The 71640-nt window shown below is 45.0% G+C and overlaps 3 protein-coding genes and 1 non-coding gene across 9 annotated transcripts in view; 1 reads left to right on the forward strand and 3 right to left on the reverse strand.

The window, feature by feature from the left end:
• Nucleotides 1-3688: 3688 nt before the first annotated feature.
• LOC142587974 (uncharacterized) lies at nucleotides 3689-56681 on the reverse strand. Of its 4 annotated transcripts, XM_075699376.1 has the most exons (5): nucleotides 56149-56674; nucleotides 49127-49188; nucleotides 17953-18221; nucleotides 3874-3938; nucleotides 3689-3793 (listed from the first exon to the last, which is right to left on the reverse strand). In XM_075699376.1, the coding sequence occupies exons 1-4, from the start codon at nucleotides 56207-56209 to the stop codon at nucleotides 3929-3931; spliced, it is 402 nt and encodes a 133-aa protein (XP_075555491.1). In that variant the 5' UTR covers nucleotides 56210-56674; the 3' UTR covers nucleotides 3689-3793; nucleotides 3874-3928. The 4 variants fall into 4 exon arrangements, 3 of the variants coding, with proteins under 3 accessions (XP_075555491.1, XP_075555490.1, XP_075555492.1); XM_075699375.1 differs by lacking the exons at nucleotides 3689-3793; nucleotides 3874-3938 and adding an exon at nucleotides 12607-14075 and having other exon boundaries at nucleotides 56149-56681; XR_012829654.1 differs by lacking the exons at nucleotides 3689-3793; nucleotides 17953-18221 and having other exon boundaries at nucleotides 3872-3938; nucleotides 49127-49214; nucleotides 56149-56675.
• LOC142587973 (uncharacterized) lies at nucleotides 9586-12595 on the reverse strand. Its single transcript, XM_075699373.1, has 3 exons — nucleotides 11667-12595; nucleotides 10640-10817; nucleotides 9586-10575 (listed from the first exon to the last, which is right to left on the reverse strand). The coding sequence occupies exons 1-3, from the start codon at nucleotides 11818-11820 to the stop codon at nucleotides 10125-10127; spliced, it is 783 nt and encodes a 260-aa protein (XP_075555488.1). The 5' UTR covers nucleotides 11821-12595; the 3' UTR covers nucleotides 9586-10124.
• Nucleotides 56682-57627: 946 nt separating the features above from the next.
• On the forward strand, nucleotides 57628-57817 carry LOC142589117 (U2 spliceosomal RNA). The gene has a single exon (XR_012829827.1). It is a non-coding gene; the product is annotated as a U2 spliceosomal RNA (small nuclear RNA).
• Nucleotides 57818-61981: 4164 nt separating this feature from the next.
• The window catches only part of Brms1 (breast cancer metastasis-suppressor 1-like protein), a 29247-nt gene continuing 19588 nt past the window's right edge, over nucleotides 61982-71640 (reverse strand). Inside the window, exons 9-10 of one of the 3 annotated variants that reach the window (XM_075699379.1) lie at nucleotides 69234-69263; nucleotides 61982-62431 (exon numbers count right to left, since the gene is read on the reverse strand). In XM_075699379.1, the coding sequence (XP_075555494.1) occupies nucleotides 69262-69263 (2 nt within the window). In that variant the 3' untranslated portion in view covers nucleotides 61982-62431; nucleotides 69234-69261. Of the gene's footprint in view, nucleotides 62432-65000; nucleotides 65013-69233; nucleotides 69264-71640 lie in introns of those variants that run through there. The other 2 variants (XM_075699380.1, XM_075699378.1) reach the window with 2 other exon arrangements.

A 71640-nucleotide genomic window follows, 5' to 3' on the forward strand; every position in this document is an offset into this window, starting at 1 on the left:
GAGGAAAAATATAGATCTGTACTTCTATATGAGCTTTCTAGAATACCAAGAGAAGCTGTAATCTTACCGTGAAAAAAGGTGGACTGAAAAACCAGAAAAGAAGCAAGAAGGAAATGCGAGTGGAAACGGCGCCTTGAAGCTCGCGTACCAGTTATAGCCTCGATGTCATAACTTCTTTATCAGTAAAAAGAGACTACATCGTATAATATAAATGAACCAAAGACTGAACTTGAAAAGCTTCAAGATCTTTTACTGCACCACAACGGCTCAATACGAGAAAATGCATTGAAATGAATCACATCACACTTACGTACGACGCAGAGGTTCTGGCGCGAAATTCGAAAGTAGAAGTTTAGCCTTCGTTTTTCCCCCCAATATAATCAACCCTTTACCGCAAAAGCAAAAAGAAACGAGAGTTCTGAAAGAATACTTTTGATTAAGCGTTTCCTTCTACCATACCTTTAAAGCCAGCTGTCATAATGCTCTTTCAACAAAACTCAAGCCCAGAAACCGTCTGGCCTGGATAACCACATTATGCCTTTCAAAGGCTTGACCCCTGAAAATTTCGCGCCATTTCTGAGGGGTGTACGCGGTCCTTCTACAGCCAACAGTATGCTAATATAATATACCTTGGGTCCTTAGTTCTTGTGTAAACGCGTTGATTCCTTATTTTTGCACTACTGAAAATCAGCTTGAACTAAATTTTTCCCGGAAGTTTGCCTTTTTTCTAAAGGATAACAATAATTGTGTTACAAAACCAATGAACGCTGCCCACCTTACGTGACCAAGTGGTGGAGATATATTAGAAGTCATTTCACTCTAGTGAAAACCGTCACTGCAATATAATAAGCATACAGCACCTGCCAGCCTTGAGTGAACGAAAGTTCGTTGTTTTAGTAGCCACGTTTACATGAATTTGACAATGGCCAGTCCACCACATTCCCCACGCGTCACATACGTGTAAGTGGCAATAACGTGCTAGGAGCCAATTGCAGCACAGACACTGTTCTGCATTGCAAAGAGTAGGTGCGACGCCGATAGGTTGTTCTACTCAGCGACATTACCTTCAAAGGATGGCATTCAAAGAGGGGTGGCAGATTGGCCTAGATGGTATTCCATTCATCATCATCAGCCTGGTTACGCCCACTGCAGGGCAAAGGCCTCTCCCATACTTCTCCAACTACCCCGGTCATGTACTAATTGTGGCCATGTTGTCCCTGCAAACTCCTTAATCTCATCCGCCCACCTAACTTTCTGCCGTCTCCTGCTATGCTTCCCTTCCCTTGGAATCCAGTTCGTTACCCCTTAATGACCATCGGTTATCTTCCCTCCGCATTACATGTTCTGCCCATTCCATTCATGTTATTGCAAGTGTGGCATGAAGCAGTAATACAGGATAACAGACAAGGACAGCACATTTAGGACGGACAAATGAATGCTCAAAATGCACATAATGTAAGTCAACAAGGGCCCCCCTAGATAAGGCAAAGCATCTTGCCTCTTGCGAGGCATACCCATGTGTGCTACTATACAGTTTCCCTTTGTTAAATGAGACCCAAGTAAAGAAGGGATCGCCAAACAAGTCTGTTTGTTGTTCTTTGCCTATGGAAGTATAGATAATACTAGCCAATAAGAAATTGGGTAAGCAACCTCATCACAGGTTTTGCTAGCTGCTCTCTGTCAATGTATATTAATTCAACTGTAATTAAGGGTTTTCTTTTGGTGAATGGAAAATAATGTATTTTGTCTTCTCAGCATTTACTAACAGCTGATTGTCACGAAACCACCGTGAAACCGCTAGCAATTCGATGGACACAGTGTGTTGCAGAGATTCAAGTATACGTCCAATGAATAATATCGCAGTATCATCTGCATTCATTAAAGCTTTTGACTGCAATACTCTCGGGAAATCTAACAAATAAACAGAACAAATTGGGACCCAAAATCAACATTTGTGGCACACATGTGACCTTTCTTGATGCGGATAGCAGCCCATCAATTTTTTACTTTTTGCCTTCGTGGTTTAAGATAACTACAAAACAAGTCATCAGAGCCACCAACAATACCATAGCACTTGCTGAGCTTTTGTAACAGTGCCGAGTCATAGATGTTACTAAATGCCTTCTATATATCGACGAAAATTCTGATAACAATCATTTGATAGTTAAGAGTAGAGTTAATGGTTTGTGAAAGTCAGAACAGCAGTAGATAAGGACTTTCCTTGGACAAAACTCTGCTGCTCATGCAAACCACATTATTTTTGCTAAGGAAGTTCCTCAGCTGTAGTGTGAATAATGTTTCAAAAATATTGTTTATAATCCTTAAAATGGATATTGACCGGTAGCTACCGGGAGTGTTGTGGCTGCTGCTTTTGTATACTGGATAGAGAGTGGCCATTAACGAATGGGTAAATAAATGGCAGAGTGGAGTATTCAAACTATGCGTATTATCTTTCAGCACCTTAGCTTGTGCCGTGAGGCCGTAGGAGTTTGAACACGTTTTATGATCTGAAAACTAAATTTCTTTTCATTCCTTTCGACATCAATGGTCGGCCGTGCAGCTCTAAATTCTTGCGTAACACTTTCACCAACAGTAGCAAAGTATAATGATTAAAACCATTAGTAAGGCCAGTTATATTGTCTAGATTATTTTTCTTATCACCATATCCTGCCACTTCCTGCGATTGGGCCTTATAATAATCCATTTGTTTTGTTCAACTTCAGCTTATCGTAGCAGTAGTCTTTTCTTTTTCTTTCGCAGTGCAACCATAGCCTCAGTTATCCAAGGACGCATGGCATGGTCAAATTTTTGATTGCATTGATGATGCTGCAAATAATGCTTTCACATTCTACTTATACATCGTCATTATGCAGTGCTTCTAACAAGGTTCTTTTCATCAGGGTATGTATTTGCGAATAGTTAACGCTTATGCAATTTCTCCGGATCTACATTTGAGCAGGATATAAGTATGATCGTGGCAAGAAAAGCCAGGCAGTGATCAGAAATTGCAATATCGTAGGCTCCAGCTTCCACATTTGTATCGAGACTGCACAGTATGTGATCAATAAGTGTCACAGAAGATTCCAAGAAATGTTTGTGTTCGGATACAATATTCCTAGGATTGAAAGACTGCAAAAGGGACACATGTGTTAAAATCACCACAAATCATTATTTGAGAATGTGAGGCTACACAAGTAACCATTGTGATTTCGATGATGGATATAAGATCATCAACGCAAGAGTGTTGGGGGTGGTATACTACACCAAACACGACACCAGAAACAAGGGTTGAAAAAGGCGTTTCAGCAGGTCGTCGAGTGCTCGAGATGCCCATTAGGCATTGAAAATATCGCGCCTTCCTGATAAACAGAGCTACTCCACCGCAACGGGTCGCATGCACTGTGACAGCATTACGTATCCAGGTTTATTGGATCAGCAGTTGGCCAAATTTTTCTTTATGCTGCGGATATTATACTCAAATACTTTATTATGTTTTCGTTATTATAATGATGCCGTACTTAAACGAACGTGACAGGTAGATCAGCAGTTGGCCAAATTTTTCTTTATGCTGCGGATATTACACTCAAATACTGGTACATTTGCGCCATGCTTTTTTACCTCTGCATTGCTAATGATTTCACTCAGTTATTGTACTAGGCTCAGTCAGCTCGAGTAAAGCAACAGCGGACCGAGGACGACGCCAGAGCCCAAGAGGTCATGGCAGACTTTTATTTGAAAAAAGGCCTGAGCGTGGCAACTCCACGGTCGCGATCTTGGCCGTAATCAATTCGGCCGGAAATGGAACTTTATTTCGCCAGGAGCTTCTGCACGAAGTCCTGGCAGTTGTTGGTTAATATATTATATTTTCCAAGACCCGCGAGTTCTTCCATGGCATCGCTGACTGTTGTTCTCGAAATTACGTAGTCCCCTACCTCCACCTGCAAAGGAAGAACAAGAGAGTGCGCGATTCAACATTGCGTTTGTATTTTTAGGAAAATCACACAAGCTAATACAGTCATATAGCATGCAACATGTAGTGAATTAAGATGCCTGGATTATTTCATCAAAAGCGAGGTAATGTGAAGCATTACCTCGCTTTTAGAGGCGAGGTAATGCTCCTAGAGGCGACCTTGTTCGCCTTGATCCTGTAATTTCGCCGAGTTGATGCGCCATTGTACAGGAATGCACAATCTACACTCGATTGCGAATGTTGGCAAAATTTCAAGTACAAGTCTAGGGACGTCGTCGGAGTAGCTGGGCTGTAATTATGGCAGCAAGTCTGTCTCCATATCAATAAGCATTGCTATTCCCACCCAACAAGGAAACCCATCCGTCACGTAAGACGAATTGCTATGAAGAAGTTGATGTATAAAAAATTCACCTAGGATTATCATGTTCCCTAATTCGAAATTTATGCGCAGCTGATTAGGTTTTTGATTTCACGTTATATTGAGGTATAGAATTTGGTCAGAACGGCAGGGCACTCTCTCCGCGGTGGACGCTGAGCTTCTGCTTGTGCCGCTTGTTTAGCAGCAGCGGCAGCATTCTCTAGTGCTTCACCCAGAGCTCTATCCGAGTGGGCTGTGCGGTGTTTGTGCTACGGGTCGGGCGGACCAATGGCACATCATGTGGGACTGTGCCAGGTTCCCGGCGGCAGCTACCGCCAGGACTTACCCGCCCGAACTTCACGGTGCACTGCAGTCTGCAGACAAGGACACACAACTATGGGCCGTCCAGCAGGCCCGGGGTGCGCTCGAAAAGCACAAGCCTCATGAGCCACTACAAACGGGCCCAACTGGGGTAGTGCAGAGCAGGGTATAACCCCGGGTCGACGCTTGGCCAGCATCACGACGCGTTAAACCGTCGGTTGCCGGCACTTTCTTAAAGTTATCCTATCCTAGCGCATGCTCTAGCCGAGGTGGCACAGGCGAAGTAGCTCAGTGCGGGGAGCATGCCTCCCGTGGCACTCCCCTTTCCTCCTCGCCCTTCCGCCATACTTTCTTCCTCCACTTTCCTCCTAGCGCTTGAACTGCGGGTTTCATCGGTGAATTTGCTCCGTTTTCGTGCTTGTAAACCTTCTAGAAAATAAAAATATACTGTGTCGAACTGCTAATACAACTTTTCCCATTTATTTCCCTTTAGCTACTTATAAGGCTGTTTCACATGGCGCGATTGGAGCGAAAAGAATCGCTCTGCCGCGCACGTCGCAGAGCAATTTTCGCTGACAGCTTTCACATGCGACTGCGACAGCGCGATTTCCGTCGCAGCGACGCCCAATGTTTCCATCTGCTCACAAAATAACCCTGCCTGCATCGTTAAATAAAAACAACATGGAAAGTAGTCAAATATTAGAATTTTCTTATTATCATTTCGAAATAGAATAAGCACACTATTTTCCAATGTTAAAAGCGTTGAGAATATGCGTTCGCTTATTAGTCTGCAGCTGCGGCGAGTGAAACGCTGTACGCACCGCAAGTGTGAGCGTGCGGCTAGTGCGGCGTCGGTGGAGTGGTTTCGTTTTCTGCACTCTGGTTTCGTTGTTGCGGTACTATGGAAGCCACAGCTCTTCTCTTGGAGGAGTATTTGCTTCTTCAAAAAAAGAAGCTACTATTGAGTGTGCAAGCACCTGGCAAAACTTGTAGCGGTGAAGTTGACGACGGTGACGACCGAGTAGATACGTGCCAAATGTTAAATTCGTCTGCTCCCGCCCTGGATACCGTGAAGCTTCTTCTTTTAAATGAACTGTGTGAGCTGGAGAAAAAGAAATTGTTCATGAAGCTCCTAAGGCACCGGCGCTGGTGGGTACGCCCTATTTGGGAGAACCGGAAACAGGAATCGGAATTCTACACAACGGTGAGTTCGAACTTGTACAGGAAGTTTTTGCTCCGGGGCTCCTATAGATAAACATGCAAAAGGATAAATCGTTTGTGTTGTGCAGCTGCCCTTGCTGATGTCTGGAGACAAGGAATACTTCAAAAAGTATTACAGAATGTCACCGGAGACCTTTGAAGCCCTGCACTCACTTGTCGAAGCAGGTTTGACAAGGCTTCACGTCGTGCGCGAACCACTGCCGTCACGTGCACGGCTCGCTATTGCACTCAGGTAAGCATGCTATACCTAAGCAGCATTAGTCTCAGTCAGTGCCTGGCACCACTTGCGAGGTAGTTATCTCACTTTACTATTTTTTAACCGTTTCGACGCTGTAACTAATACTATAGTGATCTTCAGGAAAGAACACTGAAAGCTGATTCTGGTATATCTGTCTAAATATTGTTTCATTTCGGGAATACGGCTTGAAAAGCTGCATAAAATAAAATTTTACGCTTATAGATTTCTCACAGTGTTGCATTTATAGGCAAAGGACATGCTATGCCATTTCTGCATGCAGTTAACTTTACATACACCATTCTTGTCTGGTCAAAATAGAACAACAATGCAGAACACGAGATGTTGCTCAAATCTTGCATTTTTGTGTTCTTATATTTATTTAACCGCACGCGCGCACTCAAGAAGCCTTTCCTAGAACATCGGCGGTGCTTATAGAAAGCGAAATGGATCCTTGTCTGGCCGGAATGGAGACTGGAGACGGCATCACCTCGACGGAGGCAGCCTTTGCCCTCGGTGATTGCGAAGGGCAGGGCGTCGTTCATGTGTTCTTGTATTTACTTTGACCGCACGTGCGCACTCAAGAAGCCTTGCCTAGAGCATCGGCGATGCCTAGAAATGCGAAATGGATCCTTCCCTGGCCGGGTGGAGATTGGAGACGGCATCACCTCGACGGAGGCAACCTTTGCCCTCGGGGATTTGGAAGGGCAGGGCGCCGCTCCTGTTGTGTTTACATCTTGCAGCTGGGGTGTAGTTTCGACGATAGAGGGGACGGATCGCGCACGTGTGCGTGTGCATGTGTGTGTGAGAGAGAGGGACAGGCCCTTTGAGCCAGATATACATTGGAAATATAAAATTGGTAAGGTATGTTCCAAATTGGCGTATGGTTTCAAGTATTGTTAAAAGCCTGTCAATGTTTTGACCAACAAGTTTAAGGATACTTTACTTATGTATTATACAGTCAGGTACAGAACCGATGTAGAACCTGTCGTCAGTCTTCAAAAACGAGCACTACGAATAGTTACCTTTCCTAAAGATGCTCATCCAAGTAAACCTCTGTTTCAATTCCTTTGTGTTCTGCCGTTCAGTTAGGCGTATAAAGTAAAAGTTGTTCAGGTAGTTAATGCAATAATGCGTTATAATAATCCGCTACCTATCACAATATTTAATTTTCCGGCACGAAACACGAGGGCAGTTAGTAACAATAGCTGATCACCATGTCACAATTTATATGGACGGAGACTCGTGGAGTTCAACGGTGCTCTAATATGTCATGCACTGCCACTCAGTGTAAAGCCCAGCCAAAATATTCTGCAATGCTTAAAAAACTTATTTCATGAATGCTTACAGGTTGTTTCTATTTGTATCCCCTGATGTCATGACAGTCTTTTGTTTATTCTATATTTTCATGTAAAAATGCTTTCATAACATGTGTTTAAGTTGTCTCGTATAATAAGTACGCTGTTCTTTTTATGTCTAATGTCTATTTTGTTATTGGACTGGCCGCCAAGGCTATGGGTCCAAACGATATTGTGTGTATGCAATGAATTAAATAAAAATATAAAGAAGACCAGGCAGAGTAGACGTTGTGTTGCAGAGCAAACATCACGCTGCGATGTTTTCCTTTGTAGTGTTAAACAGAACATAAGCTTTCTTTAATTTTTCCCTTTAAACCGAGTTCTGTGTTATCAATCTTAACACCTTGTTCTTCAGGTACCTCGCATCTGGCATGTACATGCAAGATGTTGCTATTAGCTTCAGGGTTGGCATCTCAACGGTGGCGACCATTGTGCACCACGTATGCAGGCTGCTGTGGAGAACACTGCAACCTTTATACCTAAAGGTACACATTTAGCCACTACACATGGATGCTGTTTATTACCAGCACTTACAGTGTGGCTACAAACTCCAACTCCTTCAGCTTGTTTTCTGAGTACCTGTGTGCATGAGCTAGCTTGCTTCGGGTATGCTTCTATCGAACAAATGTTTTTTCACACGCTAAGAGTGACTTTTTTTCATTGCTAAGGTGCCGACAACTGAAGCCTGGCAAGAGGTAGCCCAAGGATTCGAGGAAAAATGGAATTTCCCTCACTGTGTTGGTGCTGTCGACGGCAAGCACGTTCAGATACAAGCTCCTCCTAATTCAGGCAGCTTGTATTACAACTACAAGGTAATTAACGCAGTAGGTCATATTTTCATAACATGCGCTTATAGTCTTATTTTATTACAGGGCACATACTCCATCGTCCTCATGGCCGCTGTTGACAGCAATCTGAAATTCATATGCGTTGATGTTGGGGCGTATGGACGTCAAAGCGATGGTGGCACATTGTCTGCTTCTCGCTTTGGAAAATCACTGGAAGAGGGCTTGCTCGGCCTCCCACCTCCGAAGCAGCTGCCTGGCACAAACATCGCAGCTCCTCACGTTTTCGTCGGAGATGAAGCGTTTCAACTTCGTCCGGATTTTCTGCGGCCATATTCTGGGAGATGCCAGGATGAAAACAAGCGCATCTTTAATTACCGCCTAAGCAGAGCCAGGTAACCAAAAGCACAAAATTTACCCTTGCTTATGTTGAATACTTTTTTACTTAAATTTGCAGGAGGTGTGTTGAAAATGCTTTTGGAGTGATGGTCTCCCGATTCAGGATTTTTCGGCGTGCCATCAATCTGCGGCCGCAAAATGCAGACTACGTTGTCATGGCATGTTGTGTCCTACACAACTTCTTGCGTGATGACGTGATCTACATGACGGCGAACTATGTTGACACGGAAGATGCATATGGCAACATAACCAGTGGTCAGTGGCGCACCACCCAGGACATTGGCGCCTCAGCCATATTCAGTCTCCGACCTCCAACTGGGCACAATTATGCAAGAACAGCAGCGGAAACAAGAGACCTTTTCTGCTCATACTTTGTGAGTAAGGAGGGTTCTGTGCCTTGGCAACGGGCATCTGCTGGTCTGCGGCCATGAGATACAAAAGAAGTACCCACCAGGACTTTGCTGGGTGTGCTGTATGCTAGCCGATTCTTGTTTGATGTATGACACAGTGACACTTCTCAGAAGTAATGTAAATAAGAACAGGCATTTATGTGGTTGGCTATTGAAATGCGAGCACGAAAGGTGAATTTGGTACTTGGTGTACTCCTCCTGTTTGAAGGAATAGTGTCTCATATTATGTCCCACTTTGCTGTCGAATTAAATGCTGAACAATGCACACCAGTTGTATGTTTTATTCAACTTCCGTGTTGAACTTTTTCGTTCAATAATTTTTTATTACATTGTATATCTTTACATGTTACGGCCTGACCACTGGATTTGCTACTTACTACAGCACTCCCCCCCCCCCCCCAGCTTCCCTTTGTGATATGCTCAGCTAACAGGCAAAATGGAAACCATTTCTTTTTTATAAGGTTCAATTGCTTTGCTTTGTTGTAATGTCACTGAACTGCAAACCGACAAAGTGTATTTTTTTATTTTTTTATTGATTCAGTGTGGTTACAAGTTTTGACCGATGTGAAATACAAAAGGAGGTCCCATAGTCAAAGGCTCTATTGGGACGTCTGGTCAAGGTTAGGGGGTGAGAGGAATTACTATATGGCAGCAAATTAAAGCAATATCATGACATTAACATACCGGTCAAAAAGCATAACAAATATAAGAGAACAACTTGAGCGGAAGTAAACAAAAAGGAAGAAAAAACAAGTGAAGAAATAGAGTACGAGTATGTACGAATGTATATTAAACTACAGACAAATGACAAGCATACAAAGAAACATGTATGCATTCCAATACAGAGCCACAACAATTACACAAAAAATGAGCAATATACATGAAACAGCTAGGGTGCCAATCTAGAAAAAGAAGCGTCAGAACAATGTGGTACACAGTGAGAAAGAATTAAAAAGAGACTTCACAGTTACTGAACAATTTCACAATTTCTATGTTGCATTTATCTGTTGTACTAAATCTTTTATTGCACTCTTGCCTTTTCTGCATTTCAGATGAGTGTAACTGTACTAATCGTCATTTTTAACAAGAAGATTTGGATACTTTCCCGTGCTGTAGGATGCAACAATATTTTGAAGTTCTAACCGCAGGTGCTGCTGCATGTGCTTAGGAGTTTCTTTCATTGACGGAACAAGGGACAACACAAAATGGGTAACGTCGTCCATTGCCTGGCTTGCTGCGAGGGCACCCCTTATGGCTTCAATTCTCAAATCTATTTCCTCGATTTCTTTCATTGTTTTCTGTCTCTTTCGTGCCCGTCTCTCTGTCCCTTCAGGCAAGGCCACGGATGATTCTTTGCTTGTGCACGAGGTTGCTTTAGGGGAGCAGCCAGGCGACGGAAACATTTCTTCAAAAATCTCCTCGTTCTCACAATGATCTTCAAGGATAACAAGTGTTTCCTCTGCTGCGGTGCTGTCATACGCACAATTCTGTTCATCTGGGGAAATGTTGCTGTGGCTCCTGTGTAATATACGTGCAGCTTAATAATGTGCACTCGTACCTTCATACATGCAGTTGCTCTTACCGGCGTGGTTCAAACAAATCCGACATGAAGCGCAGCCTTTCCATGTATGGCCAGTTGTTGGATTTTGTTTTCTTTGTAGCAGCTGAGCCACTCCTTTGCTCATCTTTAACATCTTTCAGTTTTCGCCGAAATGTGTCCTTTAGGTTTTTCCATCTGCTCTGTATTTCATCCATGGTCACTGAAAAAATTGAAGCAATTAACAAAACGTAAAAGCAGACGTTACATGTAGAAATTTTATCTCTTTATAAGTGTGTCGCCTAATAAGCAGCGCAATCTCTAAATACGATGCCATCAGCTGATTCGTGATCCCATTTCAATGTTCCTGGAACGGGGTCGTGTCCTTCAGTGAGTGGTCCGAAAATTAGCTGGGAAATTTTAAAAGAAACCTCGACGCATCGGCACCTTGCATTCTGCGTTTCTTCACACATAATTGAAATAGTGTAATTGTCTAAACTTGGTATGCTGAGCAGAGGGAAATGTTATGTTGGTTTGTTTTCTTCGTTGCTTCTTGCACGATTCCTTGCCGTGGGTATGTGCCAAAGTATGGAAATCATAATCATCGGCGAGCGAAGATCATCTAGAAGAGCTAGTCACGCTGGGCATATAAATAGCGGACAAATTTTATATAATATACAGCCTGCGTGAATTTGTTAATATATCTTCAGGCATTTTACAAAATCCTACAAATTAGTGGTATATTTCAGAGAGGTGGATCATATGTAAATGCTTTCCCTTTTATATGTATTATTAAGTGCAGCTTATAGAATTATGATAACGTTTTTCAATGCCCAGTTGTAAAGTTATAGTTTAGTTTTCCAAGATTTTGCTATAAAAATGCAAGAAAACTGACATCCTAATTAAACACTCCACTTACCAGAGTCACTACATTTGAACTCTTCCTTTAAATGCAACAGACCTCATCAAATTCGGTGCAATGGTTGCTGAGAAAACCGATTTCTACGTTTTCGTGTATTGGATAAGAGTCGATTTATTTACATAGGAACAAATAAAGAGGCCGAACACATACCGTTCGGGTCGATGGTCCTCATTGCCTCCAGCACTTCATCCCACAGCGCAGACCTGTTCGAGATCTTCTTGTAGTCGTTAAGCGCGGCGTTCCACAAAAGCGGACGCATGGCCACTTCATCAATTAACACATCGTTGAAGCTGGCGCGCGACATAGCTCAGCTGAGCTTCCAACTCGCGGTAAAACAGGAAAGCGCCTATTTCGACGGCGCTTGCTCTTACGTCACACGTTGCCCCTCCCACATCGCGCCGATCGCTGCGACTGAGCGACGGCGCGACCAACTTGTTGGAATCTCGTCGCGGAGGGCCCACGACGTCGCGGCGGTCGCTGAGCGACGGAATTCGCTGTGTCGCTGACTGAAAATCGCGCCATGTGAAACAGCCTATAGGCGACAGTTTAAATGTCTTGCTAAGCCAATGCACACAGAATTAGCCATATGGAACCAAAGGAATGGTTTGGTTCGCATTTCTGCGATTTGGAATTGAAGCACATGCAGCTCTGCCAACGGCTCTTGTTTCTGAATGTCGCAGAGCATTCGGGCACCTTCTCGGCCACTCGGATGCCAGAGGCCTATGGAGAACTTTCAAAGAAGCTCGATTCGCTTTTCGCCACAAGGCATTCGAGTAGAAAGACGGCGGCCTTTGTACAGTTCAGGGTGCGTGACCATTTAACCAAAGAAACAAGACCAAACAAAACTATGAACACGCTGGCTCGAAATTGTAAAGAAAGACACCAACATGCACTCAAAACGAAAAGTTTGGAGTGCTGCTTCATCTGGTCTGTTCAGACTCATATTAAGTCACCACAGGGGGGAAAAAAAAGAGGGAGAAAAAGAAAGCATGTGCGGACAATTTAGCTTCATAAATGGAACTAGAAAACTACATATGGAAACAAGCGGCACTTTCATGCCTGCACGAATGCACTCCATATAAGTTGATCTCGCGAATGGCCTTGTACGCTCTTTCTGAGCGCAGCTTTAGGCGCCCCTTACTGCGTAGAGCGTCATGGCACCTCGTAAAGCGAGCGAAGGATGAAAGGGCACAGCGGGAGATGAAAGATGCCCAAGAGCAAAGAGAGCGCGCGCACTAAAACTGAGATGGGTGCACCGGAAGCATGAGAAAAGCCAGCCGTGGTCGATTAGTAGCTATGGTATTGGGCTGCTAAGCACGAGGTCGCGGGATCGAATCCCGGCCATGGCAGCGGCGTTTTGGTGGGGACGAAATTGAAGACACCTGTGTACTTACATTTAGGTGTACGTTAAAAAAACCCAAGTGGTCCAAATTTCTGCAGTCCCCCCAGTACGGCGTGCCTCACGATCATATCGCAGTTTTAGCACCTGAAACAACCATAATTTAGTTTTCTTATTGAGGAGGAAATCGGTGGATGAGAGTGGGGGAAAGGGTGAGAAGGAAAGCAGAGTGCCGCACGAGACACTCTCAACGCGAGCGACCAGGCTTGCGGAGGGCGCCATGGCTCGAAGCGCTGCACGACCGTGTGTTTCTGGTCATTGTATGTGGTGGCATACCCGCTAGCAAGCCGTCTATGGCATCGACAATGTCGGAGAGTAGCGCGGCTACGACGTGCAAGTACTTTGCCGTCTATCAAGTGATGCACCGGAGCTGAAAACGGGCCTCTACATGCATAAGGCAAACTCGCAGATTCCCGAGCCGAAAGCTGGGAAGCTGAAGCTCTGCGACGGGGGCAAGGAATGCACGTTTTGATAGTGGTGGCAGTGGTGGTGCCACCAAGTCACGGACGATCGCTACGAAAGCTTGACCGACCTTTGCAGCGATATTGTATGTTCGCCGTTGCAAGGCAGTGAGTAAAGTATGACTAAAGTGTTAACAAAAGCATTGTCTTGCGTCTACTGCAATTTGCTTAGTAGCATACTCAAAAGCTTTCGCATGAAACCTTTAACCCTTTACTGCATAATTTTTTTTCTTTTGCCATAAAATTATTTACGTCGTTGCAGGGAACCATAACAATAGCTGTAGTAAGGAAAAAATATCTTCAGTGGACTTTTACAGTTTGTATTGGCAGAAAAAGTGTACGTTGCATATTTGCAACAACGTGCACAAAAAGAAAAAGTTGAGGAAAGCCCGGCTTATTGTGTTTCATACTGTAACATTTATTTACATGACAATCAGCAAGGGGGAACACATCGTACAATAGAAAGCTATTTCACTTGCTTGCTTGAAAAGGTTGGTTCTATACCTTGAGCAGTAATCAGTAAGTAATGAGAAACGGTGGACTCATTTTGTAGTGTGGTACACAAAAAAAAAGCAATTGCTCTTGTTTGTGGAACAGAGATGCGCTCCACACTTAACGCAGTAAGCTCATGCAGATTCCTGTGCAGCCAGGAAGCTTGCAGCGCTGCCGCTTCTTGCTCCAAAGAACCCAGTGACCAACCTGAGGAAAGCAATGAAAATAATGAGCATCGAGACAAAGCTTCTCAGATGAGAAATAATACATGATCTAGCCTGACATCCTGAGTTGGAGTTGATGGTCCTTTTTTTTTCTTCTCATCAGAGGCTTGTTCTGTTGACTCATTGCTAGGCCTTCCTTGCTTTTTCAGCGCAGTCTTCCCAGCCTTGCAGAGTGATGCAGCTAGGTCCATCCTGAACTCAGCCAACGGAAGTAGCCTTTCGGTGTGCTGATCGCGTTTTTTCATGACGTTCCTCTTGTAAAGCAACCAAGCATTTACAGCTGTCAAGTCAAGAATGTGCAGAAAAACACGAAAATAATATGATTTCGACCTCAAGTAGGGACAGTAAATGGAGATGAGGGAGTTCAAAAGGTCGACGCCTCCCATGTGCTTATTGTAGATGGTGATCACTGCAGGGCATGGTATCTCACTCTGGTCTTTTTTTTTTTGATGATTATACCTTGATGCACTTGTAGCAGGCTGTGTTCCAACAAAGGAAGAGAGCAAAGTCACTGCTCGGGTATCTTGCTACCGTGTGGATGAAAGTTCAATTCCATCCACAACCGCAACCCTCTCTTCAAAATGTCCTGTTCTTTTTTTTTTTTCATTTCTTGCTCGCTAGGCAGGCTCACTGCAGGGACCCAGTTTGTCCGCACAGTACCAATGCAGTGTACAGAGTCTTTTTCTAGGTACACCTGCAAAATTGGGCAGTTGAAATAGTTGTCGAAGTACACTTTGTGGTGTACGCCTCTCGGAATCATTCTACTCAAGCAAACAACAACATTTTCACTCGCTCTACAGCCAGGCTCTCCTGGAAGTCCTTGCCCCGAGTTCTTCTGTCCGGTATACACCTCCAATTTGTAGAAGCCGCTTACACCGGAGAGCACGAAAACATTGTAATCCCATTTTTTTGGCTTCTTGGGACAGTACTGCTTGAGGGAGCTTCTACCTGTTCATCTGTTCATCAATAGACAGATGCTCTTCTAGAGGCACAAGCGACAACTGTTTATTGATGGTATGAATGAGAGGACACACTTTCGTAAGCCGATCTCTTCCTGGCGCGTCCTTTGGGCCGAGAGTACTATTGTCAATGAAGTGGGTGTTATGCTTCAGTTTTTCAAAGCGACCCACAGGAAAGTTGTCAGCCACTTGGCTTACCCTGGTTTCTGCACTCCAGTAGCACTTTGAGTTCTGCAGAAGGGTAGAAATCTGGGCCAGTTGGTACATACCTCAACGAAAAAAACCAGTCAAAAACACAAAGGACAAGAGGAGAGGTTCACACCACAATGACTGGACTATCAACTGAGGTTTATTAGAATCGGTGTAGTCCCAGCAAGGCCAGCAGAGCATGCGCAACTGCATCATCGCTAATCACATAGCATGAAAAGACAAGAAACGCTTCTATCGTGACCGACTTAGAAATTCAAATTCTTTTTAAGTAAGCGCACCGAGGTCATACTAACGCAGTCATCACCTAATAAACTGATGTAGAACGCTTCCAAGATTTGTCGCTCTTCTTTGCCCTTGCCCCTACCAAGAATAGTCACATTGCTAAACAAAGGATAACAATCACACTCATTGCAATGGCAAGGCAAGTTTGCACCGTTATCTGATCCCAGGGAGGAGTGGTGCTCACGCAGGCGGTCATTAATACATCGACCGGTTTGGCCTATGTAAAATCTTTCGCACGTGAGAGGGAACTTATAGACAACCCCTGCAGCACATGCCGTAAAACGGTTTTCATGCTGCGTCGTGCAAACGTGGTTCCTTGCCCTGCCTCGAGAAATGCGCGAGCACAGACCCGAAAGCTTACAAGGGGCAGAAAACACAACATTTACTCCCTGCTTGGCGGCAACCTTTTTGATATTGTGGCTCACTTTATGCGCATACGGCATCATAACTTCAAGTTTCCTACGTTCCTCTTGTCCCCTTGTCCTTTGTGTTTTTGACTGGTTTTTTCGTTCAAGTATAAACTTGAAGTTCCTCATTTGAGTGGTCGACGTCCACATGCGGCACGTCCCAATAAACACTCCCATCTCTTCTGCAATGGTACAAAGGGGCTGACTCACGTCTTTCTGGAGCGCATACAAATTGCTCTGATCTGCAAATAGCGAAATCAGCGAGCCGTGGAAGAGAAACTTGGAAGTATTGGAATGGTGTATCTAGTTGTGAAATGTACTCTGGGAGTTCGCTTTGTCCAGAGAACTGAACTGTCTCCGGATTTCTCACTAGATTCGCCTTCTTCCAAATGATCCTTTGCTTAGCTTGTATAAAGCGGTGGTCAGGTGTTATTTGCTGTACGTTTGTCCTCGTTGGAGCATGCACTCGACTCGCTTGTGCTGTCACTTAGCTTTTCGAGATCAGGTTGAACATCTGCAGCCCAAACAGACAGCGATATACAGGGAATAAAATAAGCGGTAAAACAAAGCGCAATGCAGATATAGAAAACAAGGTGCCTCTGTATAGTGAAAGAAGGCGGAGCCACTATGCACGGTGTCTGTGTTATAACCAAAAATTTAAAACGCAGGAGCACAGACATAAGGGTGAAGCCGTAACGATGCGAGACAGCAGAGCGCGTGCGCGCACACCCTGATCAAAAAATTCGGGCATTCCACCAGGCAACACATTTCACACACGATAAATCCAAACAGACTTGCACTCGGGGTCGTCGTCACTCCCGGAAAGTTCGCTGTCTTCGCTATCTGATGGAATTGCTTGGCAATAATAGCGTTTAGGATCCATTTCTAGTTCGAGAACAAAAAAACAAACCCAGTGAGCACATTGTTGCAAATACGCAACGTAGTAACTTTCCGTCGCGAGAAACAAACTATTGCAAGAAAATAATGTTTTTTGCCATCTAAACGATTACGAGGATGTATTACACAGCTTAATATTTTTTTCCACAGGTTATTCCGTTCAGAAAGGCATTTATAACTGGAAAAACTTACCTGTATAGCTACGTGCTGGCGCGAGCAGCGTCCACCATATTTGTTCGGCAATAGTTGCGCAGAATGAACACAGAGGGCAGAAAACGAAGATGCGTTTTTCAAACTATTGTTGCAGAAATGCAACATCGTGTACAGGAAGAACCAACTGAACTTAGATTTTGTTTTTATGGCCGTTTATCGGTATGTTGCATATATGCAACAAGGTGCAGTAAAGGGTTAATGCCGGAACAGGCCTCCCTGTGTCGGTTTAAGAATACCTGGCTTAATCGGTTGTTTGTAATTCTGATGTAATGTTTTGCGATATTTATAGTTTGCTAAAGAAACGTTAGTAGCAATTTTTTGTAGTTTTTCCACCATATCAGTACTGGAAAAAGTTCCGTTGTCGGATATGAAGCTGAGGATAAGGCTTGACATGTAATCGATTTGACAGCATAATAACGGCATAACAAATGAGAAGAGGTTTGAAGATTATGACTGGCCACAGTAAAATGCCAATCAGCCATAGAAAATGCAACTAGCTATAGGCCAATTCTGTGTCGCGCCATTTGTATCTGCATTTTAATTTATGCACTCAAGAGGTTGTGCAATGGAATAAAATCAGCCTGACTGTACAAATAATTATGGGCTACTGGAATCACAGAATTTAGAAATCTGCGTTTCACGGAAGTATGAATGTCGTGTCCTCCTACATTGTCGACCCCCTTATACTTTCCGGACCGCGACTACATGTGGCTCGCCTTTTTCTCGGTTGCTCGCTCGAAGCAAATGCCAAAGCTTAACTGCGGCCTGTTTGCTCGTTTCCTTCATTTGTCGGGAGTCAACTTGATGCTTAAACTCTCAAAGTTTCGAGTGGTGCTCCAGTAGGGAGAATGTATCCCAACGTGTGTGTCGTCGTAATGTAAGCATTTCTGACCTTTTCGGTGTTCGCAGCCATGAGCTGCGAGCCTCGTCGCCAACTCCTAAAGGCGACGAGGCTCCCTGTGGCGCCGTCGTGCCCAGCTTTGCAAATGTCAACCCTGTCCCGGCTCCCGGCGTAAAAGAAAGCCGGCGATACGCCCGGTCATTCATGGCCGGGCACGGCACTTGCAGCCGCGACCATCGTGCTGGCGGAGCTGGCCAGCGGGGAGTGCTCCAGCGGCGTGCAATAGGCAAAGACTCTTGTGATTTGTCGCGGCCACTTTCCTGGAAACGGATCGAGAAAGAACACTATTAAAAGTACAGCCTCAAATACAAAACCACTGTTTTGAGGGTGTCATTGTCTATGAGATCACAAAATTGCGTACACAAACTGATTACATCCAAAGGTGCATTATCAGACGTGGAGACGGACATGCGGAACATTTTGTAATGCATTGCGCTGGTGAAAAAAATTTAAAATAAGATAAAAGTGAGAAACATTCTAACTTTTCTTCGGGCCATGGTTTCACTAAGGGACGACAAACACTGTTGAGAAGTATTAAAAACTTTGTAACTGTCCATCCACATTTACCAGTGCCATCAGTATTTCGCTGTCGTCTTGTTCGCCATTTATCCCGAATGCACGCCTACGTTCGAGGCAACTTGTAGATATGACAGAGGAAGACTTCTAAAAAAAATATCAAAACTCCTTTCTGAAAGAAAGATTGTTGCACGCCAAGCTTTCCCTTAATGCAAACTGAATCAAAGTCAAATTCTATACCAAGGACCACGCAACGAACCCAAAAAATTCTGAGCGACCCGATGGTATGCACATGTGATTTGATTTCCTGTTCAGGATTGTATGTTTCGAACGTTGAAGTTGAATGAAGACACATTTCGTTAAGTTGCATAGCCTTTAGTTTAGATCACGTAACCTTTGATCACACGCACACACTCACACTTTCACAGACAGCTCTACACTTGCGTTTGCTTACGACAGCCTCTTCTTCTGCCGTGGGCTGATATCGCGGCCTACCCATGGTGACGGCTGGCAATGCATTGCGTGACGCGCGTAATGCAATGCAGATATATACAGTTCGTCTGGGAAGCGCGACGTGCGATTATGTTTCTTTAAGAAAGGGACTATGATTTTTTTTTTTCCCCCAGATCCTAAGACGAGCCGTGTTCACGTGCGCTTGCTGTCTCCGATAAGCAGGGAAGCTCAGTTCATCGCGACAGGGGCGGTGTCATGCCGAGCAGAAGCAACTTGCACTTCCAGTGAACTTTGTGCGCATACCGAGCCGAGCCCGTCTTGCCGAGCCCGTCGCTTCGCGCTGTTATCGGCCACTGACCGGCCGGACAGTCGATGCTGGTGCCCTACTTCGAATGTAAACTTTAGTGTTCTACGCAGATGTGAAAGTCAGCTTTCCTGCAGTGCGTTTACAACGCTTATGGACGAATCAGTGAGACCTAGAAGGCTTCACTTTAATTAAGTTGTTTCCTTGCGAAAAATGCGCAGGCAGACCTACATTTAGAACTTGGATCCGCTGTCTAGTTATGCTCACGCAGTTAGTCCTCCGGAAGCTTCTTTAAACACTTGCATCAACCTCTTGATAGCGACATACCTGTCTATTTGCAAGTTCCCAAACTCATTACAGAAACTTGCCTTCTAAATAGATTTTTGTTTCTCTTCAAATGCTTTTATCATGCCACAGTCTTGCAGTTTTTCAGCTGCCAAATGTGTCTCAATGAAAAATGATCTGAGGTGTTTGTAGAACTAAAGAATTTGTAGGGTGGGTACTTGACAATCAAGGATGCTAGCTCCATGAACAATCCATTCTATAATGCTTTGCTTAGCCCATTTTATGTTTTATTCCCGATGCTGCCACGAAGTCATAGCCTGCTACACTAAGGAATAGATTATATAATATGTTTCACAAAAAAATTGATCTTAATAAAATTTAAATAGCAAAGTTAAGATTATTTAAATCTAAGATTTATTAAATAAAGTAAGCTAAATTTTTCCAAAACATAATAGGCCTGATCTACATAGACCGTCTATCTCCATCTTGCCTGTCTTGCAGTGTCCTGTAATTTTAACAGTGTTTGTTCCTATATGATGTTGCCTTCTCATAAGGTTAAGGCGGCTTAGCACTTGATTGTAACTTTTTGAATGCTACATATTATTTAGACACATAATTGCGCTTTTCTATAGTTTGCCTGACTTCCTTGTTCCATCACATAGGCGGTTGAATCTTCCCACTCCAATTTCGTAGCCGCGTTTGTCATACCTCTAGCTGCATGACATCTATGAGCTCCTTGCAATTTATGAGCACTGCAGAAAGCGCATTTATTTATTTTTCTAAGCATTGCGCCTTATCAGCTAAATATTTTTTGTTAGTTTTTAATTATTATGCCGCTGTTGCTTTCAGTCCTGCGACGGCATATTTCCCAAAGTTTAGGGTGGCATCTGTGCAGGTTGGAAAATCGCAGGCTGGTGTCTATGGCTAAAGAAAAGTCGCAGGGGCAAATAGGACTGGCAAAAAATTACAGCATGCAAGCGATCCCCGTCCAAGCAGACGACGTCCCTAGATTTGTACTTGAAATTTTTCCAACATTCGCAATTGAGTGTAGATTGTGAATTCCTGTACAATGGCACGTCAACTCGGCGAAATTACAGGATCAAGGCGAACAACATCGCCTTTAGGAGATACTGAAGCATAACCTCGCTTTTGATGAAATAATCCAGGCATCTTAATTCACTACATGTTGCATGCTATATGACTGTAGTAGCTTGTGTGATTTTCCTAAATATACAAACACCATGTTTAATCACGCACTCTCTTGTTCTTTCTTTGCAGGTGGAGGTAGGGGAGTACCTAATTTCAAGAACAGCAGTCAGCGATGCCATGGAAGAACTGACGGATCTCGGACAATATAATCTACTAACCAACAACTGCCAGGACTTCGTGCAGAAGCTCCTGGTGAAATTGAAAGTACCCTTTCCGGCCGAATTGATTACGGCCAAGATCGCGACCGCAGAGTTGGGCCTGAGCGTGGCAGCGCAAAGCGTTTCTTCCCATTTTTTTAAATAAAAGTTTGCCACAACCTCTTGGGCTCTGGCGTCGTCCTCGGCCAGCTGTTGCTTTACTCCAGCTGACTGAGCCTAGCACAATAACTGATTGAAATAATTAGCGATACAGAGGTAAAAAAAGAATCGCGCAAATGTACCAGTATTTGAGGGTAATATCCGTAGCATAAAGAAAAATTTGGCCAACTGCTGATCTACCTGTCACAATGTTCGTTTCAGTACGACATCATTACAATAACGAAAACATAATAAAGTATTTGAGTGTAATATCCGCAGCATAAAGAAAAATTTGGCCAACTGCCAATTTAATAAACCTGGATACGTAATGCTGTCACAGTGCATGCGACACGTTTCGGTGGACTAGCTCTCTTTATCAGGAAGGCGCTATATTTTCAATGCCTAATGGACATCTCGAGCACTCGACGACCTACTGAAACACTTTCTTTCAACCCTTGATTCTAGTGTCATGTCTGGTGTAGTATATACCACCCCCAACACTCATGTTAACTTCTTCGTAGCAATTCGTTTTACGTGACGGATGGGTTTCCTTGTTGGGTGGGAATAGCAATGCTTATTGATATGGAGACGGACTTGCTGCCATAATTACTGCCCAGCTACTCCGACGACGTCCCTAGATTTGTACTTGAAATTTTACCAACATCCACAATTGAGTGTAGATTGTGTATTCCTGGCGCGTCAACTCGGACAAATTACAGGATCAAGGTGAACAAGGTCGTCTTTAGGAGGTACTGAAGCATTACCTCGTATTGGATGAAATAATCCAAGCATCTTAATTCACTACTTGTTGCATGCTACATGACTGCAGTAGTAGCTTGTGAGATTTTCCTAAAGATACAAACATCATGTCGAATGAAGCACTCTCTTGTTCTTTCTTTGCAGGTGCCCGTGGGTGAGTACCCCACACAGAAAAAGCACGCTGACGACACAATGGAAAAAAACTTACCGACCTCGGAACCTATAATGTAATACTAAACTGCCAAGAGTTCATTCGGAAGCTGCTGCAAGAGCTGCAGATACCTTTTTCATCGCAGTTAGTAACACCTCAGCAACTGCGGAATTATTCCTGAGCATGGCTGCTCAGAGCACATCAGTAGCGTTTTTAAAATAAAATTCATTAAACAGTTTAAGAATTGGCTTGAATAAATGAATGTACAATGGCGCGTCAACTCGGCCCAACTACACCTCGTACTGGATGAAATAATCCAGGCATCTTAATTCACTACATGTTGCATGCTATATGACTGTAGTAGCTTGTGTGATTTTCCTAAAAATAAAAATGCCATGTTGAATCACGCACTCTCTTGTTCTTTCTTTGCAGGTAGTTGTCGGGGAGTACACAATCACTAGAGGCGACGCTAATGCAGCGATGGAACAACTGACGGATTTAGGAAAGTACAACGTGTTAACCAACAACTGTGAAGATTTTGTTCAAAAGCTGCTGGCAAAACTGAAAATACCTTTCCCTGCCGAATTAATTACGGCGAAGACCGTAACAACTGAACTGTGCCTCAGCGTGGCAGCGCAAAGCGCTTCTTTAACATTTTTAAAATATAATTCTGCCACGATCTCTTGGGCTCTGGCGTCGTGTTCGGCCCGCTGTTGCTTTACTCGAGCTGATTGAGCCTAGTACAATAACTGAGTGAAATCATTAGCGATGCAGAGGTAAAAAAAGCATGGTGCAAACATGAATATCTACCAGTATTTGAGTGTAATATCCCCGCAGCATAAAGGAAAATTTGGCCAACTGCTGATCTACCTGTCACAATGTTCGTTTAAGTACAGCATCATTGCAATAACGGAAACATAGGTAAGGAAAGATAATCACATTAATAAACCTGGATACGTAATGCTGTCACAGTGCATGCGACACGTTGCGGTGGACTAGCTCTCTTTATCAGGAAGGCACTATATTTTCAATGCCTAATGGACATCTCGAGCACTCAACGACCTTCTGAAACACTTTTTTTCAACCCTTGATTCTGGTGTCATGTTTGGTGTATACCACCCCTAACACTCATGCCTTGATTTTATATCTGAAATGAAAAATTCAATTGTTCCAATAGTCTGTGGTGATTTTAATATTCATCTATCAAAAGACCAATGTCATCATTATGTGTTCCTTTTGCAGTCCTTAAATTTTGGAAAAGCTGGAGTTTACGATTTCACCATTGCTGATCACTGCCCGACTTTTCTTGCCATGATCTAACTTGCATCCTGCTCAAAACTAGAGCCTGACATATCGCATACGCGTTAACTATCTGCAAGTATGTACCCTCATGAAATGCACCTTGTTGGAAGCACTGTATATTGACGATGTTCAAGTAAAATGTGAAAACATTATTCGCAGCATCACCGATGCAATTGGACAGTTATACGCGCACACGACATAAATATGACCATGCCGTATGTCCTTGGATAACTCGGGCTATTCTTGCACTGCTGAAGAAGAGACTACTACTACTACTACAACAACTAGTACAATAAGCTGGAACAAAACATATGACTAAAGCTATTTACGTATTACTGAAATCAGTCCATCGGAAAGATGCATAAATCCAATAAGGCAGATTATAGTGGTCTTATTACTTGTTGCGATACAAAACAAATATGGCAGATTGTAATCGAAATCACGGGATTCGGTGATAAGAAAAAATCTAGACAATATAACTAGCCTTACTAATGGTTTTAACCATTACTTTCCTGCTGTTGGTGAAAATGTTACGCAACAATTTAGTGCTGCACAGCCCACCATTGATGTCGAAAGGAATGAAAAAAAGAGGTCTAGTTTTCAGATCATAACACAAGAAGAGGTGAAGTCTGCTGTAGGTAGGCTACAGGTGAAGAAAGCTACAGGAATTGACGGCATACTAGCTAAGGTACTGAAAGATCATTCAGATACTTAGAGTACTCCACAGTGCCATTTATTTACCCATTCATTAAGCTCCAATCCCTATCCTGTATACAAAGGCGGCAACCTCAATGATCCCAGTAGCTACAGGCCGAGATCCAATTTAAGCATTATAAACAATATTTTTGAAAAATTATTCGTGCAACAGCTGAACGGTTTCCTTAGCAAAATTAAGATTGTTTGCATGAGCAGCAAGGTTTTGTCCCACGAAGCTCCCGATCTACTGCTGTCCTGACTCGATCGCAAACTATTAACTCTGCACTTACCCATCAAATGATTGTTATCGGAATTTTTGTTGATATAAAGGAGGCATTTGGCACCATCTGTCCCTTGGCACTGTTAGAAAAGCTCAGGTGCTATGGTATTCTACTCTATTCTATTTCTTACTTTGACTTCTTTAGACTTTCTTTGACTTCTAGTTATCTTAAGTCACATAAGCAAAAAGTATACAGTGATGAGTTTCTACCCACTTCAAGAACCGTCGCAAGAAGCGTCACAGAGGAAGGAAAAATCTAAGAAGCGCAAGCTTTCTTTGACGAGTTTGTGAAGATGTGAAGCGACAGGTATTTTGCTATTAAGATATTGGTGCAAGTGCTTAAAAAGCTTCCAGACTAACTTCGTGAGCAAACTTAGTAGAGAGCGGATCCGAGTTCTGCCTCAAACCTAAGTGTGCACTGTGGATAAATGCCTAACAAGACGACAGTGAGATACTGATAGCGCCAACGAATGTGGATGGACAGTTAGAAAGCTTTCAATACTTCGCAACAGTGTTTGTCATTCTTTTGTGAAACAATGGCATAAAGAAAAAGAGTGTCTCTCATATTTATGTTTAAATTTTTTTCACAGTACCAGCGTAATAAATTAGAAAATGCTCTTCATGTTCATCTCCATGCCTGATAATTCACCTTCGTATGTAACGAGCATGTGTGAAGGAAGTGGGTGCTCAAGATTTGTATTTGCACTAACTCTTAGCTAATGTTTTTTTTTTATTTGAAAAAGTGCTTCAGGGCAACATTGCATAGGCAATGACACTCTCAAAACAGTAGTTCTGAATTTGAGGCTGAACTTTAGTACTAGTGTTCTTTCTAGATCTCTTGTCATCAAACAAAGTCAACAAAGTCTCTTGTTATCAGCAAACAAGGCGCAAGCTCACAAAGGTTGTGCTTTACTGCACACCCTTGGACGACTCCATCTTGGCCGGCTCAGCCAATGCGCTTACCTTAGCAGTGAGTGACGTGCCAGGCAACATACAGCGGCCTACCGCCTACCGCGGTGGCCGACCGCCACTTCGCGGTGGGCTTTCTTTATAATAGTAGCACCGAGCTTGTCAAGGTGGGCGAGGCGGCACGAGAAAGTGTTACGGGCAACCTTTGTCAGTAATGTAATGGCCAGTCACGAGATGGTGGCATTATAAGCGTTATGGAGCTCGTATCACAGAAAAGTCGGTGTCGGCGGCGTTGGCCGTGAGCGAAAAATCCCCGAAGGCAATTCATATTGAAGCAAATACCGAAGCACGCATACCCAACCCATTGTCTACCACCAAAGCTGCTCATACCTTGTCTTTCATTCTTTACAAGATATTACTTGGAATTTTGAGAAGGGCAGCCCACAAACAAATGTAATGGGAAAAAACATCGACAGTGCAAGCCCTTTATGTTAGCTCTTCTCAGACTGAAATAAAAAAAGTGCAAAACAATAACAGGAGATCGATCCATGCAAGAGGCCGCGTTTCTACCAGGAAGCTCGCCTTCGTGCATAGTGTTCGCAGCCAGCGTTTCCCGATAAACGTTATGGTTACATAACCTGCAGTTGCCGGGAAACATTAAAAGCAGCAAATGGTCTTTGAACGCTGTCGCATTCCGCCCTTAAAGGCAAAGCTTAAGCGTCCTCCAAATTTTTTTCAAAGCCACTCTTGTTTTCTCCCTCTCATTTATTTTGCCCTGTGCTATTAAACAAAACGGAAGCTTGACAATTGTGTGTCGTTTCATTGGCTTCATGCCAAATCCACTCAATCCGCGACCCCAAAAGATCTGGCCACCCTGCGTACTCAACAAAACCAACAGGTTATGGGCCCAGGACGACGCATCAACCACTTTTTGGAAGAAAGACAGATTGCCTTGGTTGAGTGATGAAAAAGTACGACCACGTTGAAGCAGAAAACGTCAAGCTACGCCGCCTTCACTACGTCGTGCTGATGTCTTCAGAAGTTTAGACAGGCGTGAGCATCGTGAAACTGTCGGGAAGAAGTGACTGACAAGCGGTGTCTGCCCGTGAAGAAACGTGAGAAGTGCATATTTTTTCATGAGAAAGATGGACCGTCACACAACACCGGCGTTGCTGCAGGCTCCATGTTGGATGTGTACGGAAGGCACTTAGACACGTCCGGCATGAGTACGGCAAAACTGTCAGGAAGAAGTGACTGACAAAATCTTTTCAGTGGATACTAGTGGCGAAATTTTTCAGGAAGAAGTGACCGACAAATAGTTTTCACGTACGCTAATTGAGAAACAGCTCCGAAAAAGAAGTGCATTGTCCCTCTTGTGTTCGAGGATCAGCGATCATGTCGGCATTAGACAAGTATAGAGTGCCGAAGTTGTCATCAGATAACTATCACACATGGTTGATAAGGGCAAGAGCAGCTCTCGTACAGAAGGCATGCTGGGAAGCGATCAACCCTGGATTCTCGAATAGAGAAATGAACGAGAGAGAAAAGCAGACTGAAAACAAGGCCCTGACCTTTCTGTTCCTTATCGTCGAGGGCAACTACCTGGATGACATCGGGGCTTGCAAAACTGCAAACGAAACCTGGAATACGCTGCAGGAAATGCACTCAAAGTTTGGACTCTTGCATATGCAATACTCCAGCTGATGCAGAATTTTTTCAAAAAATGAAGAGAGGCGAGTTGATGCAAGATTACCTAGGAAGATTAATGGTGCTGCATAGGAAGTTGTCAAATGCAGGCTATGCATTTACAGAGAGGTTGCATTAGTGATGCTAATGGGGCTTCCCGACACATACGAACCGCTCATTCTGAATTTGGAGCAAGACGAACAAACCCTCACGACCAAAGCAGTGAAGACAAGGCTGCTGATCGAAGAAAAAGAGAAAGCTGCGTCGTGACGAAGAGAGTCAAACAAGGGCCCTGATCACTAAAGCCAGATTAAGGACTGCGAGCAAGCAACCCAATGAGAAGGTGCATCATCAACTCACTGTCAAGAAGGACGAGAAGTTTTCTTCAATGCACCTCAAGTATGCAAAAGAAGGTGCGATGCTTTGCTTGTGGCAAAATTGGTCATATAGCCAGAGACTGTGACCAGTTTCAAGATGAAGGGGATGACCAGAAGAAGAGAAACTTGTCACAGGCAAAGATTGCAACACAGATGGCTTTATGTGCCAAAAATTAGGGTGCCTCGATGCATGCGCTCCCCTCCGCCGCCATGCAGGGTGAAGAAAACCGCGTCGTCTGCTACAGCGTCCGCCATTATGATGCCCTCTCCGTAGGCAGTCAACGGGCATCGCGCAGCTGCATATACAGTTCGCTTTGATAGCGTGTGCTGCTTTAACGATATGTCGAGAACACGACATTTTCGCATCAGCAGTGTGAAGGTATCAATTTAATATGCTGTCATTTTTATTTTTAAAGCGGAATTTCCAACTGGACTTGCTGGCGGCAGAAAACTGCCGTCCACGCCAGCTGCACAGACCTTAAAGAACGTCTTGTTGGGCTAGCTGGTGACTGTTCACCTCGGTTAAGGGCACGAAACACACACAGGCACGAGTCCCACCGTCTTTTGCTGTGTCTGTGTGTGAGTTTCGTGCCTTTAACCAAAGCGCAAAGACTGTTTGGCTGCCAGCTGAAACCAGAATCTGTTTAACAAACTGCGTGCTGCCACGGGACAAAAGAATAATTGTCATCGCACACCCTTCTTTTAAATCTTGTTTGAATGTGGCAGCTTTTCATTTGTGTCTGTGTTACCTGTCTGTCTTACCTGTTTGTGTCTGTGTTACCTGTGCTGACATTTGCGAATTTTTTAACGTCGCATATTTCAACCAATATCACATCCACGACCTTTCTTTGTGATTTTGTAGCATCGGGTGTGATGGATCCGTGGTAGAGGGCATTGGAAATTTCGACCACCTGAGGTTTTATTAACATGCACCGATACCGAACTAGTACACAGCACCCCGAGTTTAACCTCTACAGAAACTCGGCCGCCACGGCTGGGTGGCTCCCACATCCTTAGGATCAGCAGTCGAGCGCGATAACTACGGAGCGCATACATCCGGGCCACTTGTATTGCTTCATTGTAGTTCGAAACGTAATTTATATTTGTACTGTGGGATATTACACACTAATACTACTAAATGAACCATTTCTGGCGCATCTTTATGTTTAGCTTGAGTATATGGGATGCGCTTTCATTGAACGTTTTACTTTATTTTGTGGCCGTATTCTATTTAGCAGTGCTTCCATAGTTATATATAATTTTGTTTTGAATTCTTTTACCTTACTGTAAATATGCAGATGAGGGTAAACAAAATATTGAATGCATACCAGATTATTTGGTGCCTTACATGTGGCTTATATAGCACTAAATCACGACTCTCACGTAGTAACTGGCTATAAAGCCCTGTTTAGCACATTTTCTGCACGAATATATTGTCAACTGGTAATTGCTATAAATCGGTCATCGATGCTGCTAAAATAAAGTGGCCACACAGCTTCTCAACACTCAGAAAAAGTGCATTCAATAGATAGCAATTTTCGATGTGACAGCTTGTTTATTTGGTCAGGAACATTAAGGATTTCAAAAACAACAAGCGCTACAACTCGCTGCAAATTGACTGCAGCACATGTCTTTCTTCCATGCCCACTAATTCTCGCAGCTTCGAGCTGGCGCAGGTGAATGCGTAGCCTTACTCGTGCATAACTTGATATCAGCATGTGTTCCAGAGAATCCATGTGACACAAACACACGCATGAACACACACATGCACAGACACCAAGTACTGCCAGAGTTGGACAGCGGCACAAGAATAACGCCGGGAAAACATGTCAACACGATCTGTACTTTACATTCTACTGCGCCATGTGTATGCTCTTCGAGCTTATTACAAAATCAAATTGTACAAGGTGCCGGCCACAAAGAGTGCACAACGTACGCATACTGTACATCTTGACGCTCTTGCAGCCGGTGTGCAACAAGCGATTAAAAAGAAATCATTTTGTGTTATCAGAAATAAATGAGTTACATACGCATGCAGATGCATATGTGCCAGATATCAAGAATACAAGACGAACACACTACGGGAAAAAGCACACAAATGAACGAATAACTACGAATGCAGAAATGGCATAACTTACGCTGCACACATACGATTGCTCCGTGGGTTGCCACTTGTCACGCTTGACCTTAACCAGTCAGAGCAGTCGTCTTTTCGATTTTTTAGGAAATCGGAACGTCTTCCAGTCATTTCATGAGTGGTTCATGCACTGGGGCACGCAACACCTGGGCATTTCGGACCAGAAAACGCCGTGCACGTGTCTCTTTCGAACGACCGTAACAAAATGTGGGGAGTGCAATGGCGGCCGGCGGCCGGAGGGCGGCACTGACCCCTTCACAGAATGACTCCACCCTCCGAGAAGGCGCGCGCATCGAGACACCCTACCAAAAATGTGATAACAGCGCCTCCTCATGTGTGGCATCTTGATAGCGGTGCTGCAGATCACGTGACATCGCACAAGGCAAAGGTCACTGACTTCAAGTCATGCGAGTCAGGAGTAGAAACTGCAAACAAAGAACCATGAGTGTCACGGGGAAAGGAAGAGTTCAGATTTAACTATCTGAAGAGTGCGGTGGGTCATTCTCATCATGCTAGTAGATGTCCTTTATGTGCCCGACTTGAACGGCAACCTACTATCAGTCAGAAGAATTGAAGAGTGAGGTTTGCACGTGATGTTCACCGGGGGCAAAGCCGAAGTTACAAAGGACACTGGTGAGCTGATCCTTACTGCAACTCGAGAAGGAAGACTGTACTATGTCAAAGAAATAATGTTGACGAAGATGGCAAAGACAAAAGACACAGCTCTTAGCAGACGACTAGGCCACCTTAACCAGGATGCTGTTCGACGCCTCTGCAGAGCTATTGAAGACCCTGTGAAGGACAAATGTGACACGTGAAATGTGAAATGTGAAAGCTAAGGCGAAGCAATTTCCCAAAGGGTGAGGCAACACGGGCTAAGATTCCACTGGAGCATTCAGATCTGGTTGGAAAGATCACACCAACGACCAAAGGGGGCTCCAGTTACTTTGTAACCTTTGCAGACGACTACTCAAGATATACTGTGGTGTATCCCATGAAGGCCAAAAGCGAAGTGCTTCAGAAGTTTGAAAAGTACTGACACATGGCAGAAAATCTACACAACACAAAGATGAAGACCTTGCGTAGTGATAACAGAGGAGAGCACACAAGCAAGAGTTCAAGGAGTACCTGGCCAAGCATGGCATAAGGCGCCAGCTGACCATTCCTGGCACGCCTGAGCAGAATGGAGTCGCAGAGAGAATGAACCAAACATTGCTTGACACGACGAAGTGCCTTCTCTTTGAATCAGGTGTCACCAAAAAGGCTCTAGGCTGACGCCGTTGTCACTGCAAGTCATATCAGAAACAAGTGCCCATTGAAGGCGGTTGGAGGAGAGTCACCAGATCTGCGGACAGGGGGAGAAGTGAAATTGGACCACCTAAGAGTGTTTGGGTGCAGAGCATGGAGTGTGCGAAATAGACGATGCAAGGGGAGCAAGTTGGACCCGAAAGCAGAAGAGTGCATACTGGTCGGCTACCCAGAAGGAGTGAAGGGGTACAAGCTGTGGAACCAGAAGGAAGATCACTTCTTTGCAAGTCAGGACGTTACATTTGAAGAAGAGTTCTTCCCATGCAAGCTTACCCAATTAAAACTTCTTTCTGGGCGAGTTGGCGCATACTTGACATAAAAATTGTAACAGCGCAAACACACAAAGTAACAAAGACGAGACACAAGCGCTGACTGTCAACTTTGGACAAACAGTGTTCAACTGACAATGGTCACGCTTTCATTAAGCCTTTTTAAACTTCACGGCAAGGGCCTGTCTTTTACGCACGGAGATACCAGTTGAAAACGTGCTGCAGTTTTTAGATTTATATATGACGTTTTTAAGACATGTTTGTTGGCACTATTCACCACGTGCTAAAGAAGAACTGTTACCAGTATACAATTCTGCCCACTCGAAAATCGTAAAACGAGGAATTGCAACAACCTGCCTGGGGTCTGCGCTTAAGAAATCGTGTCACCATTGTATCAAGACGAGTTTTGACAATGAGACTGAGCAGCTTTTAAAAGCCGCCAACCCTCGTTCGGTGTTGACGTCAGTGGGGGAACTTTGCTCCGGAAGCTGAAAGGCAACAAAAAGCCTAAGGAGCGCGATGAAGTGGAGCATAGCGCTCAAAAATAAGATACAAGTGGTCCAGCACATTCACAGGGTTGGCCAAAATCTCAAGAAGGTGGCGAACAGGTATGGAGTACCTGTGCTCTTCTCCACCCCGAACAAATTGGCCTATCTCTGCGCCCCAATCATGGGTGGCACTACGAACGGGTGTAAACTACAGCATGTTAAACGTTACGTGCATTTCTCCACTGTAGTGGTTTACCTGACTCCGCTCAGCTATGGCAAGTGCTACATTGGGAAAATGGGCCGTTGCATCAGTGACCGAATAAGAGGGCATGCAAATATTTTAAAGAAAGATGCAGCCAAGCTACAGCCTCCGCCAAGCAAAGCGACCCCGAGCTGCATTCAGTTCGAGAAAAAGACTCGCTGCTCCAGCTTGCGGAGGTGCCCCTTCCCTACACAACACTGGTCATGTGCGACACATTGCACGCAGCTTCTCGCTCGTTCGTGCTATCAGTTTCGGCGGCCAATATTCGATTCGCTGCACGGGCTAAGCCGTCCTGGCATCAGAGCGACAGAGACGCTTATCAGAGACTGCTTTGTCTGGCCAGGGATCAACAAAGATCTTCAAAGCCAGGGAAGAAGCTACCAAGCCTGCTAAGCCGTGAAAGTGACCCGGCACACACGTTCAGCTGTTCAGCCGTTTCGACCACCAGATAGACGTTTCGATCACGTGCACTTAGACTTGGTGGGTCCTCTTCCACTGCGCCAAGATTTCAGGTACCTCGTCACGTATGTCGACCAGTACTCAAGGTGGCTTGTGGCGCTGCCTCTACAAGACATCATGGCTGAAGCAGTGGTGGAAGAGAGAGAATAAACGGTTATTTGGCAAACAAGTAGGAAGTTTTCCTCGTTGAGTGGGACTGTCATCAGTCCAAGGCTCCATTGCCATGTGCTACTTCGCAAGCTCACTGGGTCAGTAGTTGCTGTTCCTGCCAGCTCGTGCTGAGCAGCACAGACTCCCAAAAGGAAAGTGTAGGGTTGTGAATAAAAGGAACAGACAAAGGGCTAGGGCAATCCTACATGTAGTGGTAAGCTGTGGATTTGGCCCCACTGTAGGGGCAACAGGAAGGGCATAGGCTGGGATGAAATATATGTGGCATGTGGAGACAAGGAAAGGAATTTGTCTGCAGTTGCCAGGCAGTGGCATCCGCCCTATTAATCGAAGACTGACGAGGGGGATAGTTATGACAAACTTTGGCGGTAGTACTCGAGTGTAGCAGTGTAGTGTAGGAGCTCTGCTGGTGCGTCGTCTGGGTTGGACAGCTCTTCCGATGGTGCCCTGCCGGTCATGCCTCGGGCTACCGCATTAACGCGTTCATTACCATGGAGAGAGGCGTGTCCAGGAGTCCAGACGATAAGCACACTGCATAACGCGGTAGAGGGGACACAGTAGAAGATTCGGTGTGTGTGTGCGCGTGTGTGTGCGTGCATGTGCGCATGCAGTCACAAGTCCTTGCACGAAGGCCTGGATGCAGTCTCCAAGTCCGTCACTATGGTGATGAGGTGTCGTGTGGGAAGGGTCAAGGCAAAGTAAAGACACTGGCCAGGGCAATATCTCCCTCCTCTGCTAAGCAGCTGTCAGTTCTGGGAACTGTGGTACGCACCCTAAGCGCCTCTGTGAACACATGGCATGCTTCCCTGAGTGGCAGGCCGCGTGAGTGTACAAAACCGGTGTCATTGTGGTGCCATCTCTAACAATGCGAGCCAGGGCCAGAGTTCAGGCGCATCTACGGCCAGCGTGTCGCTTGGGATGCATATTGCACGGAATCGGAGCTACGTGGAAGCTAGCGCGTAAAGCAGGAGCAGCGCAATATTTTGGGACGTGTGTGGTATTTAAAGGACAGGGTAGCCAAAATGACAGAGGCTAGCACAGCACTGACGGCTGTGCCTGAGACATTGGAGCCGACCGTTGTGATTAGCCTCGAGAAGCTCGCCTACGGTATTGTGAATACCAAGCTGAAGAAGCCGTTGCTTGGAAGCATGTGAAGGAGGCCCAAGAGCTGCCTTCACTGCCTCCTATAGAAGAGCCTCCATCTTCAGAGTCTGAATGAGGCCGAGATTATGATAAAGGAGGTGATAGGTGAGCCAGCCGATTATCAGAGTCTGTGCTATGTGGAGGACATCCTTCTCACAAAGGCCTCTTCCACCATTAGTAATGCGATTTCTCATATGTGTAACTTGTGCTATCTGCTGACCCAGAAGGTTGCTAGTATGCGAGGCTATGCCATCAGACGGAATGTGGAGGCCCAAGCTACGGAGTCTAGCTACCTGAGGGATAGGGGTGCCATGTAAAAAGAGGGAAATATTAGGGGATTCGTTAACTCTGCGGCGCCGCCAGTGCACAAAGAGCAATTTGGATTTTTCAGCTGCACAGGAAAGGCTGCCTTCTGCTGCATAGTTTTGCACGACATGAACAGCTTGATTGAGACTATCCTGGTTGGCCTTGTCGGATCCCTGGGTTGTCCAGATCATAATTTCGTTGGCGGAGGGAGCGTGAGCATTTTGTTCTTACGTGGGTTCCTACGGTTGCCCTTCGTGCATAAGTACTGACCGAGGCCGACGATTCGAGAACTCGCTTTTTTCTGCTCTGGCAGGACTTCAGCACGTGCTATCATAACACCACTGCTTACCACCCACAGAGCAACGGCATGGTCGAGCTTCTTGACCGCACAGCCTTGCATATCGCACGCGGGTAGCCCGTGTTCAGTTTCCTGACAATGGACACAACCATCTGCGACACAACCATCTGCGACACGACTGTCAAGCCACCGTTGACTCCTTCCTATGAAGGCCCCTTTCGTGTCATCTCACGTTCAGAGAAAACCTTGAAGATTGACGTTGGTAGCAAAGAAGAGACATCCGCGGTACGCAAGTCGATATGTGTGACGCCCTCACACTCAGGTCTTGGACGAGTCACTGCTATGACACTGGCATGGCTTGACTCAGTCATGTGGTGTCACCAATCTGATGATGCGGCACCGGAAAAATGAGCCACCGGAATTTATTCTAGCCAGCCAGCCATTGTGTTGATGGTTCCTGGTAGCGCTATATGGAATATATGGCCTATATGGCGCAATATGGTCGAAACCCTGCTTAGGTAGAGATTGTGCGCATGTTGTAATTTCATTGCAGTAATATTTGCGCTTGTGGGTTCTCATTAGTCACGAACACCGGCTTGCGATTCTTCCACCTCCACACGTCACCTTAAACTTTGGGAACTATGCTGATCCAAGACGGAAAGCAACAGTGGCATAATATTTAAAAACGAAAAAAAAAAACAAGTTGTTCAGCTGATATGGCTGAAAGCCTAGAAAAATAAATAAATGCTCTTTCTACAGCAGTCATGGATTCCAAGGAGCTGGTAGATGTCACGCAGACAGAGGTATGAAAAATGGGGCAAGAAAATTGGAGTGGAAAGCATAAACCACTTATGTGATGGAACAAGTAAGTCAGGCAAACTATAGAAAAATGTAATTAGGTGTCTAAATAATATACAGAATTCAAAAAGTTAGAATCAAGCACGAAACCACCTGGACCTTGTGAGAAGGCTACACCATATAGAAATAAAAACTTAAAATTAACAGGCCACTGCAAGACAGACAAGATGGAGACAGAACTCCTTAGTGTAGCAGGCTATCACTTGGTAGTATCGCATACTACCTTGGTGGTAGTATCACATATAGTAAAAAGAATGTACAAGGTACGGAAAGCATTCTAAAATGGATAGTTCACGGAGCTACCACCCTTACTTGTCAAGTACACCCTGCAAATTCTTTACTACTGTAATGAAGCAGACGCACCTCGTGTTTCCGATAGCAGCTCGGAGATGACAACGATGATCTGTGCTGTGATTTGCATGAGAGCTCGGGCTGTTCATTGCTGCTAGGCTGCTGTTGATCTGGTGCTTCTCAGCTTTAATTAAACACCATTACATTTGGTGGAGATTGCTGGAATCCCTCAAGTCACCCTGGAGCTTTGCAATTGTACGTTGCCCACCAACACCATGACTAATGCGACCTCCGCACCGACTGCACCAATGGCTGCCCCTGTCGCTTGCCCTGGCGTTCTCCATCAGCGCGACCCGGCCATCTTTTGCGGGACCAGAGAACATGACGTGGAAGACTGGCTGTCTTCCTATGAACACGTAAGCGCTCACAATAAGTGGGACAACCAGTCTAAACTGAATAACGTCATCTTTTACCTTGCTGACTTCACAAATCTTTGCTTTAAGAATTATGAATCTGACATATCGAGTTGGTCCGCATTCAAGACACATTTGACCGAAGTGGTTGGCGCCCTGCTGTCCGCAAGTTACGTGCCAAACAGCGTCTACGCCAGCGAGCACAGCAACTGGGTGAAACTTTCCCCAGCTATATCGAGGATGTCTTGGATCTTTGCAGGCGTGTTAATTTAACTATGGCGGAGGACAAGAAGATCAACCATATTCTGAAGGGTATTGAGAACGAGTTTCCAATGCTGCTGGCCAAGAGCCCAACCAGCGTCGCCGTACTCTTCAACATGTGTCAAGTGTTTCGACGAATTGCGCCGCCAACGTAACATCACCTGCCAAAACATCCCACAGGCTGACTTGGTCTCAGCCATTGCACTTGCCACTCGCCATACCAATCCTTGTGCTCTCGTCCTTTAGCTCAAGAATTTCATTCGCGAGGAAGTGGCTCGCCAGCTGTCGCTGCTCCCTCCCACCCAGGAACCTGCCCCAACACTGTCTCCGGCAGTGCAACAAGCTATCCGTGCCCAAATATCTGACACACTTGCCCTCATTCGCACGCCAGCTCCTTTGACAGCACCGCTCTCCTATGTTGACTACTCGCTGCTATGTGACTCGCCATCGGTCGGCGCCGGCCTCAGTGTTCGCATTCATGGATAATGGTACTGATATACCTCAAGAGACGTTGGTGCTTGTAACCTTGTCGTGTACTGTCGTGCATGATGTGGCGTTTACGCCATCTGACATGCTTGCTCACCGCAAGGACTTATTTCTCCATTTGCCGTCCTCGCTGTTAGGTCTGAATCTGCTTTGATCCCCATCTGAATCCGCACCAGTATCTAGTGACCATAGCGCGCTGTGAGACCTTAGGATTCATGCAAGCTGTCACATGTATTGAAGACCTTGACGTTGACGATGGCGCCACCTGTTTACATCTGAATGCCATAACTTCCATCTCATCAACACCGCCTTTGGCAGTTGAAGGAAAGCCTTCAAGGCAGCGCTTAGCCTCCCCGAAAATGCTAACAACGATAAAGTTGGGAAACTAGGCATCTACAACACCTTTGAGGAATACGCGAGCGCTGTCCTCATAGTTCAGAGAGCGGCTCTGCTCAACGAACCAGGGACGCGCACTTCTAGAAAAGCTGGGCTTCATGCCACGACCGCTATACGGCGATGAGATACCGTGTTACTGGACAGGGACATGAGATCTCATATCACGGTGGCATTGATACCAAAGAATATGCACCCAATGTACCATGCAGGTAGAAGACGAGCACGAGCTGCAACCCTGCGGAATCGTTTTGGGAAAGGTTCTACCGTGTACTACACAGACGCTAGCAGAGCCAGTAGAGAGACTCACATGCTAGCAGTCACTCAAAAACAATGTGTCATAACGAGTACAACGAAGGCACCAAATAAAACAACGGACGAAGGAAGGAGACACAAGGCGATCACGTAGGCTTACGTGGTTCATGTATCATGTATAACCAACTCGTCCACCAGCACGCGCTCAGTGTCATAACGGCCACAGTCGTAACTCGGTCCACGTGTGCGGCCGAAGCGGCTGCAGTAGCTGTGGCCTTTGCAGACACGAAACAAAAACAAATCGGCAGTCAAATTCTCCGACTAGGAGACAGCGTGTCGCCTGTATCTCAAAGGGACGATACCCAAAATGGTACGTAGAATTCTGGGACAAACCTTGACAGAACACAACGACATTATTTGGTGTCCGGCTCACGAGGGCTTGGAGGGTAACGTTGCGGCAGGCCGTATAGCTCGAGGATTCAACAACCGAGCTGCGGCCAAGCAGAGTGTGGGACTTCTTCCGAGCACTCGTAACATTCTTCTACAACAGCGGGAGGAACGCAGAGAGTACGGTCATCCACACAAGGCCCTTAACAAAAAGCAGAGTAGGGACTGGCGACGCATTCAAACAAGCAGCTTCCCCAACCTGCATCAATTCAGTAAAATAAACCCAACTAGTTTTCTGGACGTCTGTCCATGGTGTTCTAACAGACCGACACTACAACATATCACATGGGAGTGCCTGCAAAGGCCTTCACATATTACTAGCCCATATATAACTGCACATCCACTTATGTTAAATAGGCAGTGGGAGGCATGGCTTGCAGACGAGGGAAAGGAGAGCCAAGTGGCTCTCCTGGACCAAGCCCAGCGAGCCGCTCGCACCAGTGGAGCCCTGGACTAACTTTTCTTTTGAAAAATAAAGTTTCTTTTCTTCCTTCCTTCAAGCGCCAGCAGCGAAGGTGGCGCCGCATGCAACGGTGCCGCCTCGTGCTCCTTTTTTTTTTTTTGCCAATTTTTAAGCTTTCGGCAATGGTGGCGGCGGTCTGTGCGCGCTGACCGCTTACCTAAAGTGATACGAGTTTTCGAGTGGAGGCCGTCGGATCGTGTTTTCAAGAACCGCAGCAACAACATTGCTTTATTCCGGTTCCGTAAGTGATTTCATTACATGATTGAAGGGTTCCTACTTTGCTGGAAATCATGTTGCATGATTTGTGCGGCATGAACGTCAGTTAATGTTTAGGATTGTTGCGTTCATGCAGTTACTGATGGAGGCTGTTTCAGTGTGCAAGTTTTTTTTTAGGCTTGTTAGTAGCATTATTTTTTTTTCTTGCGCCTCTTCGCAACTTAAATATGGTACTGACTGTAGGCTATGTACAGCGGGAGCTGTGCAATTCCGTTACCGACTCGACTTGCAGTTGCGAATGGCACGTGTGCTTGTTCGTCTTTCTCTCGCGGTGACCGTTGTTCATCAGCTACAACTAGTGTTAAACACTATCGCTTGGCGCAAGACGCGCCTGCATACGCGAATGTTATAGATCATTCTATGTGTTGTGTACGTCGTCACTGAACCTTGTATTATCAGATAGCACGTGCAACATGAATTGTGTAGTAGTTTCTGGAAACTACACGGGCACGAGCGATTGCACTAGAACCTTCCACGAGTGATGTATAAAAGCCAACACGCTTGATCCATTGATCAGATTTCAACAAGCGCCACTCCTGTTCACCACTATCGTTGTGGTTTGAGTGTAACTTGATTTCGTGGGCACAGCTTTGCGCAATAAAAGGTTAGTTAGGCTATTGATAGTTTTGCTGCTGTGTTTTTACAGCGAAGCTGTTTATTCGGACACCGTGCAGTCGTCGGACTTCGCTAAAAAGGGGCCACGTGACCTAGTGGGAGAGGGAAAGAAGAGCTCAACCAGGGGAAAGGAATTGGAGTCACCCCTTTCTCTCTGTGATAATGCCATTTTAAGGTTTGTTCGATTCAGAAAAAGGTAAACGGCGCCACAAACGAAGAGGTGCAGGGGGTACCCCTGTGGAGTTGTGGTGTGCCGGGCTGCACCCACTCGCTGCAAGGTTCAAGGGTGCGCTGCACCGCGGCGGCACCTTGCTTTGCACCCCGTTCAATCGAGCATGGGGGTGCAGGGTGCACCGCTGCACCTCGGGGAATCTAGGGTCCAGGTGCAGCGCACCGTGAATAGGTGCAGAGAAACTTGGCTGAATCGAATAAACCTTTATATATGCAAATCTTAAAACGGTTGTCTCACGGTGCATTTTCGGCGATCGAGCCAGATCAGCATCGAATTTGTCGACGATTGATTTCACACTGTCGCAAAAGAAACTAATGTTATGCTGGCGGTTTGCAGCCACAGAACAGTGCCCAGCGATTGAAATGCGATACGCGAGGCTGCCGCCACTTCTTGCTGGCACAAGGAGTGCCGGCAGCCACATCAATCGTCAGACCAATCCAACCAATCGTCAAAACGATTGCAGTGTCCACATCTCCAATGGTGGGCCTTGTGACCAATATACGGAGCTTTGGATTAGTGGTTCCGCACATTCCATCCCAGCTAAACCTATCGGAAGACCACGAGTAGTGCATACTCATGAGGAAGAAGCTGCCTACAGTGAGAGTTGGCTCGTGAACGGGCTCGTCGTCGTAGGATCTGCCTCACGCGGAAAAAAAAAAAGAAAGAAACGCTGGGAGAACCACAAGAAAAAGCACTTCAAAAGCATGCTCACCACGCGAAGCACGCAAAAGCAAAAATGAGGTGAAATAATGGTGAAACAAAATATTCACAATAAAGACTGCTTACCTAAATTGATTTGCATGTTGTAACACCAATACCACTTGAACTCAGTGTAATTAACACAGCTTCGTTGTTCAATCTGGAAGGGTTGCGATTTTTTTCACAATCACTACTATGTGACACTATATTCATTTCTATGCATGCGCTGAATTAAAACATGATCACGTAAATAACACTCGCAGGCTGCGACTACAGACAAAAAATAAGGAAAACCACAAAAATATTGTATCAAAGTCACCTCAATATACCATTCATTGACCTCCCAAATCAGGAAAAACTGCTAATGGCCCCACATTCAGCTAATGGAAGTGTGCGCACAAGGCCTTCTCCACAGATGGTAAAGACCTCTATTATTCTCTGCCACAATCAGAATTCTTAACCTGTATTGACAGTTGCATCGATACATATGGTGCCATTAGGTTTAGTATGGACGCAGGTACATCCATTGAGAATTTTTTAGAATTGCTTAGGTTTTATTTGTCATCTACGTTTATCGAAAACAAAGGTACCCTGTATCTGCAAAAACGGAGTATGTATGGGTTCTTGCCTAGCACCATTGTGAAGTAATGTGCTTTTAGCCAAACTGGACAGAGATCTGTCAGAGCGCCTTCATGAATCTAAGGATGTAAAAGTTTTCAGATATGTTGACGACTTTTTAGTTCTTACTGACTGTACATCCGCTTATTTTACTAATGAATGTGCTCCCATTTTTACCGCTATTTGAGACTGTCTTAACCCAATAGAAGTGACCTTTGAAATGCCATGTGACGGGAGGATTAGATTCCTTGGCATCATATTTGTGCTCACCGATAACAAAACCTGCTGATGTTATGAAGCTAGGGCAAGTAAGCCACTTTTACTATTTCTTTCTGCGCATAAAGAGCTTGTGAAGAGGGGTATCATGCCAACATATTATAATGCACAATCACTTCGGACGGCAAGCCTTGCGTTTAAGCTGTGCTGGTTACCCGAGTCCCGTGCTTGTGTCAGTCGCAGGACTGCTTAAGGCGGCACAGCAAAGCAGTTTGGAGCAGGTGCATGGTTCAAGCACCGACATGAACAAAAGAAAGGCTGCTGTCATCCCCTACTTACACGGGTTCTCCCATAGATTAAAGAAGATTGCTGGAAAGAGCGGCATCAACGTTGTATTTTCGGCGCCTAATAAAGTGGCCAGCCTGTGTAGAAACACAAGGCCAGAAAGAATTGCACGTACCGCATGCGAAAAAGAACATAAAAACAAATTCATTGATTACATCGCGGGTGTGGTTTACCACATTCCTGTCGGGTGTGGACGATCCTACATTGGTCAAACAGGCAGATGCATAAATGACAGGCTACGAGAACACAATAACAAAGTAAACAACTTGGCTGCTGATGGCTTCCTTGCCATCCATCGCCAGAGATGCAAATGCAAACCTAGATTTAAAGAAACAGTCATAATGAGTAGAAGCAGGTGTGAGATGACGCGCTTGACCATAGAAGCTAGACACATACCAACATTCGGCGACGCATGCGTCAGTAAACCTTTCACTTCATTATCCTCAAAAGAGCTCAATTATCTTTGTTCGCGCTGAACGTGTACATGTCTGTGAATGTGGGAGTCAAAAAACTGCTTACGTGTGGTTCCCAGTTAATTTTTTTGTTCACATTTACCGAAATTTTACATGTGCTGCATGACGTTTCGAGGGTGTATACATAGCGATGAGAACGGGAAATAAATCTGTTGTTGAAAGTCAGTGCTGCACGTGTCAGGTGTGCCTTTCTGTTGTCCTTGTTCAGCTCGCGCTACAACAAAATAAGATGTGCCGTACCCCCCAACGAGCCCCTATAGCTATCCTCAAAACTTGCATTGGTTTGACGTATAACGCTCTGGGTAGCGGAGATTCAAGATCACCAGATTGAAAACGTTCTTGTCTGCAGCTGTCGCAACCGCTTGCCTCTCGTTCATTTTCTGGTGTGGTGGTGGAAATTTTCACTTCGCCAGTGCGCAGTGTTATGCGATTTCTCTGTAACTCGCCAGGCGATCCTCCCACTCCTCCTCCCTCCCCCCGACGGCGCGGCGGTGGTAGCGACGATGGCGGCGGCAGCCGCCTCGTTGCCGGCGAGCGAGGTTGGTGGCGTGGACGGGTGCCCATACCATAGAATAAAGAACCAAGAACCAACGATGTTAAACTTCCTTGTTATCAGTGTTAGTTCGAGAGCAGTATTCGTAGCGCCTCTGGGGAGATGTAGTCGGCGTAGTTGCTCACTGCTGTCTGGGAGTTGCTGAATGCCACTTCGGCCGCGGTGGTGGCCACTGCCTCCGCCATCTCCATGTGCACCCTGCGTACCGTGACGCTAGTAGTCTTGCAAGCGTTCTCGTGATCTACCACCATGGCCGCGAAGCCACGCATGCACTCGTGCCTGGCCGTACTTCCTCTGCACGTCCTGCGCTGTCTTCCCTCCTACCCCTGTGGTGTTCCTAATGCATTTTCCATGGTAGCGGAGGGTCGACTAACCTGACCCTGACTGCCATGTAGAGCGCACATAGAAGACTCGTGGCAAGTGCGATCGGGACGGTCGAACAATACTTGGATTTTCTGACCTGCAGTCCGAACTGTTAGTTTACAGACCCATGCGAAGAGGCTGAAAGCCGAACGGCGAGATGAACAACAAGGATTCATATACGCACATCCGTAGCCGGGGGGGGGGGGGGGGGGCTTATGGGGCTTCAGCACCCCCCCCCCTCCGAAATTTTTTCGTGCTGTCATGCACCGCCGACCAAAACAACTACCGGCGCTGGAAATCATTCTGAATTTTGCCTAGAATGTCCTTTTGACGCTCTTAGACATTTCAGTGTGAACATAGCAAAATTGGGCTGCATTTTGCGGCAATACCCATGAACTGGGAGTTATCGGAGTACAAAGTTTCAAGGGCATTTTGATGGCGAGCGGGCTCATCGCGACATCTCGCAGAATATACAGAGCACATCGGTATCAATGTGGACAGTCACAGAGGAAGTGTGCGATCGTCTCCTCGCAGCCGCAGGTGTCGCAAGCAGAGCTATCGGCCATTCCAATGCCGAAAGAATAGGAGTTCGCGAGTGCCACGCCGAACTATAGGCAGCACGGAAGTGTTGCTTCTGCTCGTGGTAACCCTGGTGGAAGACAGAGTTGCAAACGTGAATCTAATCTACACGTTGACAAAGCACGCAGCAAGGCCCTATGAGACAAAGCGTTGTGGTTGTTCGTTTTTGCCGTCATGTCAAAGAAAATAGCATCAACATTTTTTTTTCACCTGCGCCAGAGCAACCATGTCAAGACACTAAAGCCAGCGAAGGTAACTATGTTCATATTTATTTTTCTAATTTGACTCTTATTTGTGAGGACACAATGAGCCTCTTCAATTCCATTTTTTTGTTCTCGCTACCCGCGGGCTGCCAAAGCCTACCAGAGTGCATGCGTTTTCCTCGTGTTGCCCTGACCATCATGTGGCGCACTTCCATGCGCGTTCGTTTTTCTCTGGCCGAGTGAATTTTCGCCCGGCAAAGGTTTGAATGCTTTCTGGCTAGCGTATGAGAAAAAGAAACTGCATGGTCGCCCGAGGTCGTCACTTCGGGGCAGTGTTGACAGATTTGGCAATTTCTCGCCAAATTGGCTACTTTTAGAGGCTCCTGGCAAGTGAAAATCGTGTTTGGCAGCTTGGATACTTTACGGCTACTTTTGTAGGTGGTAAATGGTATAGGTAGTGGCCAAATTACACTCCCCCCAACGGCCCCCCTCGAAGCAACTACCTCAAACGTCAGATCCTCAAGGCCACGCTTTTGTGTCTTGCAAGCTCTGAAAGCAAATTCAGGAGCTGGAAATATATCTTAGCCACCACATGTTCAGTGGGCCTCTTCGACTTGTCATCCTGGGCTGTCCAGGACTGCCAGAGATGCTTCATATGCAACACTCATTGGCTGAAATCAATGCCTCGGGCATTTCGGGACTGTCACTGACGGATAATTGAACGTGCCCAAGATGCTCCCTACGAGTAACAAGAAATGACCCATCTTATAGGCAATGCTTTTGTGACCTTCAAAGGATAGAAGCTATAGGTGATGTCCTAATATCACCTCAGCGACGGTTACCTCTATAGAGAATTTCGAAGACCATGGTTCTTCATGTCAGAAACGACTGCAACAACCAAAAACACGTCATGGCAGCCATGACATTAGAGATGCCAATGTCTACGTGACCATATGGCGAATGCGCACCAGGGAGCGGAGAACGTGTGTGACATTACACAGTTCGCACGGGAACGTTTAAAGTGAAGTCATAGTGGCATAGAGTTAATACAGTTAACCATCTGTGCAAGGACTACGTTCAGCAAGTTTATTCTACTAAAACTGGCGATACACTTTGGCTATGAGAAAGCATGCAAGTGTGTGGCAGAAATTATCAAAGAACTTCAGTTGGTCACACATTATGGTAAATTACAATATAATATTATGAGATAACTACTGTTTTGTTCTGTTATTTTTGTTTGTAATCAGCGCAGCAGGTCTTTCTCGTCTGTTTATTTTTGCGTTAGAAAAGGGGCAAATCTTCGTTTGTCGCACCGTGGCTAGATTTTTGGCTACCAATAAAAACTTGCACTGCACTAGGCGCCTTTTTGGGCTACATTTAGGAATTCTTCGGCTACTTTTTCTTCCAAAGACCTGGCAACCCCGCTGTGGAGACTCGACGGATTGCAATGTGTTCGCCTGAGCGCAACATCTCCGGAAAATTTTGCCTCGCCGGTGTAGGATCATTATTATTATTATGGTTTGTGGACCAAGCGTCTCAAGCTTTCTTCGATATTTTTCGTAGCCACATTAGGCGCCCAAAGTAGGGATTCGATTGTGGCCAACATGCTTTCCTTTGTGTTTTCTAATTTCCCCTATCACCCCGCCTCACAAGAGAAAAAAAAAGACATCATTGCGGGGCAGCAAACTGTCGCATGGTGAAAGCTAAATTTTGTTACCACTCCTTTTGCAGAAAGTAATGGGCCACGGGATGCTTCAATTGCTGGATACTCTTATTATATTATTGCGGCAGCAAATATATGGATACTCCAGGCGCATTACTGCTATCGCCATCGCCCTCATGTTTCGTATGAAATCCAAGGGCGACAACATTGTGACCGCGCGCTGCGTGCTGCATGTGCGAGTGAAAGCGTATAGGGGGGTGGGGGTGGCATGGGTGAGCCGATGATGGTGGCCCAGTATTGTGTGTTCAAGGGAGAGAAGCAGGGAGGAAGCGCGCCATCTCCTGTCGCGCGTGATATATCAGGAGGAGTGGAGGGAAGGGGGGCTGTGATCTGTGAATTTGTGGTTGCGCAACATGTCTGTTTGCCTTGTTTGACGCTTTATATACAGTGACTTTTTCTTAGATACTTACATTTATTGGAGACTTATACCTATATTTAAATATCTAGTTGCAAGGTGTTGTGTGTACGTGCAGTGAACTTTGTTTCCAATGGAACTTAACTTTTTTTCCATTTATCAAGCTGTATCTTTACATTTGTGTATTCCATTGCACCTTCGCATTTCTAATGTACGAGGGCGAGTGAAATGAAAGTGAGCCAACCAATCTCGCACAATAACTGTTCTGTTCGTTATCTGCGAGGCACGTGCATAGCACACAGGCATCTCTCATCTACAAGTGACTCGCAGGTGTGAGCATAAATGTTCTTTAATGCTTTGATACACTGAAGGTGTTTCCCAAAAAGAAATTAGTCACCGTATGGCTGCCGTGTACGTTGAGCATTGCATTTCATTGGCCACTGCGAAGCGGTGCATCAAAACAGTTCAAAGAAGGACATCAGGACGTCAGAAAATGTCACAACGGAGCTAGTGCTGAGCGGTGTAGTGTCATCGCACCAACAGCGTCTCAGGAGTGCCGCTAGCATCTGGGAAATGCTGCCAGCATTTTGGCAAAAGCTACTATATAAACACACGCGCTCTGGAATAAAGAGCATTCCTTCGTTGGCTCCAGTGTGCATCTGCCTTGCTATATCATCTGGCAACGAGGATGGGATCAGTCGACAACTGCTCGCCGCAGATCCTCGTAGAGCTTTGGTGTAAGAGGTCACAGTTGGAGCTATGCACGGAAGCCCTCTGGCAGCTCCCGCTGAACCTGGTAACCAGTAGGTCAGTGATGATGTCGACGTAGAAGTGGCAGTCCAGCTGAGTGAACCGATGGGCCGGAATGTCAATGTAAAAAAACTGGAAGCCCTACCGTGATGAGTGGACTGGAATATTTACAATGTGCGGCAGCAGCGCGACGAAGAAAGAAGTGTGCGCCGTGGCATGCAAGGGGAGTGCATGCCGAGATTCAATTAAAGATGGCTCAGTGAAGGAGCTCGGATTGGCAAAGACCTGGCGGGACGTGACCCAGGATGATCGAGATGGCTACCGGTCCGCCTTGGCAACTGCCTGTTCACAGACAGAGCCGGCTCAGCACATACACGAATGGCTGACGGTTCACTTGGCCAGCTGTCTAGGTACCATGGGACCAGAGAACGGCTCTGGTGGCTGACGGTCTACCCTGTTGGCCACGCCTGTGGTCCCGCCTCAGGCTGCCAGCACTGCCTTCGGCACAATTGCGCTGGCAAAAGCCAGCAGAGCATTTCGTCTGCCACAACTCTCGAGCGCACAGAGGAGTAGCCGTGCCTACCTGGTGCCAGGGCGTGGGCAGCCGACATACCCGTATGGAGCCTTCGTACCGTGAATGCACCGCCACGAGACTGGGCATGTGATAGTTGCCTATCAAGCGAACTATACCGTGTACGCACGGATGGTTAGGATAGGTGAACGTAGCCTTCTCTTATATGCCCAAGTGTTGTATGTATTGTTTTGTTGAGATCTAAGTTTCGTATGCGACAAGAACCTGAATGAGATAAAGACAATGTGTGTACTCCACGCTCCCCTCACTGTGTGTTGAGCCCCTCGGCCCATAAACCTTTTGTATTGCACCTACACCCGCGGTACACCAGTCGCTGCTGTGACACTGGCATGGCTGGACTCGGTCATGCGGTGTCGCCAATCTGATGACGCGGCGCCGGAAACACGAGCCACTGGAATTTATTGTAGCCAGCCAGCCATTGTGTTAATGGTTCCTGGCAGCGCTCCATGGACACGCCTGCTTAAGCAGAGACTGTTCGCATGTTGTAATTTTGCGCCTTTCTTATTTGCCCCTGCAGTTTTTCTTTAGTCACAGACACCAGCCTGTGATTGTCCCGCCTCCACACGTCACCTTAATCTTGGCAAATATGCCAACATAAGACAGAAGGCAACAGTGGCATAATAACCAAAACCAATAAAAAGTATTTAGCTGATATGGCCGAAAGCCTAGAAAAATAAATAAATGCACTTTCTACGACAGTCATGGATTCCAAGGAGCTGGTAGATGTCACACAGCTAGACATATGAGAAACTCGGCTAGAAAATTGGAATGGAAAGAGTAAACCGCTTATGTGATGTGTGGGATTCTCCTCCGTGCTGTTGGGACAAAGGAACGACAACACAGTAGTGCAAACAATCACAAGAGCATTTATTGCACTTTTCATAGATCAATGCCTGCTAGCCGAGTTGCTATCCACAAAACATGTTGATGGGCGCGCGACAAATCTAGAAGTCCGACTCACCGCGACCGGATAGCGAGCGAATATGTTCGCCCCATGCTGGATCCCAACGCCTGGTCATTCGCGTGTACGGTCACGCGGATGGTGGCGCGTTCCAAGGCGAGCACGCGAGGCGGTCTCGCAGAAGCATGGGTCGGCGGTGCGCGGGTCGTCCACGCTGTTCGCCAACCCGCCGGGAAAGAGACAGCCTGTTCTCCCCTGCGCCCCCAAGTAACCCTGCCGTGAGGCGGCGTTAGCAGCGCAACACTCGCGCCATCTCTCGCACTGCGCCCCAACCACATCGACCGCCGCGGGCATCACGCAGGCCACGCGGCGAAGCCGGATTACAGGAGACGCGCCATGCGGGAAAAACATATCAGGGAACGCACGAGAGTCGCGCATCCCCACAGATGGGAAAAGAAAGTCAGGCAAACTATTGAAAAGTGTATTAGGTGTCTAAATAATATGTAGCATTAAAAAAGTTAGAATCAAGCGCGACACCACCTCAACATTATGACAATGCAACATCATACAGAAATAAACACTGTTAAAATTAACAGGACACTGCAAGATGGACAAGATGGAGACCCAACTCATTAGTGTAGCAGGCTATCACTTGGTGGCAGTATCATGAATAGTAAAAAGAGTAAAACAAAAAACAGTGTAAGGTAAGCATTCTAGAATGGATCATACACGGAGCTAGCAACCTAACCGTCAAATACGCCCTGCAAATTCTTTAGTTCTACAAACGCCTCAGATCAGTTTCAGTCGGACACATTCAGCAGCTGGAAAACTGCAAGACTGCGACATGGTAAAAGCGTTTGCAGAGAAAATAATGACAGACTTGGAAGGTGCAAGCTTTCTTTTACAAGTTTGTGAACTTGCAAACCGACAGGCATGTCACTATCGAGAGGTTGGTGCAAGTGTTTGAAAAGCTTCCAGATGACTAACTGTGTGAGCACAACTAAAGAGTAGATCCGAGTTCTAAATTTAGGTCTGCCTGCTCATTTTTCGCACGAAAACGACATTATATTAGAAGTGTTCCTGCATCGTATCTACAAACTGCCTCGAACGTAAGTGTCACTATAGATAAATGGCTAAGATGACAGCGAAATACTGATGGCGCTGGCAAATGTGGATGGACAGTTACAAAGCTTTTAATACTTCGAAACAGTGTTTGTCATTCTTTAGTGAAACCTTGACACGAAGCAAATTTGGAGTGTTTCTCATATTTATGTTAATTTAAATTTTGTTCACAGTATCAGTGCAATAAATTACAAAATGTGCCACATGTTTGTCTCCGTGCCTAATAATGCACCTTTGTATGCAATCAGTTTTATTCAAGAAGGTGCGTGCTCAAGATCTATATTGTATTGTTTGCACTAACTCTTAGCTAATGTTTTTTATCTAAAAAATGTCTTCAGGGCGAGACCGCATAGGCCATGACACTCAATAAAACAGTGCTGCATTTGAAGCTGTACTTTAATAAATTGTGTTCTTTCTCCATCTCTTTCCAGGAAAAGGATCGCAACGGCACCGACGCACAACACCAGTCGTACTTCACATCACTCCGCTAGCTGATCCCCTCTTTGAAAGCTCAGCCAGTGTGCTGACGGCACTGGCAAGCTTTATACCAGGACACAAACGGGCTTATAAACACTTAGCCATGTTTTTTTTCCCTTTTTTTTTTATTTAAGGAAGCACTGACCGTGTAGAAGTTTGCGAGGCTGGGAGGGATAACGCCACCAGGATCCTTGTCGCCTCCAGGTCCTGGAGAAGAGACTCCGACATCATGGCTGGCAAAGCAGAGAAAGTCATAAATGCTTACGTTATGACGACATGCATGTTAGGATACACCCTCTCTAGTAAAGCACTATTCGAAATTTTGAGAGTTTAAGCACAAAGTTGACTCCCAACAAATAAAGGGAACAAGCAAACAGGCCACAGTTAAGCTTTAGCATTTGCTTTGGGCGAGCAACCGAGAATAAGATGAGCCACCTGTAGTAGGTCCAGAAAGTAAGGGGGTCAATGTAGGCACGTAGGAAAACAGGACATTAATACTTCTGTGCAGCGCAGATATCTGAATTCCGTGATTCAAATAGCCTATAATTATTTGTACAGTCAGGTTAGTTTTATTCTATTAGACAACCTCCAGAGCGCATAAATTAATATGCAGATACAAATGGCATGACACAAAATTGGAAACCTCCATCTGGCTGTTATTGTCGAGCACCTTATATTAAAGGTACACCTAACATATATTTTAGTAGGACGTGAAAGGACCCCCCCCGACCTCACCAAAACAACACTAAAATGGTACAGGCAATGGATGAGTTCGCGCTAAACCCACCCGCCGTCATTACCCCATGAGTCACTCAAAAGTGCAATTTGTTCTTCGTTAGATCAACGGTTGGCAGACTCCGTATATAGCTAGCCGTTGTTTTCTATAGCTGATTGGAATTTCACTGTGGCAAGTTATCATCTTCAAACCAATTTTTCTATGTCCATTCCTTTGTTATGCTGTTATTACGCTGCCAAGTCGATTACAGAGGCTCTGCCTTATCCTCGGCTTCATGTCCGAGTAAAAGAACTCTTCCAATTGGCATGGTGGAAAAACTACAAAAATTTTTCTACCAGTGATACTTTAGCACAAGATTAAATATTAAAACTATACATACTGCAATACATTATATCAGAATTACAAACAACCGATTAAGCCAAGTAGTCTTAAACCGACACACAGGGAGGTCTATTCCGGCATTAAAAGTTCCCTGGAAAGTTTTTCAGCATGGTAAGCAAATTGATGTAGACATGAGACAATGCTTTTGTGAACACTTGAGTCATAATTTACTCACTCCCTTGCAGCGGGGAATGAACAATATTGCTGCAAAGGTTGGTCATGCTTTTGTAGCATTTCTCTATCACTTCATTGTCACTGCAATGGCGAGTCATTGCCCCCTGCTCGAACCGAAGCGGCTGTCCGACAGGGCCACACAGTCAAACCGAGCACCCAACAGGTGTGACCTAGGACATCAATCAATCAATCAATCAATCAATCAATCAATCAATCAATCAATCAATCAATCAATCAATCAATCAATCAATCAATCAATCAATCAATCAATCAATCAAATTTTATTTCCCCAAAAGAAAATATTTTGGAGAGGTTCATTGGCTAAAAGCTGTTATGGGCAGCTCGACTAGGCCAATGAATGCTTTATACCTGTGCCACACGGGCACCAAAAATGACATAACTTGCTGATTCCTTAAACTTTAATGGCATTCGCAGTGTGCCATATGGACATGCTTAGTGGGATTAAAGATTAATGCGAATCGCTACATAGTGTGTTGTCATTAACTCACTTGGCCACCAAATGCATAGCCTCTTTCCCAATGTCTCCATATTCTGACGAGACTAAACAAATTATCAGTGAAGAACAATCAATATATTGTTTACTTTCTTTTTAAAGAAAGGTCTTTTTTCATGGCGTAGTGCGTTCTTATAATTAATTACAACTCGCCCATCGAATTAATATTCTCGTTTCCAATGTCCCTGCTGTGGTCGTGGTGACCACATTCCGACGATATTAAACGAACTTGTAGATAAAAGCAACTAATATATTCCTCACTCTTTTTAAAAAGGAGCCCTTTATTTTCGTAAAGATTAGTAGGCAATCTTGCCACTATGCGTGGCTACAGCACTAATCGTGAGCGCGTTAGTCAGGAGAAGCTGTTCGATTGCACGGCGGCGACTCCTTGCCTTGTTGGTCTCATACTGAAGCCTTCGAATTTCTCGACTATGTTTGGCTCGAAGAAGCACATACGCTGCAACAAACTGGAGCACATGGTCGAAGTCTCCAGGATCGCTGCTTGAAAGCTTTGAAGCTGTGAGCATCATTTTCCCGATTTTGATCTAAGCTATCTACTGGCCGTTCAGCTAGCTTCAGCTTCAAACAGTTTACGGCTGGGTGCAACAATGACATTCCTGAAGTAAACCACATAAAATAAGCCTGTTAATGTTTCTCACGCCATTTCTTAAACATGTGCTTTCCAAATAGCTGTTTTTGTTGTATTACGATTGGCAAGCAAGCTTAAGCGTTTCACTGCAGGTATTGCCATCTCGACATTTAATGTCGTTAAGTATGCACGTGTGGCAGTGACCGAAATATAATGGCTTTAAAGAAACTTAAGGTCTTACACTTTTGATCGCATTAACCTCGCTCATGTGGCACGGGTATTTGAAGGCAGTTGGGACTACAACAAGAATAACTAAAAAGTATAATACATGATATTGTAAAATGAAGTAATGTTTTTTCTACCATTTCCTAATACGAATACACTAAATAAATTAAATAAAAAATGACATATGTCAGTACATCATATGCATTTGCATGTCTTTGGAAAAAAATGCATAGACATAGTGATAGGTGAGATACAACTATAAAAAGAACCATGATTGAAAAGAACAAAATATCACAGAAATGAAATGTTTATACAATGTTGATTCTCTTGCTATGCATTTTGGGTTATACAAAGTATAATAAAGTCAGAAAGGTACAAGCAGAAAAAAAGAAATTTTTCAATGTCTCATGACGGCAAAATTATTTTAATATTTATAATAAAGAACTACAGTTCTTTTAGCGAGAAGTTGCTTACATGGCTGTATTTATTGAGAATCACTGGCAAATTGTATTGCAGCGTTTGGAATTTGTAATTATTGCAAGATCTTTGAACAAGCCAGATATCAGTGCTTCTTGATCTTTAAGTAACATCTCTGGTAGTTAGATGTGCAGTATCTTTAATAAATTGTTTAAAAGAATCAGAACAGGAGTAACAGCATCGCAGAATGCAAAAAACATACATGGTTTCTACTTTAATAATATTATAATCCCCATACGTAAGTTGCGTTGAGGAGAGGTAATCTAGATTAGCTGCATTCCTTATGACTTTCTTCTGTAACTTTTGAAGTTTTTATATATTAGCTTTTGATGTGGTAGCCCAAACCAAGCTGCAGTAATTTGTGCAAGACAGAAAAATGGTATGGTATATTTGTAGTTTCACCTTCGTAGGTAAGATATATTGACAACGAGCTAGTACACCAACTATACTAGAGGCTTTTTTACAAATATTAACGTTATGTTGGCTTCAGCTGAGGCTTGAAGAAAATGTGACACCTAAAATTTCATGCTCATCGACGAAAAGAATATCTTCACTTGCATAAACTAAACATTGTGTTCACTGATTTTTTTATTTTTTGCTTGAAATACGATCACTCTTGTCTTCAATTAATTTTTATTAAGTTTTCAGTAGACCAGAGGAAGAGTTTGTCCGATAATTTCTTGCACCAAATAATTCATTTACATCAGGGCCTGAGAAAAGCACGCTTGTATCATCTGCATATATAACAGAGCTCACACTGGGGTCTATAATGACAATGTCATTGATATAGGCATTAAATAACAGTGGACCCAGTACACTTCCCTGGGGAGCACCACTCAGCACAGGTAGGTACGATGACTTTTGATTACCTAATTGTGAATTTACCTAATTACCTAATTACCGTATTGCTGTCTGGTCTGTAAATATGACCTTATCAAGGCAAGCGTCGTACTGCAAATACCGTACAAATGTAATTTAAGTAGTAAAAGATTATGATTAATACAATCAAAGGTTTTGCTGAAATCGAGAAAAACGGAGCTTGGGTTAGCCCAGTTGATACACTCGGACCTAGTACCATTTCTTACAGGGATAACAGGCTCGCGGCAGCCAAGCATTCATAGCGACGTCACCTTTTGATCCTTCGATGTCCGCTCTTACTATCATTATCTAACATGAGAAGTTTTGTTCAATATTTTGCAGAATAATTTCTTTTAAGTGTTAATAAGGCTGTCTCTATTGACCTTCCTTTTTGAAAACCAAACTGACAGCCGGTTTTATGCTTAAATTACATATTTACATTACATTACAAAATTTACATATGTGGGAATAGATTCCAATCCTTGTGAGAATACAGCAATAAAAGATATAGGTGTATATATACAGACACCTGGTTACTGTCTCCCCCCTTGATCAACATGGTTACCCTATATCTTTCCATATCTTCTGGAAAAACTCCCGACTCAAGTATCAAGCTAAATATGTGACTCAGGGCTGGAGTGTTAAATCCTAAGAAATACTTTATTGGTTTTATTTTGATGTTGTCAATGTCCAGCGCCTTAGTGTTCTTTAGATTCATAAATGTCGTGCAAATTTCTTGTTCATCTGTTGGTGAGAGAAAAATGCTATCAGAGTGTATTTCCTGCTATGGTTAGGGCTGAGTCTGCCAATGAAGATGTGCTTCCTGATATGCCAGCATTAACAAAATGATTGTTCAGGCGACCTACAAGCTTTTTACCAGAAAGTTCATGAGTGTCGACGGAGATTTTTGCTGATGTGACGTCCTGCTTTCTACGACCAAGAAGATGATTAACCGCCATACCACGCCAGGTAACTGACATGCACTTTCAGCAAACATGTTCGTGCAATAAGCTGTCTTAGCTTGCTTGAGTTCCCGATTCAACATGTTTTGAATTTTTTTTAACTGTCAGATCAGTCGGTACCCTTGAGTTCAAGAATATGTTGTAAAGTTTATTTTTGAACCGTATCATATTAGTGAGAGATGGTGTCACCCATGGTTTAAGTATTCTTTTTGATAATTTCACTTGCTTGAAGAAAAAATGTCTGGCGTACATCTGTGCAAATATAGCAATAAATTTTTTATACACTTCATTCGCATTAGTTATGTTAAAAATAAAAGACCAGTCATATTTGCTAATGTCGTTCTTAAAAGATTCTATACATTCGTTTGATATAGAGTGGATTATGTACGGTTCTCCAGAAGTATCCTTAGCTTTTGTCTTGTGGGAATAACACATAAATACTGGGCAGTGATCACTTGCATCTGATGTTATTGTTCCACACTGAAATACACTGGCTTCGATGTTTGTTATCAGCAGGTCAAGGCACGAGACAGAAGATGATCTAACACATGTAGCTGTGGAAATAACATTCATAAATACAGCACAGTTGAGTATGTTTCTAAAATCAGTGGTCATGGCATTGTTATTCATAATATTGATATTAAAACTCCACCACAATTGGCTGTAAAATTATTAGACGAAACATAAGAATTGGTCAAAAAAGTTTAGAAATCTCAGGATATTGCCATCTGGGGGCCGATACACAACAGATATGTCTGAATTATGTCTGAGCATCAAAACGTCATAATCATTACGAGAGATACAAAAATCTGATACTAAGTTATATTGCTCGTCTGCATGAACTGCCACGCCATCATCACGCCTATTTTAACAGTTCAGAAAAAAGGAATAATAATCAGCAAAATTTAGTCGGCAACGTGCACTGTCATACCAAGTCTTAGTCATCATGATGACTTAAAACTTGAAAAAAATTGCTTTGCATTTGTGCTCATGTTTCCTTCTTATTGCCATTCCAAGCAATTTTTTCAGTGTTGGCCAAAGGTGCTCATTGACTTAAATTGGTGCCGAAATATTCATTCCTACATCTTTGTTAGTTGAGTCTTCTTTGCTTTCCGCAGAGTTGCGTCACACTTCACTCTTGATTTCAATTGCACAATGATGTTTGATGATCCAGGGTTTCACGTAGGCACCCGGTGACATGATTATAAGTCTGTTTCCTTAATTGGCTCATCAATGGCACTTCAAATCACTGATAGGATATGTGGTACACTTTCATTTTCTTGTCTAGCAATACCCAGAATTTCTAGGTTGAGATTCCTTGAGTACTCCTCAGCAAGCACAAGTCTCCTTTCCAGATCAGCATGTCTGGTCTCCAAGGCTGTATGTACACTTTGTTCGAAGTAAATAATTTTTTTTTTTTTCCGTTCGGCATTTGCCAAGACTACAGCGCTTCACTTTTGCTTCAGTTCCTCGACTGTTTCATGAGCAAATTCAATGCTGCTAGCCATATTCCGCTGCTCAGTTCGCAGCTTTCGTATTTTAGCTACAAGGGTCGCGTTCTATCATGTCTTTGTACTTTGGAAGATCTTGCTTGTATTCCGTGCGTAGTTCTTTCTTAAGCTTTAAAAGTTCGTTTATGTTTTGATTGCGTTCCATTTTGGAACACTAGCCACGAACGACGCTACTCCTACTCCTACTGACAGCGACGACGCCGCAATTACGTCTCCTGTCATCGCTGCAGAGTTTCAGCTTCCCAGCTTTCCTAGGATCCCCGAGTTTGCTTTATGCAAGTAGAGGCCCGTTTTCAGCTCCGGTACATCACCTCACAGACGGCAAAGTACTCGCACGTCGTCGCCGCAAACCCTCCGGCATCGCCGATGCCATAGACGACTCGCTAGCGGGTATGTCACGACATACGACGACCAGGCACACTTGGCCCTGCAGCGCCTCGAGCGATCGCAACAGAGTAGGCTCCAACAGCTCCACGCCGGTTGCGTCAGTTACTGGGTGAGCACTCCGTAGAAGAGAGCCAGCTCCCAATTTTGCGCGAGCTGTTCTTGCAACGCCTCCCACAGTACACAGGCGTGGTACGTACCGGCGGGTTCCGACGAGACTAGTCTCGATCGGCTAGCTGTACTCGATCGCTTACCGCATGTGCGACTGCTCGTCTGCGGCACCCCTACCTATCGCGGCGGCGGGAGTTTCAGAGCTAGGACATGCTAGGAGACCAAGAAACAGTCGACCGCCTTACCAGGGCACTGGAGAAGCTGGCGACGGTGATCACCTTCCGCGCAACCATTCGCCTTCACCATGGCCTTCACCAATTGCCTTCACAGTCCTGCAGCGCACCTTGAGACTCGCCACGGCAGTTGTGCTGGAACCGCCGTCGCTTTCGCGAACAGGCAAGCCGTTGCACGCAGGTTCATGGATGGGAAACGCACCGGCCAGTCTCTAACGGTGGAGTGCGACATCGGCCCTCGTGCAAGCGGCCTATTTATAGTCGACCACCGGCACCCACCTCCTCGTCGACGTTATACATCGAACGCGCGGTAGCGTTTCATCAAACGCTTGGCAGCGTTGGCATGGCGTTGGATCGAACGCTTCGTGGCTGGATACAGAACCAACGTTTTGGTGGCTAGCCACCATACCAACGTTGCATCGAACGCGGCGCGAGACTGCGCCGCGACTGCGATTGGTGGACTTGAGTGTTTGTTCTGCGCATGTGTGATGTGAGGCGAGAGTTCTCGACGCTCCGCCGTGCTCCCTCACGGGTTGCAGAACGAATGAAGACAAGTTTGTATAGGTGTTCTGTGTGAAGACTCTTTCCTTTCTTTAGGTCACTATCATCATCATCTTTACGTTGCTGCGACGCGGCCTGTTGGCCAGGCGTCTCGGCGTTTGTCGCAACTATAGTGTACTAGAACATTATTCTAGTACACTATAGTCGCAACACTCGACACCGGAGCCGAGCTGTTGCCGCCAAAGCCTCAGATCACCAACGCAGCAAGTCCACATGCACGCTCCACGCAGTGAACAACACTGTCATCGCATCGTATTGATGCTAGACGACGGGCTCTGGTGCTTGCACAGATGGGCGTTCGTGATCGCCGACGCCAGCTTTGCCATAGTGGCAGGCGACTTCCTCAGTCTTTTCAACGTAGTCCCTCCACAGCACTGACGAGCTCACACTTAAAAGGCGACAGTGAAAAAACGACAGTGACAGTGGCCTTGGTACAAATCCAACACGTGTACAAACTTTCGAGTAACGAAGTTAACGCGTCATGACCATGACAGCACCGACTTAGGCGGCTAGCTGTTTCATGACCTACATGACAAACATGTCATGACAAACCTTGTCATATTACTATGCCAATTTTGGTACCTAAGTTAACGAAACGACCATGAGAGATCCAAGATGTAGCCGGCTAGATGGACACTGTCGAAGTTGCAAATGGTCGCCAAGAAATGCTTCGTATTTAAAATGAACCATTCCACTCTGTGGGAGGATGACCTGCAAAGTTGTTCAGCATACCACACAGAGGTGATAGAATTTTGAATAAAGGTACCAACTCATTTACTGTGATCTTTGTATATATTCACGCCGTCCCGACAGGACCACCACCAAGAGACTCGCTATGCGGCCACACACGGAAGAGAGAGGGGAAGGAAAGAAAAGTAGACACGCAAGTGTTTGGAACGCTGACAAAAGGAGAGCGGTGCGAACGTAGACATGGCCGACGTGGGTCCAAGCGTAGTTTATGTTTTTATGAGTTTAATGACTGATACGTGCTCTAGCTATTTGGACCCAAGATATATTAAACTTATTTTATGCAAGTTGGCGGAGTGCTTGAAGCCTGCATGTTTAACCTCCGCCGAGGGCGGCCCGGTGTTGCACTATCTTTGGGATCGGCCCGCAGTTTTTGCACACGCAGACGAAAAATGCACGGAAGCGTAGCCATAAACAGCTTCGCTGTGAAACGAAGGAATTTAATTATTGCCATTTTACAGCGTTGTATGTAGCTATACCCTGTTGTGGTTGTCGACGTCCGTCTACGCGTCGCGGCGACACAACAGAAATTTCAGTCTCCAGTTTCTTGTGAATGCTCCGTAGCTGTCAATCTAATGTAGGTACAGTCTAGGTCAAAAGTTCCGAAGCTGCAACGACCGTGTGCGGAGAAGCCATGCTACTCTGTGGCGGCGCTGCCAGTGCACATGTTGCCATCAACGGCGATATCACAGACGCTCGCTGGTTGCGGTTGTACAGAGCACTGTTTCTGGGCTTCTTACGGTACATCTTGCCAGGTTTGGCAAACATATGTAAAACAAACATTCGTATCCTCGAAATTTGACAAGGCGCAGCCTCTACGGACATATGTCTTGGACTACCACGATGCCCCTCCTACTCACGCAACAATCACGATTGCTATAGACTACTTGGTTCCAATATATATAACGACTGACAACCTTAAAGCACACATTCGATATTCGACTGCCAGTCACTATATATATTGCTGCTTTGACTGCACAAAGACCTCAAGCCACATTTTCCAAACTTCTTGCGACACATCAAGGCTACCTTCCGTCGGGCCCTGCACCAGCAGCAAGACCACTGTTACCCCTCTGGTCGTGCCTACGACAGCCACAAGTATGCCTCAGGATTCCAGAAATTAAGAAGAAGACCCGTCAATCAACAGTGGCTCTACATCAGTTCACAGGCATATGAAAGCACATTTACACCGATTGATCTGTCACAACCACGACCGGCTTTATTATAAAGCCGGTCGTGGTCACAACCAACTTCACAGGCGCTGTTGTCATCCTGGCCTTACGAGTTACAATTACGTTCAAAGTGTCGCAAAAAACGACCTCTAGCTATGGCAACAACTTGCCGCTCTACGTGCCGCTGTTAATTGCATCGCAAAAGCCAAACTTCGAAAGTGGGTCGTTTTTTGCGACTCTAGGCAACCCTTCATAGTCCGCAGTCAGCCTTACGACGAAACACCCATGAACAACTAGTGTTTGAGACCAGAGAGGTTCTCCATCAAACTCTCATAAAGGGACATGACATCATTTTCCAATGGCTTCCGGGACACTGTGGCATCGTCGGAAACGTCGGAAACAAGGAGTTTATAACCTCCTTGGTAGGAAATGATGCCACCCGGTCAGTCCACAATGAAACCCTGACACTTCCTATACCATTATCAACACGGAGGAAGGAAACTAAGGAGAGGCCCTACCCCCTCCGCGCGCTAGGAAAAAAGTGTGGCGGAAATGACGTAGTCGGTTCTCATTTTTTTGCTGCTTTTTTATTTTTTTTTGTTGTATGGCCACGCCTTTTGGGCTACAATGGCGGCGTTGTTATGGTTTTGAGCGCTCACACGTGTTGCTCTGGTAGGTTTCGGGCCGTGGCAAAGGCGCTGAGTGGGCGAGTTTGCGTTAGTCACCGTGTCTTGTTGCGCTGTGTTACCTGCACCGTGCTCTGCCAGATGTTGCGCGAGCGCGCGACACCACGCGCAGCGCGGCGTGGTTTCGCGAAAGATGTAAACAAGCGAGGAGGGTGGCCCAAAAGGCGGAGCATCGCCATGAGCAACGCCAGTTTCCGGCTTCACTTTTGCTTCACAAAGAGTGACGTCAGGGCCTCTCCTTAGTTTCCTTCCTCCGTGATTATCAAGGACAGACGCTGCGAGGGGTCGTTTACTTGCTCAAACCAAGACTGAAACTGTGGAACACCCCGATTTTCTCCAACCACCGTCTCCACCGCCTATCCTACATAGAATTTTGCTCGCGAACGGCGAGATTTCCTTGCCGTAGAGAGGACGGGCCCGGGACCCATTTATGCGGCAGCCGTACGCCGAAGCGGCCAATCGGCGACCGAGGAGTGGTCACTCTGACACCGACGGCAGCCTCGCCGCCTCTGATTGTTTGGCGCCGCCGATATCGTCGCTAGGCCTTTTCCGGTTCACTTCAAAGCTAAAACTTACGGCCCTTCGGATTGAATCACCGACTCTCACAAGCCGCAATATTTTCCTACCGTTGTTTTCGCTTTTCGCAATAATTATAATAATCGCGACATGCACTTCGAATTGCCAGTTGTTTACCTCGGCTGGCAGAGCACGCGTATGCGCGAGCAGACGACGCAGCATAGTTTTACGTCACTATTTTTGTGACCCACGTGACCAAGCCGTGTTGCCATAGAGTTTCATATTAGTATATTTATTTAGAAACTCTATGCGTGTTGCGTTTCCTCTCCTATGACGTCATAGCATCACCCGGAGCCCAGAAACCGAAATCGCTCGGTATAATAACGCTATTATTAAATTATTTATCGATATATATGAATCTCGATCGCGGTGTGTATCGTGCTTCCCGAAGCAGTACGCAACGCTTGAATTGAAAAACGCACGAACGAAAATTTTCATGTCTCCACCCCTTTAACGAAACTGAAGCCCAGAAACCATACGACCTGGACAACCAAATTACACCTTTCAAAGGCTTGACCTCTGAAAATTTGCTGCCTTTTTTGATGGGTTTGTGCGCTACTTTTACAGTATACAATATGCTAGTAAATTATACTTTGGGTCCTTCATTTTTGAGTAGAACTCATTGATTCCTGATTTTTGCACTCCTGAACAAGCTTTATCAAAATCAGATTAAACTAAACTTTTCCCCGAAGTTCACCTCTTTTGTAAAGGATAATAATAATTGTGTTTGTCGCAAAACCAATGTACACTGCCCACCTTATGCTAGCAAGTGGTAGATATATATTAGAAGTAGTTATTTATATATGAATATGATACATACAGGCTTCCTCTTCCCTGAACACTCTAGTGAAGACCGCCACATTCAATATATATGTGCAGAGCACCTGCCAGCCTCGAGTGAACAAAAGCTGGTTGATTTTTTTAGTAGCCACGTTTACATGAATTTGACAATGACCAGTCCTCCACATTCCCAGCGTGTCGCATACGTGTAAATGGCAATAATGTGCTAGGAACCAATTGCAGCACTGACGCTGCACTGCATTGCAGAGTAGGCACGACGCTGAGAGGATGTTTTACTCAGTGACGTTACATTCAAAGAAGGGTGGCAGACGGGCATTGGTGGTATTCCATTAATGTTATTGCAAGCGTGTGGCACGAATTAGTAAAACAGGACAACAGACAAGGAGGACAGGTCTAGAATGGACAAAGAAATGCTTAAAATGCACAGGCGCTGACAAAAGTGGTATACTCCACGCAGCGGGAACCGGAGCAGCGGCACACTGCATCGCGACGCCATCTACACCGACACGAGTCAAGCGACATGCCTGCAGATAAAGGGCACCCATTGGCTGTCTCGATCCCAGATGCTGCCCTGTAGATGGCGTCGCGATGCAGTTTGCTGTTGCTCCGGCTCCCGCTGCTTGGAGTATACCATTTTCGTCAGCGCCTGTACATGATAATGTAAGTCAACAAGGGCCCACAAGATAAGGAAAAGCATCTTGCCTCTTACACTACTGTAGTTTTACTTTGTTAAATAAAATGGAGAGACCCAAGTAAAGAAGGGATCGCCAAACAAGTCTCTATTTGTTGTTCCTTGTTTATTAAAGTATAAATAATGCCTGCCAATGAGAAATTGATCAAAAAGAAACCATTGCATGTGTTAATCGTTAGTGAAAGTTACCAGGAGTAACCTAAACATTGGGCCACCAAACAGCAAAAACCTTGATTTCTTCCTAGTCTTTCTGTTTTAACATCAGATTTGTTACCCTCAAATTTAAAACAATGTAACACTGAAAAACAAAGGACCGTAGCTATACTGTCCTTTTGATAAACATGAAAGGCGTCAATTTAGGAATACTACTCAGACAAGACAAGTATGTATACAAGAAAGCATGATATGTCCCTGTAGTCTTGCTTTCCCATTTAAACACTTTGTGCTTGACGGTAAAACATGTTCTTAGTTGAGGGTTTTGCAGCGAAGCCATATTCCAGAATTTTGCAAATGGTCAATTGTGACATTAAACTTATAAAAGGTGACAGTTGCTGCATATGAGGCTTGCAAATTATTTCTTGTCATAGCATGAGCCAAGTGAGGCACACCTCTGCGTCTTTGAAAACAATGTTTATTTACAGGTCAACATGATGTGGAGGCAGCACAATGAGCTTGCTCAGCACACCAAATTCTAGAAAAAGAAAATAAAAGGAAAAAGGGAGAAATGGCCTTTCATCAGCTGTGCAGCAACATTCCATGAAATGGCTTGACGTTTGCTTCGACACTCAGGATGAGACACAGGCAAGCAGCGTTGTGTAAGACACTTCTAAATAGTAACTGTACTAAAAGAACTATTGTAAAAGCTACAAAGTTCACAAGGAAAAAAAGAAAGGCAGGCTGGGAGCACAAGGCTGGCTAGAAATGCACATTCTGTGCCGCACTGCATCCTTGAGCACTGATGGTTCCGATGACTGTCTGTCCCCCATTCCCAGCTTCTATGTACAACTCGGAAGTCCTGCGGCCTGGCTTCTAATGCACATTCCAAGGCAGTCACACAAGTACTGCAAGAAGCAAATGAGGATCTAAAATCACTGCACGTCAAAACAGCACTGTGAACAAAGCTGTACCAAAATAAAACATAGAGAAAGCAGCATTCGTATCCTTGATATCAGTTGATTGTTACAAGTAGTAGCATCCATCGCAATTATATTCCACTTCATACACAGTGTGCGATGCTATATATTAGAGAGACTTCTCTAAGTAGTCATATTCATGACCAAAAAGGTAATGCAACATATGAAAGAAATACATAGGTATGCTTCCTGTATTTCCAAGCAACATTAAAGTGGCCCTGAAAAACTTTTTGAACAGAATAAGAGAATGTTGCCAATCTGTACAAGAGGCTCCTGTAAACATATGAGCCAAGTATTACTGCACTGCACGCAGCAGGGAATTTACAATCTCGCGTTGAAAACAGCGAAACATCGCTTGCTCTAGCTTCAGCAATGTCATCATGCAGTGTCATCGCAAGTAGCTGGAACTACCAAAAGCTATTGGCCGATTTCATGATTGCGAGAACATTCTCAGTAATGCATAATTGCTACACTTTGAGTTAGATTAATGAAACATATACTTGTCTCAGACATCAGAAAGATAGGAAAATAATTTCATCTTTACACTGCCAGTCTGCGCACGACAGTTGCGCATGGCTGCGTCTGCCGAGCGTGGCCTCTGATATAGCAGCAGCATGCTGCGCAGTGCAGCCTGCCATGGCTGTCATGGGGTGCCACAACGAGCCCTTTCGCTGCAACGAGCCCTTTCACCGCTGAGACACTGAACTTTTGGGCGGGGCTTTGTGCACTTGGCTTCTCTCCTATGCAGCTTCCAGTGCACTAGTGGAAACATGGAGAGAAAGCTGCGTATCTTCAACCAAGACCAGTTGGTAGAATGAGCTGACATCCACTCATTGGTGCACCTGAGATTTTTGTAGAAAGATGGGTGGTTTGAAATTTTGTTATGATAGCATTTAGGATACTATATATATATATATATATCACGATGCAAAGCCGTAGGATCATTTGCAAAAATGCAAAGACGTAGGATAGTTCCCCACCTGCGGCAAGTTGTTTTTTCATCCACTTTCATTTCCATTAATTTATCATTTCTTTCATTAAATTAGTAAGAACAAGTAATTTTCCCTGTGTTGTCCTTAGTTTTGTTGTTTGTTGGCTTCTTATGCTGTGAGAGATATAACTTAAAAAAAGCTGCTCGGGATTTGGTTTCAGTGTAGCGGAAGAAAAGAATTGGCACACGGATGAATACACCTTTACTAATGCACACACATTAACTAATGTTCCCGCCATGGTATGGCCTTCTTGTGTGTCTCATAATTGGATCATGGTTTTGGCATGTAAAACCCCAGAATTTAATTTTATTTGTACGGCCTTTGTCATATCAAACTCTGGAGAGGGGGGCTCCAAACATAGCCACACAGCCTAAAATTGACAACTGCGGCCCAAACTTTACTACACAAACATGTCAATGCGCTTGTAAATTCTCATATCTGCACGTAAGAAACAAAGAAATATTTTTCTTTTTCGTGAAACCTCGGGTTTGTACACTTTTTATCACGGGTAATTAATGAGATGTAAATTTCACTAAATGTGGTAATCAGGAACATAAACTTGGAAATGACACAGGTGTTGGGAAGAAAAAGACAGATGCACTTCAGTCATCATGTCCTTCGTATGTCGAGAGATACGGGGAACGAGTTCACAAGCCACAAAACACTTACCATATCATTCTGAAATATAGATAAACAGATTTTCAGTGCGACACCATCAGGTCCTGATGCACAGGTGTTGAACAATGGCTGTGCTATAATGCTGACCATGCGGCTATCGACAAAGGGATAAACCCCACGATTCGCTTTTTGAAGATGACACTGCAGTCTTTTGTACGTACAAAAACGATGAGCCAGTGGAACCTGATAGCATGCTGAAAATAGGTTCTACGAGGTTTCACCTTTGTGTTGCGCGAGAGAGCAATCTTATTCTGGCAACGTTTAACATGAGGAGCAAAAAAGCTCAGTTATTCACAACATCCGGAGTTTATTTTAAATTTTTTCGTGCTGCCAGGAACTTCAGCCAATTGCGTGTGCTCAGACAAGAAGTACGGTGCCACATATAAATTCAGAACTTTTCAAGAGAAAAAAAAATTATACTGAGCAAACAACAGGTGCCAAAGGACCCTGCGCCACCATTCAACCAGCATCTGAAATTACACAACTTAATGTAACGCAAAATGTAAACGTAACGTAAGCATAACGCAAACTAAGTGAAAATCACTGTAAACACAAAGTACTGATCACCTCAGAAAAAGAGTTTATAAAATCACTTTATTTCTATATACAGCACTGTCCACTATAAAAGGAAACATCTAATTAGTATTGAAAGCAATATAACTTGAATGTATCAACTTCGCAAGAAATGAAGTGTTTGGTGTGACATGCTTGGTAGAACTGTAACAGCGAAGAATTATCACCAAGGTTATAGTATCAAAAATGACTCTTAACCAGTAGTGAAATACCGAAAGAGCACATACACATATTTTCAAAGTTTTAGAGACTTGACCACACGCTTCCTGCACGTAAAGGGAGAACACTTAGCAAGCATGAAGGTTGGGAAACACTTATATTTTAATGTGAAACAAAAGTTGGTCTAGCAATGCTGGACCTGACATGGTCGACATCATTATCACATCATGAGAGAGAGCTAAAGCTGCCGACATTGTGTATAGGGTTAATAGCGTTGCTCACACACACACACAAATGTTGTGCATGTTTCTTTTAGCAACACTTGCATTTGGGAGTGCAATAATTGCAATAACAAGGCGAGCCACTGTATCATGACATCACAAAGCATCCACCTCCTCTTTGCCTAATCAGAAACTAATCTCCCTCAATTTCCTTTCTAAAATTTCGCAAAGTGGTGCAACGTAGGGCTGGGTGCCTTATCTTACAAAATGTGGTAACAGCCCACACACACACACACACACACAGAAAAAAAGAACATTAAAGAAACAAAGAAGGAGACAGAAGAAGCACCTCACAAGGACTGTCTTTTGACTTTTTTCTATATCCTTTGATGTTCAACATTTCGCCTTCCCTCACCCTATACCATGTTTTTTTTCCCCATGGAGGTGGGGGAGCATGAGCTTTACACCTAAACACTGTCAAAGAAAGCTGTTGCTACCCTGATGAAGACAAGCCCCATCGTTGAGATGGTGGCTCTGGAGACAACTCTTGCTTGACCACTGTTGACCACATCAAGTCTCCACGTCCCTGTAAACCTGTCTGGTTTGGATTCGTAGAAGGAAGTACTTATGCTGTTGTGTACTGTTGTGTTATACAGCTGTCTTACCAGTACTCACGTACGGGGCAGAAACCTGAAGGCTTACGAAAAGGGTTCTACTTAAATTGAGGACAACGCAACGAGCTATGGAAAGAAGAATGATAGGTGTAACGTTAAGGGATAAGAGCAGATTGGGTGAGGGAACAAATGCAAGTCAATGACATCTTAGTTGAAATCAAGAAAAATAAATGGGCATGGGCAGGACATGTAATGAGGAGGGAAGATAACCGATGGTCATTAAGGGTTACGGACTGGACTCCAAGCAAAGGGAAGCGTACCAGGGGGCGGCAGAAAGTTAGGTGGGCGGATGAGATTAAGAAGTTTGCAGGGACAGCATGGCCACAATTAGTACATGACCGGGGTAGTTGGAGAAGTATGGGAGAGGCCTTTGCCCTGCAGTGGGCGTAACCAGGCTGATGATGATAATGATACTGTTCAGTTGCAGTGGAGTTCAGCGTTGTTTGTGCGAGTGGCTACATGCAAGGGCCACGCGGTGTGGTCAAAAGAGACGCGCGACTTGACAACACGACGGCGGAAGAGAGTTATAGCCGTCAGTTGTGGTCGGTGGGGGAGCAGTGGTTTACGGAGAGCGCTGAAGGAGTTTGAGTTGGGGTTTCTGTCATTCAGTTTGTGGAAGCAGGCTCTGAAGTCAACCAATTGCCACTGGATCGCACCCATACTGAGACATTCCAGACCGGATGCCTCAACATGTGTGGTTGTGAGAAAAGAGTTACGCTGCACTGCAAAGGACTTGTGGCAATGGTCTCAAGATGTTGGAGCTCCGGATAGTGTCACCCTGGAGCCCTGTTGTGTGCACAGTGCACGCACTGCAGTGTGACTGGATGAACGATGGGGCGAGGGTGATGTTGGGGATGCTTTGAAGTACATGCATGGCCGTTGGAAGCAGATTTGGTGGAGGTTTGGCTAATAAAGAGATGATCAAAACGTCATCGTAACGTTTGACGTGCAGTCCTGTGATGTCTGTGTAAAAAGCTTCTATTCTATTGCTTGAGTATTCCATTTTAATAAACAGTTAATCCCTGGCAATCGGCGTCCCAGCCTTGCCTACTGTAATGTGACTTTGCTACATCCACAACACCTTCAAGTTTCCCTCGCTGGCATCGAGGCGAATATTAAGTGGCACAGTCGACAGGGTTGTGACGTTTTCCTACTGAAGACAAGTGACATTTCGGTTGCTTGGGCAGAGAGCAAGCAGGCAGGAGAACGTTTGGAGCCCCTTAGAAAAGAAACGACATCAATGTCAGAAGGACGGTGCAGGAAGCTATGAGCAAGGCTGCGAGTTGGACAGTGAGCAGCAAGCTCATTGTTGGTGAGCAGAGCTGCAGGAATCTCGAAGACATGCACACCACAAGAACGCCGGAGACGTCAAAGGTGGCATAGCAGCGTAGCGCTGCGGAGTTTGCAACTCTAATGAGGTGAACCACACGAGCGCTGGAGACGTCGAGGGCTGCACAGCGACACGGCGCTGTGCAGTTGGAGTACAGGAGACGTCGAGGGCAGCGTAGAGATGGTAGCGACGTGGACCTTGAGATCAGTGAGAAGCCTGGGAAAGGAACCAGAAGTTCGCCGATTTGTTTTTGCAATGAACAACTCAGCAGGTGCTGTTACGACGACCTGCCAGGAGCACCACAGGAGGCCAACAGTCCCCCTGGATGTAGTGCAAGTGGCGGAGACAAGAGTGGTCAAGGTAGGGCACCTATCTGCTGTCTCTTGGTCCACCATGTCACGCTAGCGCCCGAGTGATTTCTTCTAGTTAAAGGGAAGTTCACAGGACGTCTCACTGTGGCTGAGTGACATGACCAGTCAGGAAGGCGAAAATGTACGAATTAGACAGCGTGAGCAGTTGCTCACAAAAGAAGCGTTTTAGCTTGAGAAGCTCAGACTCACGCTAGAGATGGAAAAAAATTAAACTAGCTCAAATGCAGCTTCAGCCTCTGGTGGATGAACAGCACTGGCAAACGAAGTTGTCGGGGATCAAGCTGGGGGAGTATGCGAAAGAACTGAAGGTAGTCCTTGCTACACTGCCAGAGGCGGATCCCACAGTGCCCGCATGGTTTAAAGGTGCATATACTCTCATTGAAACACTGCGAATTCCCGAGAATATTTGTGGTGTGATCTTGCTCCCATTCCTGAAGGAGAAGATGAAAGCATATGGCGCAAGCAAGTCGGACGATAATGCGATGCCATATCCTAAACTGAAAGGAAGCATTCTAAAGGTAGTTAAAACTCATAATGAGTATCGACATTTATTCCTGTCTGTGAAGAAAGAACAGGGCGATTCGTGGCATCAGGTGGCGACCAGGTTAGAGACCTTGTTCTCATATGACCCGACGAGTAGGGATGTCACTACCTTGAAGGTTATAAAAGATATGGCTATCACTGACAGGCTTAAACAGATATCAGAAGTAAGGAGAAGTAAGCAATGCAGAATGAAGCATAGGACTGGCTTGTCGCTAGTGGCATTGCTGAGGTAGCCTAGGTATATGAGGAAAGCAACACGCATGGGCCGAACCCGTAAGCATTCAGATAAGCCACTACATGAAGAAGACAGAAGAGTAGGTGAGATGAGTGACCAAGCAGGGAATGCAGACAAGAAAATCTCGGACGGCAGCTATCCGATGGTTCCAATACAAGAAGTTTGTACACTATGCCAACAACTGTCCAGACCCTTGGGAAGGGTTCGATGAGGAGCAACAACAGAAAGAGAGCAGCAAACTGGTAGCAAGGGCGGAGATAGCTGTATTTGACAGCTTTGAGCCACAAGTAGAGTCAGGTGAAAGAGCAGACGAGCAAGCGGCATTGAAGTGGGTAGATTTGAAAGTTGGAAAGCATTCCATCGAGGCCTGCCTTGATTCAGGCGCAGAAATAACTGTGTGAAGACCAGAGATGGTGAGCGAAATTCGTAAAAGTAGGAGTTCAGGTAAAATTAAGTCAAAACGCGCATTTGGCTAGGTTGTTAACGCTGGCTTGTTTTATGTACCACTATCTCTAGCTGGAATGGCCAAAGGTGGCAACCAGCAGGTGCTGACTCTAGGTTAAGTTTGGTGCCATCAGAAGGTGTAGGTGCGTTGTTGTGCAGTGCCGTGGCTTTTGAAGTCAGCCTACTGCCGTTGGACTGCACCTATGCCGAGACGTTCTGCGAGCGGGCCAGATGCCTCAACGTGCGTGGAAGTGTTTTCTTTGGGGGACTGTGTCTTACAAGGTTTTGAGACAAGAGACCCATTGCACTGTAAAAGATTTATGGCAACAGTCTTGAGATGTTGGAACTCTGGATAGTGTCACCCTGAAGCCCCCGCTGCGTGGCAAGGGGAAGACAAAAATTGTAACGTCATTGTAACTTTTGACACTTAGTCCTTTGATGTCTGTGTAGAGTTTCCATGCTATCGCTTGCTTATTCCATGCTAATTGGTTTTACCCACTGAAAACTTACTTCCACGATATTTCTTGTATCTTCAGAATTCTGAAAAGTAGATTTGTGCAAATATAAATTTTTTGTTTCCAAGCGAAGCCGAAGCAAATAGTAATTAGTGTCGAATATTTTCAAACCGAATTGTTTGAATAGTTCTGGAAGTCGCACAAAACCTTGACAAAAGTGCCAGCTGTTGCCGAATCTAAGGTTGGTTCGTTACAGGTTCATTTCTGTACTTTGTGCTTTACTTAAATAAAAAACAGGTTCATTTCTGGAGTCACTTTATTTTCATGGTGCAGTTATTCAGATATTTTCATGCGTAAATGCAAGTTCAGCATTTCTTAAAACTACAGCTGCAGAGAAAACTTGTTTACAGGCTCTTGCTAACTCTTATGCTTCAGTCTACTTAACATATTGTGGTGGTTGGGGCTGTGGGTGCGTTACGCGTTCGCCCATCGTGCATTGTCGCAATGCTGTGAAGTGCGAGCTTTACTGCACGATGCTGGCAGTTTATACCGTGCTGCACGAATTCAACTTCTGTAAGCACACAGACGAACTTGGTAGGCACACTTGCCGCTTTTGTGGTGCTCAGTCTAGCCTGTGCGCATGATCTGGGACACAATCACCGATCAGCAGAAAACTTCCCAAAACGTCTTGCCGTCCACTGCCGCACCTGCCTTGGCTGTCAGACCTAACCAGCACTGTTTCGCTAGGTGTTGGTCACCAAAGTTTCGGCTCAGTGCTGTGTCGACACAAATCTATTTACAGTGGCCATACGGCTCTTGGGAAACAGCATGGCTGTTGCGAATAATACGTCTGAATAATCGAGCAGGTGCATCAGTAGACGACTGTACATGAACTCGTCTTTGCCCTGTCTTGGCTATTAGTTTATGAAGTGACTTTTTCACCAACACCAAAACTGTTGATTCTGTTTTGAAACTGATCAATTTTTGAGTGTATAACATGCGCTAAATTTTTTTTTTATTTAGCGGTAAAATCCGGGTGGTGGTCTACATGCGAATTTTGACTTAGGGTGTCGCTTCACGGCAACATGAATATCACCTCGACATGTGGTTTTACGGATGCGTGGCCTGCTGTACAGTGAAACCACCTTTAAGACAAAGTTCTCCTCCGTCAAATTCGCCAAAGAGGTGGGAAACATTATTAAAACTTCCTTCTGGGCGAGTTGGTGCATACTTGACATGAAAACTCGGCAGATTCTCGGCAAAAGTGCCGACGCGACGGCGCGCGTCAGTTTGGAAGCGTTCTACATACACAAATATGGCAGCAAGTGCGTAAGCACCCCTTCTGTATCGCTTTTTGCGGCAGAGCTTCATTTTTTGGAAGCGGCTGCTTACTGATTTCATTGTATCTTAGTATCCCTCGCCTATTGTTAGTGTTTGTCTACTTTTTTCGTTTTGTTGTTTCTTCGCGTCTGAATGCGTTGACTGCTAGCACGTTCGTTCATCGATGCGCATCGTCATTTTCCCCGTTTGTATCACTCCCTTCCCTCTTCACTTCTGCCTTTCCCCTTATATAAGGCACCCGTCTTCCGTTAATAAAAGTTAGTTGACAGTCAGCGCTTGTGTCCTGTCCCTTATACTTTGTGGTTGCATGTGTTTGCGCTGTAAACAGTTTTCATGTCAAGGTGGGAAACAGTGCCGGTGGCTGAAGATACAACGCGGGTGATTTTTGCATGCACGCATAGAGGTTGTTTTTACAAAGATTTGGGAGTTGTATGCAGTTACTTTCGCGGGTTATATGTGCAGATCTTTTTTTTTTCTTTCCGGGGTGTTTTGACTGAGAGTACGGCTTATACACGGAAAAATATGTATATTCGTTCATGTTGAATGCTTTGAAAACTACGAATACTAATATTTGAGCAGTAGCGAATATTAGATAACAGAATACTGGATTGAATATTTGAAAATATTGACTATTCGCACAAGCCTAAAGAAAAGCATACTGCAGCAGAATGGATTAACAACACCGTATTTGCACGTAAATAATGCCATCATGAATGCAAAGAGGGACTTTCGGTCTCTCAAAAGAAGAACAAAAAAAAGTGCATTATTAAGATTATAATGATGCTGCAACGAAATAGCAAACGACACATGAAAGCGCATGCCCGCAGAGCTTTATTCATCACCACTGTGAACTGCTGTCACAAAATAAAGTGAAGGGATGAGTGCATGCACAATTTAGTCACTTTCACTGCTGAAGTCTTTTGTAACTTTCGGGAAGAATGGCGTTGTCCTACACGCCACCAAGGTTACTGGTGGCGTGTAGGCAGCACTTCAGAAATGCCCTCGACACAGTCGAAGAGGGCAAAGAATTTCACACACTGTGTCTGCTGATCTACTGTGCATCTTTGAAAACCACTCGCTTTGCAGTGATTGTCTTGTTCAAGGTTGCAATTATTATTGAT

Source organism: Dermacentor variabilis, chromosome 7 (genome assembly GCF_050947875.1).
Source record: "Dermacentor variabilis isolate Ectoservices chromosome 7, ASM5094787v1, whole genome shotgun sequence".
Classification (NCBI taxonomy): Eukaryota; Metazoa; Arthropoda; class Arachnida; order Ixodida; family Ixodidae; genus Dermacentor; species Dermacentor variabilis.

Bases quoted from the DNA above. Each gene is read 5' to 3' on its own strand.
- LOC142587973 (XM_075699373.1), bottom strand. From the start codon at position 11,820: ATGTCGCGCGCCAGCTTCAACGATGTGTTAATTGATGAAGTGGCCATG. The intron at 10,818-11,666 runs GTATGTGTTCGG...CAATTTTTTCAG, and splicing joins GAGGACCATCGACCCGAACG to TGACCATGGATGAAATACAG. The intron at 10,576-10,639 runs GTAAGAGCAACT...TATATTACACAG, and splicing joins GATTTGTTTGAACCACGCCG to GAGCCACAGCAACATTTCCC.
- LOC142587974 (XM_075699375.1), bottom strand. From the start codon at position 56,209: ATGGTGAAGGCGAATGGTTGCGCGGAAGGTGATCACCGTCGCCAGCTT. The intron at 49,189-56,148 runs GTAAGGCGGTCG...TCTCTTCTCCAG, and splicing joins CCAGCTTCTCCAGTGCCCTG to GACCTGGAGGCGACAAGGAT. The intron at 18,222-49,126 runs GTCAGTGCTTCC...ATCCGTTTCCAG, and splicing joins GCCTCGCAAACTTCTACACG to GAAAGTGGCCGCGACAAATC.